The sequence below is a fragment of the Vipera ursinii genome, assembly GCF_947247035.1.
Source record: "Vipera ursinii genome assembly, chromosome: 17".
In the NCBI taxonomy this organism is placed as follows: Eukaryota; Metazoa; Chordata; class Lepidosauria; order Squamata; family Viperidae; genus Vipera; species Vipera ursinii.
The window spans coordinates 1,039,696-1,106,821 of NC_139530.1; the positions used below are offsets into that span (position 1 = coordinate 1,039,696).

The window sequence follows — 67,126 nt, forward strand, 5'->3', positions numbered from 1 at the left end:
CCCCCTCGGCAACTCCGCCTGTGCCGAGGGGGAAGGACCCAAGCCAGGATTTGAACTCCGAACCCACCAGGGAGCCCCCTCGTCCCCCCGGCAGGAGAGGCGGAGGGAAGCCCGGCCGGCAAAGCTACACGTGTCCGGCTTCCCCTCTCAGGAGCCCCGCCGGCTGCGTTCGCACGACCTGCCCGACCCGGGTCCGGGATTCCCCGCTTCTCGCTCGGCCCCAACGCCCCCCTCCGTTGCTAGGGCAGCTCAGGAGGACCAGCACCATGGGGCCGGTAGTCCGGCACTCCGTAACGAAGGGCCTCCCGGAGCTCACCTCCTTTGCCGGGCTCGGGTCCCCCGACGCGGCTCCCCGACTGCGGCCTCCGCGACGCCGCAAAATGGCCGCCCAGGCCAGGCCCAACTGGAGAACGGCTGCCCTGCTCCTCCCACTTCCGGTTGAGGAGGGAGGGGAACTTCCGGGAGGGCTCGCGAAGGCCGGGGTGAAAAAAAGCCTAGGCGAGCTACCATAGAGCTCCGCAGAGGCCTCTGTGATTAAAGAATGAATCCTTACTATTCTTCTCCCCTAATTCCGTGAGGGAAAATAAGGAACGAAAGAGAGGCCTTACTAAAACGATGCCTGAGACGAACCACGTCTGGCGCAAACGGAACCTCCGTTGTTGAGCGATTCCCAGCAGGAAGTGACGTTACGGCATCCTGGACGACCAAAAGGACGCTCTGCGCTTTGCGGCTTCGCTTCTCGGTGTCCCGATCCTAGGCAAAAGGCCTATGACTGCCCCAATGTTAATGCTATGGGACGGGAAACCCTGCCCTCCTGTGGTTTAACCGGGTATTGCGGCCGCCGCATTTTAAGGTTATTATTTTGTATCTTTATTATTAGCGCCTTTTTAATATTAATAGGGCGACGGGTGGGTCACAGGCGCAGAATAAAATGCCCTAATATTAATAAGATTTTATTAACAAAGAATAATAATCTTAAAACACTATTTAAAAGGATTTTCTTTGTTTAGCTGCTACACCGGCCTGGACCACAGGAGGGCACTGTTTTCCGTACCTTAGCGATGGCGGTATTGAGGCCGTCGAAAATTCCTGCCTAGAACGTCGCCGCGAAAGGAAGTTGGAGGATGACTAAGAAGAACGGACAGGAAGTCGGCCATGATGGGAAGGTCGTTTTTTCAAAGGCCCCGTGGGACGGCAGATTTGAACGGACAGGAAGTCCGCCATGCGGAGGTCTTTGAAAGGAAGTTAGTGGAATGTATAAAAAGGACCGGAAGTCAGCCATGATGGAAAGGTCCTGAGCGACGGCCGATATCGACGGACAGGAAATCCGCCGGGCCGAGATCTCTCGGAGACGATGGACATGCGCAGAAGGCCGACGGGAGCCGCTCGTCCCATTCGGAGAAGCGTAGAGTGGCGACGCTTCGGTGACGCTCTGCGCTTTCGTGCTTCGCTTCTCCGTGTCCCATCCTAGGCAAAAGGCCTACGGGGGAATCAATACTAATGCGATGGGACGGAAAAGCGCGCCCTCCCGTGGTCGAACCGGGTATTGCGACCACCAAAAAGAAATACACCTTTTAAATAAAATATTAAGCTTATTATTCTCCATCTTTATTCTTTTTTTTATTAAAGAGTTTTACAAAAACAAAATTTTACAATATATCCCCAAATCCCGCCCACCCCAAACCCCCCCACTTCCCAGAGCTAAATACAGGATTATAGTTACAATAATCATATTCTAAATAAAAATTATGCATAATATACAATTAACCAAATTCATAATATGCTTTAACTCCCCTTTAACATAACTACAAACAAAGTACCAATAACAATATCCCTCTAAAATCTACTCATAAGCTAAATGGAACTTTTTAGTCCCATATTTGTTCTGAATATAATCCATCCATCTCCTCCAAACTGAAATATATCTTTCCTGTGAATGATCTTTCAAATAAGCAGAAATCTTAGACATTTCTGCAAGATTCGAAACTTTAAACACCCATTCTTCTATAGTGGGCAAACTATCCTTCTTCCAATATTGTCCCACCAGTAACCGTGCTGCCGTTATCATGTTCAGCATCAAGTTAGTTTCTTTAACATCACAATCTACAACAATGCCCAATAAAAACAATTGCGGGGAAAACTTTATCTTTCTCTTAAAAATCTTTTGAATGTTCCACCAAATTTTGATCCAAAAAGCTTTTATATTTCTACAAGTCCACCACATGTGAAAATAGGTAGCTTCTAAACTACCACATCTCCAACATTTAGACTGTAAATTAGGATACATGTTGGACAACTTCTTGGGATCCAGATGCCATCTATAAAACATTTTATAAAAATTTTCTCTTAAGTTTTGAGCCTGAGTAAAGTTTTGAGCTCTGCGCTTTCGTGCTTCGCTTCTCGGTGTCCCATCCTAGGCAAAATTCAAGGTGCTGGTTATCACCTATAAAGCCCTACATGGCCTGGGTCCGGGTTATTTGAGGGAACACCTGCTGCAGGCATCAAACGCCCTTCGCCCAGTGCGCTCCCACAGGGAGGGTCTGCTCAGGGTTCCGCCGGTGAGAGATTGCCGGCGGGTGACACCCAGGGATAGGGCCTTCTCAGTGGGAGCGCCTGCCCTCTGGAACCAGCTGCCGGTAGAGCTGAGGACTGCTCCCGACCTCCGATCATTCCGCCGGGGCCTGAAGACCTGGCTCTTTGAGCTCTCGGGCCCAGGCTGAGGAGAAGATTTTAACTGGGGTTTTAATCTACAGGGTGAATTTAATGCTTTTTTAATTGGTTTTAACTTTTGTATGTTTCGATTTTAATTCCCTGTAAACCGCCCTGAGTCCTCAGGGAAAGGGCGGTATACAAATGCAAATATTAAATTAAATTAAATTAAAAGGCCTACGGGGGAATCAATACTAATGCGATGGGATGGAAAAGCCTGCCCTCCCGTGGTCGAACCGGGTATTGCGACCACCAAAAAGAAATAAACCTTTTAAATAGGATTTTAAGGTTATTATTCTCCATCTTTATTCTTAGCACCTTATTCTTAAATATGTTAATATTATTTTGTTAATATTAACGCATTATTAATATTAATAGGGCGACAGATGGCCATTTTGCTGAGATGCAGGAGCAGAATTAAACGGCCTAGCATTAAAAAGGTTTTACTAATAAAGAATAATCATCTTAAAATGCCATTTAAAAGATTTATTTCTTTTGGTGGCTGCCATACCTAGCTTCAATAGATACAGAATAATAATCTTAACATCATGTTAAAAGGGTTTCTTTCCTTTTGTGGCTGCTATTCCTTCTTTAAGCGCAGGACTCTCACTCTAGGACTGCTTGCCACAAACGCTGGCCTCCCTTCCTGTTTGGCTAGAATAGGAGAACGTCTTTGGCTGCTTGCAGAAGAGTTGGGACGGAAAGACAGCATGTAAAGGAACATCACAAATCAATCACAACTGTCTATTAAGTCTGTCAGCTCACCCGGAATAGGCAAAGTGTAGAATATTCCAAAGCTCTTCCACTGGGTTGTGGCGGTTCAAGTTGCTTGCGGAAATTGTGCAGAGGTGTTTTGTGCCTGTTAGAATCCCCTCGGTTGTATCAGGCTGTAATTATAATTCCATATTGGCTAAATTTGCAGCCCTGTTGCCCTGGCCTTGCCCCCACCCCAACTTAAAGACGAGACACCTGGGCTTGCAGACGCTGTGGCCTCTTACGAGCAGGGATATATGTAGGTTTCATTCAACTTACTTTGGGTTTATGTTAAAATTCATTAAAACTGCAGTTTCCTTCCTAGAGGCAACTGCCAAAAAACAGCCACTTTGTTTAGCATTTCTTATCCGAGCCCGCAGATCCCTTTATCTCCTTTTCGGATTCATCCCTGCACTCGATAGGCGGCCAAACTGTTGGGGTGAAGAGATGCAGCAGGAGCAGCCCACGGCTGCAAAACCAATTGGATTTCCTTTTCCGCCTTTTCCCACAAGATTGCACGCACAACTCCTGACCCTTTGTGTGTAGCTGGATGGTTTCCCTGCATCCGGGTGCACTGTGCGATGGGAAGAGGCTTTGGGGATCTCTGCACTGCATGTACCCTCCTGTTGCCCCAACCGAGTGCCAGTCGGAGGTAGCCCGATGCTTAACGGGGGTGGTTTGGGTCATCGGGACTTCTTCCTCACCAATTTTGCCTCACTGAAATGACACCCCAAACTTTGCTGGGGCTTACAGAAAAGATGTTTCAGTGTGACAGTTGGATTCATCGCTGGATAGAGAGACTGTCCAGAGGCTCCCAAATGACCCGGTGAACACGCAGAGGGGACTCGGATCCCTCCTGGAAGAACTGCTCTGGAGTTATGGGGTAGCCACCGAATAGGGTGTGAGAGCCAAGAATAGACCAGAGGGCTGGCAAAGCCACCTTGAACAGCAGTGGCCACGCTTCAGGAGAGGCCCAACAAAGTGTCTTTAGGGCTGTAGGGCCCACATCTGGTTGCCGTGGCTTAGAAAGCCCCCCCCCCAAAAAAAAAACCTCTCACACTGGCTTCACAGACTTATTTCTCCATCTACAGCAGCAGCAGACGACTATACATATATATAAAAAATTTCTCAGTAAATCCTAAAACTTTACTTCTCATCAGCTTTCACACAGATTTACAGAGAAGGCAGGAGACGAAAGCAGCAAAAAATGGGTTGAGGAAAACAGAGCAGAACAAAGCGGAGCAAAAGAATCCACCTGCTAGGAGAGAGAAAGATTCTGCCGCTAAGAGGGCCCTGGAGGTCCTTTCTGAACCCCCCCCCCCCGAAAGTAAAGCATCAGACCCCTAGGAAAGGGCCTTCTCTGCAGAGCTAACCAGACTGTGCGACAGGACCCAGGAGAGCGGCTCTTGGCCTGACTCTCAAAGGATTTGGACTGAGCTACGACCTGAAACCTATCCTGGTGCTTAATTTGAACTAATTTCAATGGCATAATACATATATGCAAATAGTAACAGAACAGAGAATAGAATAGAATAGAATAGAATAGAATAGAATAGAATAGAATAGAATAGAATAGAATAGAAAGAATAGAATAGAATAGAATAGAATAGAATAGGAATAAATGAATAGAATAGAATAGAAATAAATGAATAGAATAGAAATAAAGAATAGAATAGGAATAAATGAATAGAATAGAATAAAAATGAATGGAATAGAACAGAATAGAAATGAATAGAATAGAAATAAAGAATAGAATAGGAATAAATGAATAGAATAGAAATAAAGAATAGAATAGGAATAAATGAATAGAATAGAATAAAAGTGAATGGAATAGAACAGAATAGAAATGAATAGAATAGGAATAAATGAATAGAATAGAAATAAAGAAGAGAATAGGAATAAAGAAGACAATAGGAATAGAATAGAGAATAAATAGGATATAGAATATAGAACAGAGTGACTTTAGTTGAACCATCGTCCATTGTGCTCTGCAGGGACCCCTCCATTCCTCCCAAGCCTGGAAAAATTTACCCCACAAGACAGCCAAGAAATCAGTCTGGCAATTTCCTATATAGGAAAGCCCTCTGGTGGATGCAGGAAGTATTGCACACCGCCAGGGGAAACCCAAGATCACGGGATGAAAATTCAGACGCTTGTCAAGAGCTGCTCATATTTATGACGGGCGCAGCTCACGTGATCCCTTTTCGTGACCTTCTGTCCAGCAGAGTCCAGCGGGGAAGCCGCGTTCCTTTTAGCGACCCTGCTGCTTAACGTATCCACTGCAGAGTGATTCGCTGAACGGCAAGAAAGCCGCTAAAAGGGGGCAATGCTCACTTAACGAATTAATTAATTAATCTTCAATTAATCCCACGGCTGTTGAAGAAGGGAATCCCTTTGGACTTTGCTGGTCGCAAAAGGGGGGGTGGGTAATCGCATGAGCCCGGGACCCTGCAACCGTCATAAATATTGGGCTCCACTGTTGTGGTCACAAATCGAGGAGTAGCTTACTCCTACCCTTACCCTCGGGACCGCCTGTTGCCTCCTTCCCTACTCCTAGCGGCAGGGCTTCCGATTCGGTTTGCCTGCTCCGCTTTTTCCGAAAGGGACCCTGAAACTTTTCCTTCGGGGGAAACTCCCTTTGCAGGCGATTCCGCAAACTTCCCCCCCCCTCCCGCCGGCCGAGGACCGGCCCGCCCTCCGGGGAGGGGTTTGCACGGCCCGCCCCGGACCCTCCTCGGCGCCCGGGTGCAAAAGTCCCCGCAACTGCGACTTCTCCTCCTCCTCCTCCTCCTCCTCCTCCTCCGCCTGGCTGTGCGCGGAGAGCGGGCGCCGCCGAGATGTGAGTCCCTCCGGGGGTCTGGGGGCTGCTTTCGGGCCGGGGGGGGCGGCAGGAGCGGGGAAGTTGCGGGAAGTCGGGACGCCGCATTTGCAACCGGGCGCCCGCCGCTTCGCTCGGCCGCCCGCCCCTCTCGGGGGTCCCGGGGCAGAAGGGGAGCCCGGGCGGGCAGGGGGGGCAGGCGAGAGGCCCGGGGCCGGAGGAGAGGCCGAGTCTGCTGGGCGGGCGGGCGGGGAGGAAACTGGCCGGGACGGAGCGGAGACTTTGGGCCAGTTTCCTCGACTTTCACCGCGGAGCAAAGATTCGCAAAGACTCCGGATCTCTCGCAAACTTGGCGGCGCTCCCCCCCTCCCCAAAAAAAGGGCTGGGTTCGCCACGGGTTGCAAAAGAAGCCCCGGGGCGAGGCCCGTTTCCGGGACGGGCGGAGCTCCGAGCCACTCCGTGTTTCGGGGCCCTCCCTCGGCCGCTTTGGGGAGGGGGCTCGCCGGGCGTAGCCCCGGGCTGCCTTTCCCTCCGGCTCGGTTGGCCTCTCCTCGCGGAGGTCTCACCTGGCCCAGCAGGTTAGCTGCAGGCTGGGATTGGGCTTCCGGTGGGGAGGGAAAGGGAGGCTGCGGCTCACCTGCCAGGCCTCAGGTGACCCTCCCCCCCCGGGCCGGAAGCGAGGTGGGCGCGGTTTCAGCGTGACGCAAACGGCCCGCGGGCCGGCAGGTAGACATGCGCACTAGGCCGTTTCCAGCAATAAGGTGGAAGGAACTTTGGAGGTCTTCTAGTCCAACCCCCTGCTCAAGCAGGAGATCCTAGATCAATCAATCAGTCAATCAGTCAATCAATCAATCAGAGCTAGAAGGGACCTTGGAGGTCTTCTACTCCAGCCCCTGCACAAGCAGGAGACCCTAAACCATTTCAATCAGTCAATCAGTCAATCAATCAATCGGAGCTAGAAGGGACCTTGGAGGTCTTCCAGTCCAGCCCCTGCGCAAGCAGGAAATCCTAGATCAATCAGTCAGTCAATCAATCAATCACTCAGAGCTAGAAGGGACCTTGGAGGTCTTCTAGTCCAGCCCCTGCACAAGCAGGAGACCCTAAACCATTTCAATCAGTCAATCAATCAATCGGAGCTAGAAGGGACCTTGGAGGTCTTCCAGTCCAGCCCCTGCTCAAGCAGGAGACCTTATAAAGGTAGTCCTTGACTTACAGCTGTTTTTTTAATGACCATTCAAAATTACAACAGCACAGGGGGGAAAAAAGTAACTTATGTCCATGTTACCAGCAGCTTAGTGTCCGCTGCAAATCTGATGGGTTTCCCTCCTATTCCCTCATCTGAGTAATTGATGAAGATATTGAAGAGTTGACTGGGCCACCGTTCAGCTGGACGGTGACTGAGGCTTCATTTTATTGCTGACATAGAAGCGGGAAGCAATCCTAGAATTTGAGTCTCCCATGTAGGTCGATATTGGGGCATGAATGGATATCGGTAACCCAGATGAACTCCCTGGGATTTGTAAATGGCTGTCTGGCAATAACCTGGCTTGTCTTTTTGTGCAGGTCTGGGGATTCCGTACCAGGCGCTGCCTCGGGCAGCAACCGACGTCTTCAGCAGACGCAGAACCAAGTTGATGAAGTATGTATGGCCAGGCTGTTCAGAACCAGGAGGGTGGGTGGGCTCAGTGGGTGAAGCTGCAGCACCTTGCTGTGACAATCGGTTGAGGATCTTCTTGAAGGGCCCATCGTTTGAAGGACTCAACCAGTTGAGGACCTTCTTGAAGGGCCCATCGGTTGAAGGACTCAACCAGTTGAGGACCTTCTTGAAGGGCCCGTCGGTTGAAGGACTCAACCAGTTGAGGACCTTCTTGAAGGGCCCATCGGTTGAAGGACTCAACCAGTTGAGGACCTTCTTGAAGGGCCCGTCGGTTGAAGGACTCAACCAGTTGAGGACCTTCTTGAAGGGCCCGTCGGTTGAAGGACTCAACCAGTTGAGGACCTTCTTGAAGGGCCCATCGGTTGATAGTAAGTCCTCAGTGTCATGAAGTTTCTCTTTACTTCCAGGTTGCTTCTCTCCTTGATGTTTCCCTCCATCGTTTCTTTCCTTAGGGCAAAGTATGGCTAGTTTTTTCAGAAAAGCCAACACCATGCCCCTCCTTGAGTGGGGGAGGAGGAGGTCGGGTTGGTCTGGAAGGCCTCCAGGGTCCCTTCCAGCCCTGTGACTCTTACGTTCCAAACCTTTTGTTCTAGGTGGTGGATATCATGAGGGTCAACGTGGACAAGGTTTTGGAGAGGGATCAGAAGCTGTCTGAGCTGGACGATCGTGCTGACGCCTTGCAAGCGGGGGCCGCTCAATTTGAGACGAACGCGGCCAAACTCAAAAGAAAATATTGGTGGAAGAACTGCAAGGTAAGAACTCTTCTGGGTTTGGGGGACCAGGTTGGTTAGAAGGTGACAATTTGGATCTTGGTCTAGCTGAGACCGTCCATTTTGTGAATTTTCGGACTCTGCTATTTAGAGATGAAGAAAAGGGGATTTTTTTCCCTGTAAAGAAGAGAAGAGAATATAGAATAGAATAAGGTTTTCTGGCTGAGCAGAGGGTTGGACTAGAAGACCTCCAAGGTCCCTTCCAAGTCTGTTATTCTATTCTATACAGATATAGTTTTCTTATTTGAAGAAAGGCTGTTTTGCTTTAGCGTAATTTTTTTCTCTGCTGAGTATTAATATTTACACAGCCAGGCTGATTTTGAACGTGATAGCTTAAAGGGACGTGAGATGTTTTAAGTACATAGAAAATCAACCACTCTGGAAAAAAAGGGTATTTATTCTTACAATGCTTATAAATCTCTTTTCTATTGTTCTTCTCCCCCCCCCCCGCCCTTTTAAAATGATCAGTGACGATTAAAAAAAATCTCCCACCCATAAATCGTGTTTTGTTTTGTTTGTTTTACAGATGTGGGCCATACTGGTCACTGTGGTGGTTGTGATCCTCATAATTATCATTGGTAAGTTATCTTAAATGGGCATGAAGCCCCTGGCCGGAAGTACAGCTAGTCCTCGTTTAGTGACTGCCCTGTATAGCAACTGTTTGGCGTTACAAGAGTGGTGAAAAAGGACTTGAGTGAACAAGTCCTCGCATTTATGGCAAAGGAGAGCTGAGCTAAGGTCATAAACGGCTTCACTTAAACTGCTTGTCCCAATTTTGTCACTAAACGAGGACTTCCTGTATTTCTTGAAACCAGGATAGCTTTTCCCTAATTACTGTCTCCAGCCAGTTTCCAGTAGCTGAAAAGATATTTGCAGCTGTCTTCTGTGTTTATTATTATTTATTATGAATGCCAGCCTTACGTTGGCTGACGATTGGAGCTTCGTACTTTTTTCCCCCCCCTGCTGTGGGTTTTATACATTTGTGTCTATTGTGAGTTGCTCAGAGTCACGCGTGTTTGTCAACCTTGGCAACTTCCAGACACGTTGCTCTCCCAGAATTCCCCAGTCAGCATGCTTGCTTGGGAATTTAATTGAAATTGAAATCCACCTGCCTCGAAGTTGCCAACGTTAAAAGATAACACACAGAAATGCTAGATTATATTGTCATTTAAAAATAAAAAGTTGAAGTTTGATGCTATTACCTTATTCTGCTGCACCAAAGGGAAACGGGAGTCAACGTCTTTCACTTCATCTAAAATTCAGACTGATGAAAATGTGCATAAAACTGACGAATCAGGAAGAGTAAAGTTTTTGGGATTTGAGGCAGAATAAGTGATGCCAACATTAAGGAAGGCGTTTTGGCTGAGTCACGGATCAGATCCATCGTGACAAAGCGGTTCAAAGATTTATTAGCCGGGCCAGAGAAAAACGCTTTTAAAGAATCTATCCATAATCCCCAAAAGTTTTTCAGGAAGCAAAACATTTTAAAAAAATAATATTTGCAAAAGAACATTTTTTTTGAAAAAAACCAAAACCATCTCTTCTACTCTATCAGCGTATACATTTCCAGAATATTCGCCACTCCTCTATTATCCCTGTTTATAGTTCAAGAAGTAATACATTTTCTACTTATTAAATTAAATGAATAATTTTAAAAAACGATCGTGTCCTGCTGTTTTTGATAATCTGTTTTTTTCTTTTTTTTATTTCCTCTTTGCAGTTTGGAGTGTGTACGGCGGGTGACCCAGCAGAACGTAAAAATTGTGTTCAACACGCAAAACACTTCCATCCAGCCTGCTCTGTTGCCAAACTTTTTGTATGGGTGCACAAATCATTTATTCTGGACTGCTATGTTTATAACTCTTTATATAGTTTGAGAGGATAAGACTGCAAGCTGTAGGAGAAAACCTCCTTTTTCATCATGTGGCAAAAATTGTCATTTCTTGGATAAATCAATATTATTCCTCTCCTGGTTAGACCATTAGGAAGTGAGATCGCTTTATATTTCTGCTTTTCCTACAATTAATAATTTATTTTTTTACCCACAATTGTGACATAGAGAACCACGGTGCCTTTGTTAAATCACAGCAATTAATTAAGGGGAACGGGCCACAACGAGCAAAACACTACTCTTTTTAAGCTGATTTTAAGTCTCTTGCAAAGAGTTGCACACTTGGTGGACTTAAAATAAACATGGTAAACCTAGAAGCCTTTTGGATGCAAACCTAGTTGAGTGTCTCTTATTACAACTTCGTGCCCTGTTTGGGCCTGAATCGAACTGCCTGTTGCACAAATGCAAGCAAAAATAAAAATCACATTGGCTTTTCAGAAGAATTCTGACTTTTTGCAACAGTTGTTCTGCATTGCCAATTCTGTTTTTTAGACCCCCACTTTCCAATAAGGCTTTTTTATGGGTCAAGTCTCTCTGTGGCTCTTCTACTTTTCATTTCTTATATTTGTCTTACTCCTCTCAGGTTAGCACCCCAAATAAGCACAAACACCAACAGTTAATCCCATGAAGTATTCAAGCTGTCTCATCGGATTATTTTTCAACTGGCCTAGGAAATCTTGCTTATATTTTTGATTATTTTTTTTTGAATACTTTTGTGCAGGTTAAAAAAACGCTGTGGTTTTGAAACACTGAAAATAAGCTTTTCCTACCTAGGAAATGTACTTATTATTGTAATTCTTCTTACCAATTCCTCACTTAACCGAACTTGAATGTGTCTTTCTACTACTAACACAGAATCTTCATTATCTGCCAGGCAGAAACGTTTTCAACAATCCGGTGGATCAAGCAGCTGAACTTTTATTGTAGCTTTAATAAAGAGCGTTTGTCAATCCTCTTGGCGTTTTGCAACTTTTGTGTCCCAGTTGTCTTCTCAGGAGTCATATATAAAAAAAGACAAAGGTAAACAAACTGGGAAAGGCTGGGAAAAAATATCAGTGGAGGGACCTTGGAGGTCTTCTATAGGGCTATATACAGAATTTCTAACAGATTTATTAAATCCCATGCAAGTTACATAGGAGTTTCGGCCATCCTCAGTATGCCTTTATTTTCATGACGTGTGCGTTTCCAGAAACGATATGCAGGAATCTAGTCTATGGCTTGATCACATCATAAATTATTGGGCGAGGGAGGAAGGGCAGCTGGAAGCAAGTGGGATCCCAGCCGGTCACACACAATATTTCCAAAAGCATTGGGAGAGATTCCTACGTTCCTTGTACTGCTTCCTGGCAGATTCCCATAAGCGTCTTAACAGCATGTTCCGGGAGAAGCTTCCAACCGGTGCCTAAAAGTGAAAAAAAAAAGAATCAAAACAGGTAGTCCTCTTGTTATGTGAAAAATTTGTTAAGGGGATTTTGATCTTTTCTGTCCATGTTTGTTAAGGGGATCGCATATCCCGGGACGCTGCAACCGTCGTAAATAAGAACCAGTTGCCGAACGTCTGAATGTAAATCACCTGACCATGGGGTTACGGCAACGGTCGTAAGTGTGAAAAATGGTGGTAAGTCACTTTTTTCAGTACTGTCGTAACTTCGGATGGTCATTAAATGAACTGTTGTAAGAGGAGGACTACCTGCGTTGTAACTCTGAAACTTTGGTAAGGACTGCTTGTAGAAATGGCTTGTGAGTTCCGAGCCATTAAAATGATGGTCCTACAAAGCTGAAATCTTCTCCTATAATGGAAGGAGTTAGTTTCTTGAGAGCAGGAAGAAAATTCTGTTTTGAACTTTTCTCCATGGGAGAAGAGCAATTTTCCCAAGAAAATAATCAGATGTTGGGAATCTCGCTTTGCTAACTCTCCACCATTCAAATTATCGTCAATTCTCTTGACTAGGTCTTTCACTAAGAAGTGGAAATCTCCAGAGGCACAATATGATAAAAACACCATTTCAGATCTAATTTCTCTCCATTCACCCTCCCTTCTTACCTCTTTAACAGATTCCCTGGGACTGAAGCGGGGGGGACCAAGATCTGCAACGAAAAGAAAGATTTTCCGAATATTTGGGTCATCCTAGTGGACGATCACACGTAAACACGAGCCAGCCGTGTGCGGCGGCAGCCAAAAAAGCTAACACAATCCTTGGTTGTATAAGCGGAGGCTTATACAATGGCGTGAAGTCTTAGGACCCCTCAAATACCGTGGGCTGAGATGGCACGATTATTGAAGGGGGGGGAAATGCAGCTTTACGTCTTACCCGCTTTGCTTGGACTGTCCTCTGTCTGTGCTCCTAGTATCCTAGTCAAGGTTTGCTGGAAGGATCTGCTAGCCAAAGGATCCAGGCTTAGCTTGGCCTCTTCATTGTTGACTACAGATTGAGAACAAGGTTAGAAACGTGTCTCCCCTCTGAAATGCCTGAGGGCTCTGAATCGTAAACTTTTCCTCTGACATCTAGACCTCTTTCCTCTAAATTTCCTTAAGGTAGGAAACGATGGGTGGAAGTTTGCTCAAGAGAGAAGCAGCTTAAAATTCAGGAGAAATTTCCTGACATTGATGACCATTAAGCAGTGGAACGGCTTCACTCCAGAAGCTGTGAATGCTCCATGACTGGAGATCTGGATAACCATTGATCTGAAATGCTTAAGCAGGGGGTTGGACTAGATGAGCTCCAAGGTCCCTTCCAACTCCGTTGCTCTGTATTCCCTCCCTCCCTCCCTCCATCCCTCCCTCCCTCCCTCCCTTCCTTCCTTCCTTCCTTCCTTCCTTCCTTCCTTCCTTCCTTCCTTCCTTCCTTCCTTCCTTCCTTCCTTCCTTCCTGCAGAACTAAAGGGGAATGGCCTGAGATTCAGAACCATTAATCAGCAGAACCGGTGTTCCATCACTGGAGATTTTCCAAGAAAAGATTGGACAAGCATGATTCAGATGTGGATCTAACCTAACCTCCCCTTCATCAGAGGGAGTGGCTATCCCGGGGAACGCAAGCAGGCAGCATCCATCACCTTATTTATTTTTAATTTTGTTAATTGAGGGGGCCGCCAGTTCCCCATTAAACAGCTTGAGCTCCAAACGTAGGCGAGGTGACTGTTGCCTTATAGCACTAAAGACCCTATTCCGCCATGGGCACGTGGTCATCTTCATATTTCAGGGCGGAAACACCGCGCCAGAAGCATCTCACAAGCACTTATTCTAATGACATTTTAGCCGAAGCTTGTGGAAAAGCAAAACCGCCATAAAAAAACTAACCCTGTTCAGTTCCACGTTTTGCTTCGTAACATCTTGTGTTTCCAACCATGTTGCGTTGCAGTTGCAACCTTGGGAATCCTTTCCGTTAGAAAGGAAAACACTGCCAGCTTAATTAAGATTAATCAGAATAGAGCGGGAAGGGACCTCGGAGGTCTTCCAGCCCGACCCCTGCTCAAGCAGGAAAACCTATACCATTTCAGACAAGTGGCTGTCTAGTCTCCTCTTAAAAGCCTCCAGTGTTGGAGCATTCACGACTTCTGGAGGCAAGTCGTTCCACTGGTTAATCAGTTTTGCAACCAGAATTTCTCAAAATAGTCTTCCACCCATTCCTTTTCTGGTTTGGCTGATTTGGCCAAACAAACATCGTTTGGGGCTTTCTGGCTTTCCAGATGCAACAGCTACCACGACATGCATCTTTTTCTTCTACAATGCCATATCACTAAGTGCCGGGCGAATCCAAAGAATAAAATCTCTTCTTACCTGGGGCCCAAGCAGAAAGCTCCTCGCTGGTCCAGGGAACGGCCCACAGCTGGCCAAAGAGGCTGAAGAGCAAGAGGCAGAACCAGCCCGGCTTCCCCATTGTTTGCACCCAATCTTTGGTGTGTGGAGTTCCTTGCTGGCTGTTGCGTATCTCCAGAGGTTTCCCCATCTTGGGCTTATATGCTGCAGTCCACCTGTGACCTCATCACGTCCGTGGTCTCCGCCCCGCCCGAAAATTCTCCAACAAACGTATTGTCCGTTGACAAGAAACACAAACACATCTTGGGCACTGAGGTCATCCTTCAAAGTCACTTCATAGATCATAAATTGTTTCCTTGCCTGATGGACAAAGCGAGGGGAGGAGGGTGGGGAGAGAGTGAGTCCAAAAAAAAAAAAAAGTTTATAAATCGGGCATAAAAATCAGAGAGTACCTTTGGGTGATTAATCACGAGCTAATGAAAACATCGGACGTCATTCGAAATGGCCAGCGCATCGAAATGGCTGATTTATGAAGCTGGGCAAGCTTGACGCAAGTCATCCAACCGATATGGGCTGGGAGATGGATGGAGGAGATGCCCTGTTGTGTGGGAGGCACCTGTGCCAAGAGAGTAAGATGAGCAGGGAATTAAACAGCCATCCCAGTTCTCCGTTCTTGTCTCCGTAAGGAAAAAGTCGGGATTACGTCTAACGGGCTGCGTACAAGTCCTGGTTGACTGGCCTTCTAAACTGGACCCTGAACCTGAAGGTCACCAGGTAGAAGGGATGGTGGGACATGGTATCAAAGAGGACAGATGCCGCACAGATGCCAGCTTTTGCTGACCCACGAAGCCTGCTCACATCTGGAGCATTGTAGAAGAGGCCAAGGAGAACAAGAGGCACAGCCTTCGCTCTGGAGGCGAAAACATGGAGAATGGGTTGCTGGAATTGGGGATGTCTAGTTTAAGGAAGAGAAGGTCTAGGGGGGACATGAGAACAGTCTTCCAGTATCTCAGGGGCTGCCCCAAAGAAGAGGGAGTCAAGCTCTTCTCCAAAGCACCTGGAGACAGGACAAGAAACGGATGGGAACTAATCAAGGAGAGAGGCAACCTGGAACTAAGGAGGAACTTCCTGACAGCGAGGACAATTAACCAGTGGAACAACCTGCCACCAGAGGTTGTGTGCGCTCCAACACTGGAGGTTTTTAAGAAGAGATTGGACAACGCTTTGTCTGAAATAGTATAGGGTCTCCTGCTAGAGCAGCGGGCTGGACTAGAAGACCTCCAAGGCCCCTTCCAAACTCTTGAGATTAGATAACAGACAGATGGATGGAGGGATGGAGGGATGCAGTAGCTTCTATTTCTATTTCTATTCTATTCTATTATATTCTATTCTTTAATTCTATTCTATTCTGTTCTTTATTTCTATCCTATCCTATGTATTCTATTCTATTCTATTCCTATTCTATTCTATTCCTATTCTATTCTATTCTATTCCTATTCTCTTATCCTATCCTATCCTATCCTATCCTATCCTATCCTATCCTATTCTTCAAGCTAAGACTCCAAGCATCAGTTGGCACCTTTAAGCTACAAGGCAATGCCAAGACTTTGGGTGGGAAAGCTGTTTGGTCCTGCTGAGCTTTATTGTAGGGAATAGAAACAGCAAATACTAAGTTCTGAGAGGAAATTGTCCTTAAAGTGATATAATTAGACTCACTCACGGTTCCCCCCAAAAACGTATTGATGCTGGTCTGCTTTCTAAAATTATCTTCGGCTTTCTTCATATAAAAACGGAGTTATCCCCCAGGGTTTTATTCCACCTGCCAAAAAAGTTCACACATTTTGTCCAGGAATAGAAATGGCTTTTTGTTACAACAGCTGGCATTTATATTTTCAATCATGGATGATGCGAAGGGCGTCAACGTTTTTCTGGAGTTTTTCATCCCAGGAACTGCTGCAACCCAACAGACTCTGAAGCTTTTTGACTTCAAAAGTTACCTGTTGCTTCTCCAACTTTTCTTTTTTTAAACTTCTCTTAAGTTCTGTATTTCTCCTCTGGAGCCCACAGACTGAAATACTGATTCTGATTTTTCGCCTGCTCCAATTTTTGAAAAGCTTTTCGTGGACAATCCAGTTGGGCTCCCACAAACTGCAACCACTTGATTTGTTATTTTAATTGAACATCTAAATTTGATTCTGGAAGCCACTGATATGAAGAACGGCTGCAGGATTTGGGTATGGCCAGTCTAGAGGAAAAAAAAGACTAGGGGTGACAGGATAGCAGTTATTCCAGTATCTGAGGGGCTGCCAGAAAGAGGAGGGGGTCAATTTATTCTTCAAAGCACCAGAGGACAGGACGAGAAGCAACGGATGGAAACTAACCAAGGAGAGAAGCAACCTGGAATTAAGGAGAAAATTCCTGACAGTGAGGACAATTAACCAGTGGAACAGCTTGCCACCAGAAGTTGTGAATGCTCCAACACCGGAGGTTTTTATGAAGAGACTGGACAGCCACTTGTCTGAAATGGTCTAGGGTCTCCTGCTTGAGAGGGGGTTGGGCTAGATGACCGCCAAGGTCCCTTCCAGCACTGATTGAATTAGCTGAACCAGGCTGCTTTCCGGGTTTTGAAGTCTACGGAGGAAGGCTTTGTCTTTTTGCTCTATCACCTATCTGAACATCAGAACCCGGCCTATGCAAATGTATTTAAATGCAAATGACCGTGCCAAACGACAACAGGACGAAGCATGCAGCTTTCTGTAATGGCTTGACGGTCTCTTCCCCACCCAAGTCTCACTCCTCCTATCCCTGGGGTGACTCACACAATACATTTCATTTTCTCCTGCGCAAAGTAATTAGGTCAGCAGATTGCATGACCTCATTGTTCAGTGCAAAAGTTTTCTCCTTCAACAAACTGCAGAGGCCGGAGGAATCCGCCTGGGGGGAAAAGGGAAGGCAGGTCCAGATTCTTCTGCACAGTTGGCCCTTGTTATGACCCAGGTGGTCAAGGCAAGGCAGGCTCTGGGGACCCCTTGATTGCTCTCAGTAAATCTCCCAACTCACGGCCGGCCCTGCGGTGATGCTCTATCCTGATTGATGGATCGGTTGGCTGGTTGAAATGGCCTAGGCGGCTCCTGCTGGAGCAGGGGGTTGGACTAGAGGACCTCCAAGGTCCCTTCCATTGATTGATTGATTGAAATAGTCCAAGGTCAGGCAATGAACCCTTGTAAGTCGAGGACGACCTGTATCACTTGCGCTTGCCTTCCACACCGCAGTCGGCTCCGGATTCCCAAAGCGCTTTTGGCCGGGAGGGCGCAAATGAGCTGGGGGCTTCCTAGCGGCGGGCGCGCAATTGCGCAGGGGCCGCGGGCGGTGCAGCTGCCTCGCCCGACCACCCGACCCCTGCCCAGCGGAGCCCCTCGGAGCCCTTCCCGGCCTGGCCAAGGGAGGAAGGTGCCTGCGCGCACCTGGCCGGCCGGCGGCGCGCAAGAGGCGCGCAGGAGGGAGGAGCCCTGCGGCGCAGCAGGAGGAGGAGGAGGAGGAGGAGGAGTCTGGCGGGGCTGCTGCCTCCCTCCCTCCCCTGCGACCCCCCCCCCTTTCCCGGTCCTCGTCCCCCGACTCTCCAGCTGGCCCGCTGCCTCCCCGCCGCCGCCGCATCTCCGGGCCGCTTTGGAGGCTTTGCGCGGCCGGGGTTGGGGAGGGGGTGCAAGGCGGCGATCTGCGGAGCTGCTGCTGAGCCCTGGGGAGGCGGGAGAGGGCGAGCCTGCGCCCGGGAGCCGCCTCGCCAGGTAAGGCTGCGGGGGTCCCCGCGTAGAAGGGGGTCCCGCGGACGCCCTTCTTTCCCCCGCTGCGTCCTCGGAGACCCCTTTCTCGGGGGGGGGAGCTCAGCCGCGGATGCCCCCTGAGACCCCCATGTCCCCCTCCCCAGGCCCCTTGCAACGCCTCTTCTTCTCAAGCAGCACCCCCCCACCCCACCCCACCCGCAAAAAAGACCCGCGGAGACACCGGCAGTTTTCCTCCCTTCTTCTCGGGGCGGGGGGGGGGTTTGTCTTTCTCTGTGTCCCCATCATCCTCTCCCCTCCCCTGGTCTCAGTGGGCAGGGTGTCGCCCCCCCTCCCTCCCTCCTTTCCTGGAGGAAAGGCTGCAAGGCAGGGATGGAAGAAGCCCGAGGGGGAGAGAAGATGGGGAGGGGGTCACAAAGGCGGCAGCCCCTTCTCATGGACCGATCTGTCCTTTCCTAGCCTCTGAGAAAAGCCCCCCAAAGGACATTTAGTCAAGGTGAGGGTTGTCAAGCTGGATTTTCCCCAAATTCAGTCCATCAATCCATCAGAACTGCTTCTTGTCCTGCCTTCTGGAGCTTTGGAGGACAGGTGGACCCCCCCCCTCTTCTTTGGGGCAGCCCCCCCAATACTGGAAGGTCCTTTTCTGCTCGGCTAGCCATACCCAAATCCTGCAGGTCTGAGGCTTCCTATGTATGGTGGGGAGGAATAAGGCGGTAAAAGCCCCACCCCCACCCCCAGCCCCAGTGGCAAGAAATAGCTCCTTATCTCAGTTAACAGAAAATGCACTATCCTCACCCCAAAACTTGCGTTCATTCATCCTTCCGGTTAGATTTCATAGCCTTTTTCCTTCATTCAAATTCTGCTTTGTAGAAAATGCAGATTTTCATTCACCTGAAAGGGGAAGGGAGGGGGGGAAAAAGAGGCTTTGTTTGGTTGAAGGAACAAGACCTGAGTTCCTTTAATATGGGCAGGTCCTCGCTTTACGACCCGGGGAACGCTGCGACCGTCATAAATGTGAACTGGCTGCCAAGCGTCTGAATTTTGCTCACGTGACCTTGGGGAGGCTGCGACGGTGGTTAAGCGTGAAAAACGGTCAGTCACGTTTTTCACTGCCGCTGTAACTTCGAACGGTCGCTAAATGAACCGGATGAATTCATATATTTGGCAATCGGTTCATGTTTACGACCGTCGCAGCGTCCCAGGGTCAGGCGACCCCCCCCCTTTCTGCGACCTTCTCACAAGCCAGATTCACTTAACAACCGAATTACTAACTCATCAACTGTGGCGATTCGCTTAGCAACTCTGGCAAGGAAGGCTGTATAATGGGGCAAAACTGACTTAGCAGATGTCTCACCTAACAACAGAATTTTTTTTTAAGGGGGGGGGTCCATTATGGTCGTTAATTCCAGGATTGCCTGTATTCCCTCCCCCCCCCCTTTTTTTTTTTTGAAGTTCGTTTTGAAGGACGCATTATTGGGAGGGATTTAAAACCAGAAACCCTTTGGATCCTGAGCAATCCGTAGAAAGGAATCACTTTTGCAGTTTTTATTTATTTATTTCATATATAAAAGGCAAAGAAGAATAGGAATAAAAAATAGGGGGAGGAAAAAAAAAAGGTAAAGGTAAAGGTTCCCCGGCACATGTGTGCTAGTCGTTTCCGACTTTAGGGGCCGGTGCTCATCTCCGTTTCAAAGCCGAAGAGCCAGCGCTTGTCCGAGGACGTCTCCGTGGTCATGTGGCCGGCATGACTAGACGCCAAAGGGCGCACGGAACGCTGTTACCTTCCCACCGGAGTGGTCCCTATTTTTCTACTTGCATTTTTACGTGCTTTCGAACTGCTAGGTTGGCAGAAGCTGGGACGAGTAACAGGCGCTCACTCTGCTACGCGGCACTCGGGATTCGACCCGCCAAACTGCCGACCTTCTGATCGACAAGCTCAGCGTCCTAACCCACTGAGCCACCGCGTCCCTAATGAAAAAGAAAATGGGAAATACGCGGGGGGGGGGCGGGGGCGGAGAAAGAAAAGGTGCAGTTTTAAAGGCTCTTGAACATCATTGTTAATTTGGCATCTCTTTCTCCAGATTCCCTTTGGAGAATTGTGACCCTAGGAAAATAACACAATGACCCAAATTCAGATTGACAGTTCCTGTCTGCCTCGAGTCCAGGAAGGTAAAATATGAAAGGAATTGAAGGTTCAAAGTCTTCCTCCCAATTTCTTTCTTTTTTTTAACTAGTGAGCTGTTCCGCTGGTTGATTGTCCTCACTGTCAGGAAGTTTCTCCTTAATTCCAGGTTGCTTCTCTCCTTGACCAGTTTCCAACCGTTGTTTCTCGTCCTTCCCTCTGGAGCTTTCGAGAATAGTTTGACCCCTTCTTCTTCTTTGTGGCAGCCCCTCAAATACTGGAAGGCTGCTATCCTGTCTCCCCTATTTATTCTGTTCTTTAGACTAGCCAAACCCAAATCCCGCAGCCGTTCTTCGTATGTTTTGGTCTCCAGGCCTTGGATCGTCTTAGTTGCTCTTCTCTGAATTTTTCCCAAACTCTCAACATCTTTTTTGTGATATGGTGACCAAAACTGGCTGCAGTATTCGAGGTGTGGTCTTACTAGGGCTTTTTAAAGGGGTACTTAATACTCTTGATAAAAGGAGGGTTGAGGTACAGGGGGGGGGGAACCGCGAAAAGAAAGAAAGAAATGGGATCACTTCCACATAATTTTGGAATCCCTTGTGGTATATTAGGAATCTACCGATCTGGGTTTACCCGTTTATGATGGAGGATGGAGGAACAGTGGCCAGTTTGTGTGTGGTGTGTGTGTGTACACTAGCAACTGGTGAGACTAGAGGAGATCCAGCAGCTCACAGATTCTTCCTGAAAGGGAGGTGACGCTTGTTTTTATAACTTTAAATCTGTTTTTCCTTTCCATTCAAATGGAAACAAAACCACGCAACGCCCTTTCCTTTAAAGCCGGGCTGTGCTACACACCGCCTGAAAAAGTCAACAAACAATGAAACCCCTTTGCGTTTTTTTCCCCTCCTGCAGTGTGCCGAGATTTCGCCGTCCTGGAAGACAGCGCGTTGGCCTACTGTCTGCAAGAACAAGAGAGTAAGGACGGGAATTTGGTGTGTGTGTGTGTGTGTGTGTGTGTTTCTCTGAAGTTGTGAGTGGGGCCTGCAACAACCAGCTCGCCGTGGGGCAAGAGTTTACACTAATATCGAAAAAATAGTGGAACAGAAGGAAGGACAAGGTGACATGTGAAGGACAAAAATCAAAATCATTTTTTTAACTACAGGTAGTTCTCGAGTTACGATCACAGTTGAGCCCAAAGTATTTGTCACTAAGCGAGACGGTTGTTAAGGGAAACTTGCCCCATTTTATGAGGTCCTTAAGCAAATCCCGGCGGTTGTTAAGTCAGCAACAGGGCTGTGAAGTGGCTTCCCTGTTGGTCAGAATGTTGCAAACAGGCATCATTGCAAAAGCGCCATAAATACGAGCCAAGTCTGAATTTTGATCCCACAGCCCAGGGGATACTGCAGTGGCCTTTTTTCCCATGCCTTGGCAAACTTCCAACAGTCACTAAATGAAGCGGGATAAGTCGAGGACTGCCTGTATTTCAAATAATCAAATTGCATGCTTCAATTGTCCCTCAGTGACAATTGTGAGTGTGTGTCCCTCCAGTGCTTAGCGACACCTGCCTCCATGTCTTTTGTGCCCGTCTGGGCTGCATCAATCAGCAACAGATAAATGGTTTTCTGGAAGCGGGTTGTGTGTGTGTTGAGGGGGGGGAATGTGCGTCTCTGGCACCATCCCCGTTTTCCATTACCGAGATGGAGTCGACGGCTTCAGGGCATCTGGCGTGCCGACAGGTTTACAAGGCTCAGATGAAGTGGCATTTTGAGTCCTCAAAGTTGGCAGCCGGTGGCGAGACTTGTCCTTCTTCGTCGCCCGGAGGCAACGATGGCACCCACCCTCGTCGTGGCTCACGCTCGTGACTCATTCTGTGACGTCAAAGGCCTTTCAATGACAGTGTGCGAAGCTGTCCAAGTTCTGAGGCCCCCCCTCCCTGACTGTCTGTCTGGGGATTGATGAAGTTCAGGGCAAGGAGGAGGCTTCTTGGCTGAGAGAAGGATGGAGCCGCTCTTGGCCAAGGTCTTCGCTTCCCCCACTTTTGAACCAGGAATCTGGAGAAGCTTTGATCTCAAGGGCTTCGGTCGACCTGCCCTCTTCTGAGGAGGACCAGCAAGACTTTGCGGTCCAGAAACACCCCACACACACACAAAGAGGGGGTGGGGGTGGCTGGCTTTTCTTCTGGACTTACTCTGAGGCTTCCTTCTCTCCCTTCAGTCGAACTGCATTATGCGTCCAATATCCAGAAGAACCAGCTGGTCCAGAACGACCTCCGCATGGCCAAGAGGCTTCAGGACCAGGAGATGGAAGCCCAGAAGCTTCAGGACGGCAGGCAGCCAAAGGAAAGGTAAAGGTCCTCTCGGATTCAGAAGGCTGGTTCCAGGATGGTGTGCTTGCGTAGGTGTGGGTGTGAGTAGACCCAAGGGAAGAGATTGAACAGCCGTTGGGCTGAAATGGTCGAGGGTCCCCTCCTTGAGCAGGGGGTTGAAGACGAAGACCTCCAAGGTCCCTTCCAACTCTATTCTGATTGATTGAAATGGTCTAGCGTCTCCTGCTTGACCTTGGGGTTGGACTAGAAGACCTCAAAGGTCCCTTCCAACTCCGCTATTCAACAAAGCCAGAATTGATCTTCTAACTGCCTCTTCCTCTGTCAACATGTAGCCAAGAGGGAGATCCCGAAAATTCCCGGGCTGTCCAGAAAGATCTTCAAAGCAGATCAGGAAAAGGTCATCATCAGAAGAAGGCAAAAGACCAGGTAGGCTGCCAGCTAGAAATTGCTGCTGGTTTTCAGACTTGTTTGCACTCACCAGCTTGTGCCCGGTTGCTGCGCCGCGTAATAAGCTGAGCCTCCTTCGTTCGATCCTTAGTTGCAGGAGTCAGACTCTCCCACGCGCCGTTGCTCCTTTTGGACCGATCCAGATACTCTCGTCCCGATCCGGCCTATTGAGTCGGGTTCCGGATGAGTGAGGAGCGAAATGCCAGAATGACATGACTTCATGTTGCTTTTCCTCGTCCAAGATTTGGTCAGTCGTAACGAGGGTGGGGAGCGAACGCACGCAGTCGCCCCCTCGGGAGCCGTTCTGGCGCACACCGACAGGAGCGCCGGAGAAAGAAAATACACTGGGAACAATTGCCGGCATTCATCCTTCTCTCCCAGGGACCCCCCCCCCAACCTGAGCATCTCCCCCACGAGCAGAGAAATGCTGCCTTGTCCTTGAATATTCGGCCGGCATCTGAATCGAATCCTCCTTGGGTGGAGGTCCCAGCTGGAGCACAGAAGGCTTTGGGCAGGCCCTGAAGAAGCCTGACCCGAAGATGTAGCTTGCACGTTCCTCTGAGCTCGCTTACACGTAGTCCTCTACTTATGACCGCCATTGTTGGAGTGATGGCCTCGCCTTCTTTTGCCCCTGCTGCCCCCGAGTGGTAGACCCCCAACCCAGATATCTCCCATAGCTTACACCCTGTGCCATGACACTGTCCCGTGGTTCTCTTCCTTTTTTTCATTTGCAACGGAGGATCAGCTCATTTTCAGATAAATATTGGTGTGTCTTGCTCTAACTCTCATTCCCATTCTTATTCTAATAATTCTCGTTCTCCCCTTGGGAAGAGAGCCGGGCTCCAGCGGTCACGAGGATGCCGTCTCACGCGACTTTTTCTCTCCCACCCAGGAGAAGGTCAAGCGGTTTCACAACCGGGAGAAGGACGAGAGGGGTCAGCCAAAACCAAGGCCTTCACGTGGGGCGAGAGGTAAGTTGGCCTAGGTGCGGAGAGGACACACATCCGTCCTGAAGGCCGGCGTCTTCTAGTTGTAGTTGTGTTGGGCAGCACGTCCCATCGTGCCCTGTGTGGGAGGTAACACATCTGGAAGTCAGGTGGAACAGTTAACCAGTGGGACAGGAGTTGCCTCCAAAGATTGGGGTGGTTCATCCGTGGAGGCTTTTAAGAAGAGACCGGACAGCCGTTTGTCTGAAACGGTTTAGGGAAGGCATGTCAAACTCGCGATGCCACGTGACGTCACGCGACGTCTCAGAACTTTTTCCCATTGCCGAAAATGAGATGGGCGCGGTTTCTCCGTGACGCTCCGGCCCGCGGGCCAGCAGTTTGACACCCCTGGTTTAGGGGCTGAACTAAAAGCTCTCCAAGGCCCCACCCATCTCTGTTCCTCTCCAATTTTCTTCATTCCCCTTTTGCTTACGCGTTCAGATGGCACCTCTGATCCCCTACATTGGGAGATGGCCAGACTGGAACTCCAGATCCAGCAGCAGTTCCAGGAAGACAAGGAGCTGGCCCAGAAGTTACAGGAGGAGGAAGAGCAGCAGCAGACGCGCATCGTGAGTGTCCACCCCTGCCCCCATCAGGGAGCGACGCCAGGGCAAGCTTAAAAACTCAAACAGGAAGCAACGTCTTAAATTCAGGACCATCTCCTGCCAAGAGGAGCAGAAAAAGGAAGGGGAGACAGGGGTGGCCCTGGGCCCCACAACTCTCTTGGGGAGACCCCGTTCTGGCTTCTTGATGGGTCATTTGCAGAAAGGGACAACTCGCCACAGCCAGCCTGCCACGGGACAACTCAGCCATGGCGAGTTGGCCATGATGAGTTGGCCATGAATTGGCCAAGATGAGTTGGTCGAGTTGTAGACCCTTCATTTGTGCTGTATCAAGACTAATTTGCTGGGGAGGGGGACGTCTCGCCGGACCCCTGGCCCAACGGTTTCTTCCTTCTGTAGAGAGCCAGGAGGAACCAGGAGCAAGACGAGGACTATAGGGCAGCTCAAGTAGCCCAGGATGAGGTGAGTAGCTGTCAAGTTGATTGAAGTCTCTGTCTGAACTCATCCTGGTCATTTGCACCCTTTTAGAGAGCCGTTGAGGCCACCTGGAGGTTTGTCTGTGTCCTCAGGACCACCTGAGAGGTGCAGATGGGTGTGGAGCCTTCTTGGAACTGCTGAGAGGAAGAAGGCCTCAATGGCTCTCTGAAAGGATTCAAATGACCAGCGGTCTGCAAGGAGCATAAATCCTTCCCTTCCCCACCATCGGGTCAGAGCCGAACAAGCTTCTTGGAGGAGAAGCAAAACCTCTTCAAGGAAAAACAAGAATGTCCAGGTGCCTCTTGAAAAAAGCACCCTTGGGACAAGACAAACTCACCATCCTTCCCTGTGTTTGAAGAGGGCTCCCACGGCTCTCTTCTCTCCAGGCTGAGGGGGTCCCCAAGAGGTCATCTGGACACCCTTCCACTTTCTCTAAACCCTTCTTGAAGGAGCCGTTGGTTGCCCTTTCCTTGCCTTGCTCACCCAAAACAAACCACCTGGGGTCATTTAGATGAGATGGGCAGTGGAGAAATTTAACAAATAATTATAAAAAATTAAATAATTTTGCCTCCCGACAGCTTTTCCCAGGGAAATGTCCCATAAATTCTCTCTCCTGCTAGGAAATTGCACGCTATCTGCAAGACAAGGAACTGCAGACCCACTGGGGCTCCCCAAGCCACGAAAGGCAGCTGGCTCAGCCCCCCAGGCGTCCCGAGGGACAAGGCGACTGCAGCCCAGAGGTGAGAAGCTGCATCTCCTTGTGGGGCACACGCTCCATCAACCTCTGCTATCCTTAACGGGGACCTTGGAGGTCTTCTAGTCCAGCCCCCCTGCTCAGGCAGGAAGCCCTATACCATTTCGGACCAATGGCTGTCCAGTCCCTTTTTGAAAACCTCCCTAGTGAGCCTTTCTCTTGCCCGGTTTCCAGAAGGACGTGTGGCCTAGTGGCAGGAGTCCCCCCCTGCTGAGAATCCGGGCCCAGGAGAGTACAGACGTGATGATGACAGCGGCCTCCGTGGAGAAGAAGTCAGTGTTGCGTCCAATTGCCCAGTTTCTTTAATCGCCCAGTTGTGAAATTAATGTTGAAGGTCAGGGCGCAGTGGTTAGAGCGCAGGATTGCAGGCTGACTCTGCCCACGGCCAGGAGTTCGATCCTGACTGGCTCCAGCCTTGACTCAGCCTCCCGTCCGTCCGAGGTCGGTAAAATGAGGACCCAGATTGTTGGGGGGGACAATATGCTGACTCTGTCAACCGCTTAAAGAGGGCTGTAAAGCACCGCGAAGCGGTGGGCTTTGGTTGTTGCATCCAATTCTTGGAAGGCAATGTCACTGAACAACTAGAGAATATTTTTTTTTTAAAAAAGGGTCTTTATAATTCTTGGTTGTTGTTTTTTTTTACTTAGGCCACAGTTTTGCCGAAATATTGCTGAAGTTTTGGATCCAACTTTTCAAGCCACTAAAACGGGAACGCCTTCCGATGTGACGGATCTGGGCTCCAAAGGTAATAACAGAACAAGAACCATCGTTTTCATATTTTAATCTAAGAGCAACTCCCCTTGAAGTTAGTTAGATTCCCAAATAAATATAGCTAGGGATTGTCTGGAGTTCTTGCTGGTTCACAAAAAAAGTGAAAGTGTAGCTTTGGTGCATGGATGTGGCAGAGTTTTGATCTGCACGCACCCAGGAAGCAGAGTCTCCGATTCACACTCTGATTGCGCTTCAGATGAAAAAGGATATTCCAGAGTTAGGTTTTTGGGTGGGGTTTCCACCTCTCAGAAAACTCTGTGAAACGGTAACCCCCATCTGATTGTCATAGGGTGATCTCTCACGCTGAGTATTGTGTTTCTGAGTAAGGAATAGAATATAGAATAGAATAGGAATAGAATGCAGAATGAAAGGGAAGAGGAGAGAAGAGGAGAGATAAGGAGAGAAGAGAGCTGGGAGGGGACCTTAGAGGTCATCTAGTCCAACCCCCTGCTCAAGGAGGAGACCCTCTAACAGAGGGCTTCCGTAGCAGAACCAAGATCAGGCCTATCCCTGCCTGGAAAATAACTTCCAGAAGAATAATCTTCTTTTCCACTTAGGGGAAGGAGAGATGCCCGTGCAGTTATAACCTTCCCTTTTCTTCCCTCCCTGCAGCCCCCAGCCCAGCACCCCTGGCCCAGATGGACAGTCCCTTCAACTACCCGCAGGGGGTGGCAGCCCCTGTCTTCGTCTCCCCCACCAAACGACAGCCAGACAAGGCGGGCTGCCCAAAATCCGGCAACAAAAAAGAAGGCTGCCGACAGCAGTGAGGCTCCCTTGTCCTCCATCCTCTCTGCGGCGGCCCTGCCCAGCTTTCGCTCCCAACTTTTTCCAATTTGCCAGATTTACACCTAAGCTCTCAACGGGGCTGTGTGCCGAGTTCCAATCTCCTTCCTCTTATTTCAACCTTAACTCCTCACTTTCAGTTAAAAACAAACAAACCAATATCTGAGTCTCCGATACGAAAATGGACTTTGCAAAGAGGGAGGTTATAATCTCAGCCGCCGAAACAAACCCACGTTGGGGATTCACATCAATAGTACAGGCAGTCCTCGACTTAACGGCAGTTCATTTAGCGACCGTTCAGCGTTGACAACAGCGCTGAAACAAAAGCGACCTAGGACCATTTTTCACAGTTAATGGCCGTCGCAGCATCCCCGCGGTCACGGGGTCAAAATTCGGACGCTTGGAAATGGACTCCTATTTACGACGGTCACAGGGGTCACCTGGGGTCAGGCGATCCCTTTTTGTGACCGTCTGACAAGCAACGTCAACGGGGGAACCCAGATTCACTTAGTAATTTAACAACTTAACCACTTGTGGCAAGAAAGGTCGTAACGTGGGGCCAAACCCGCTTAACAACATAAATTTGAGGCTCAATTTTGGTGGTCGTAAGTTGAGGACTGCCTGTACTGGGCTTACTGGGAGAGCAGCCAGTAGATGCATTTCACTTGGGAGGAAACGTTGCTGATTCAATGGGTTTCTATTAAGACAGCACTGAAGGAGCAGATTGTTGTGTCGTTTCTTCTTGTTGTTTCTCAATTTTAGTGATTCGGGATGGGTTCACAAGCTAAAGGGAAAAAAAAAACAGTGGCAAATTGGTATAAATATTTAAAACAATGAACCAAACGCATAAAAATGTGGGAAAGTACCAACCTACAACTCATGGACTAATACAACAGTCTTGCAATCAATCAATCAGAATAAGACCTGGAAGGGACCTTGGAGGTCTTCTAGTCCAGCCCCCTTGCTCAAACAGAGTTGGAACTGGGTACTTTAGATATATTCGGGGGGGGGGGAAGGCCAAGGGGGCGGGGCGGAGTATTTTGGATTTTAAAAATAAAAGAGTCATTATATCTGCTGACAGGTTTCAAGACCCTCCCCCGTCCTCCGTCTGCTCGGAAGCCCCCCCCTTTGCAAAAACTCCGTTAATGCATATTTTTCTTGAAATTTCAGCCTGCTTGGAATCGAGTTGCAATTACAAGATCGAATTCTGAGAAGACCAGCGTTGAAAACAAGACAGACGGAGCTGGGAAATGCCGGCAAAAAGTCATTTCTCGAAATTGTACCTCAAACCAAAATTGTCTTTGACTAAAAAAAAAAAAAAAAAACGGACACCTTGCTAAAGGATCTTTCTTAAAAACGTGCGACGGGCAATTCAAAGAGTCAATTCAAAACTAGAGTCACAGGGCAGATCGACGCTTATTTGCCAGCCCGCGGAGCCCTACAGGCAGTCCTCGCCTTTACGACCGCAACCGAACTCGAGATTTCTGTCAGGTTTTCACTGTGGGTTTTCTCAGAATTGGGAGTCATAACTGCAACTCGATTCCAAGCAGTCTAAAACGCCAAGAAAGAAAACGCATTAACGGTGTTTTTGCAGGGGGGGGGGCTTCCAAGCAGACGGAGGAGGAGGAGGAGGGGGGATCTTGGAACCTGTCATCAGATATAATGACTGTCTTTTATTTTTAAAATCCAAAATACTCCCCCACCCCTGGCCTTGGCCCCCTAATATATCTAAAGTCCCCGCTTCCTTTGTGTTCTCCACGATGTGTTTGTGGCTGTTTTTAATCTTGCAGAATGGGGATGCTCCCTCAGTCCCCCCCAGTTAAGGAACAGCCCTGTATTTTTGTATTCGTTGTGGATTCTCCTTCCAGAGGTGTTGAGCTGCCCTCCAGATAAAAGCACAAAGTGTTAAAAAAAACAACCACAGATGGGGCTCAGCCACCTGCATCAAAGCCAAGAGAGGGTTACACAACACAAAACTGAGCGTGCCTCACCTTCGTTTTTGTCCACTGTTGTCCAGCAAAATTGTTTCTCGGAGGACAATTTAAAGCAAAAATCAAAACTTTGTGCCTGAAGGACAGTTTTGCAAACTGAATCCCAGGGCGCCATTTCTCCATCCCCTCCCCAGGCGTACGTCCCATCGTGGAGGTCATTTCGGTGGGAGGAAAAAATACTGGATTACCTCTCCCAGGTCCTATCAAACCACAATTGCTCTCAGCTGTTTATGAAAATAAATGGGACTTTTTCAGTTTTGCACTTGGGTTTATAGAAGACGCCTCCTTTTTAATCAGGGTTCACCAAACACAGCCATTTGAAAGCACCTTTTTTTTGTCCCCCCCCACCCCAAAATCATTTTCAAAACAGTAACCTTTTTGAACTCGAGAAGTTCAAAGCACAGCTGGGCTGGGTGATGTATAAATATAGAAATGTCGTTGAAGATGCCTGTCTCTACACCACAACCGGTGGTGGGCTGCCGTACGCACAAACCACGCAGGATCAAAGCGTGGCTGGCCAAAGACGATCAAGGGTTTGGGGCGAAGACGAAAGGCAGCCAACGCAACCCAACTCAAGACGTTTCCACCCGGCGTCACCAGCAAAATTCATTCACGTAAACGAACGGCCGCAATGTGAGTCATTTTAAAACCGAACCAAACGAAAAGAAGAAGCAGCTGGGAGGAAGGACGTTCGTATGTGGGAAAGCGATGACTCATTATGAAAAACCGAGTTTCGTACTTAAGACTACCGATAGGCCATCGAAAAGGGGTTGGAAGCCGCAAACCGCCCCCTGGGAAGGCTGACAAAACTAGCTTTGAATGTTAAACCTCCCGGAGGTTGTTCTGGACAAACCACTTGGAAACGGAGGATGTCAGTCTCCAGAAGGCCACCGTGTTCTCAAGAATTTCCAGCCTTCCTTTGCCATCTAACCTAACAATATTGCAGCACTTTCCTCCAATGCCATGATTTTATTTTCGTATGGGGATTTGGCCCCCGGGGCCCTTTTCCCATTGCCTTCCAGCCATGCACACCGCAAATCATTCTAACAGTATTGTGTTGTTTTTTTTAAGTTCAAACCGAGGGCCCTCAGGGCGATATTCCAGCTCCATTTAGACAAACGGATAAACCTGATTTAAAAAGGGACAACGGTGGTTATTCAATTGCTCAAAGGACGTCTTCTGAATGTGGCAAGAATGTTTTTCAAAAGCAGAGGTGCTCGAATGCTTCGGGGCCTTTGGGGGTCTTCCTCGGATCAAGGAAGCGCCTTATATAGCTGGGGAACTGCATTTTTCCAAAAGGACCCCCTTGAGACTGGAAACCACTTCACAGCTTCCTCCTCCTCCTCCTCCTTCTTCTTCCTCGGGGTACCGGTAGCTGCAGTCATCTACTTCCTGGGCCAGCTGCCCCTGTAAAGCTACGGAACAGAAGAAGTTCAGCCATTTGCCTGAAATGGTATAGGGTTTCCTGCCTGAGCAGGGGGTTGGACTAGATGACCTCCAAGATCCCTTCCAACTTATTATTATAAGTGGGAGAACTGAGGCACAAAACGGATGCTCAGGCATGCCAGGCGCTTCAAAACCTCGGAACGGGGCAACTAGGCACCGTCAACTCACCGCGGCCAACTCTGCACGGTCAACTCACTGCGGGACAATTCCATTGAATTCTTTAAAATAGTTTTTTTTTTTAAAAAAAAATCTTTTAATTTTTTGCCATTCACATTTCATTTTGTCCCTCCTCTGGCAGCCTTTAATGATTCCACTATTGCTTAGATATTAATGTAACCCTTGTCCTGTGGCGAGCTGGCCGTGGCGAGCTGGCGTAGACCCTTAAGAGGTAGTACCGTATTTCCCCGAAAATAAGGCCGGGTCTTAATTTTTGCTCCAAAAGATGCCTTAGGGCTTATTTTCAGGGGAAATGTGGTACTAAATGCGTCTGTCTGGCTGACAATCTTATTTGGGGCTTATTTTGCGGGTAGGGCTTCTATTACGACCGTCCTGGGGGAAAAAAATCATTTCCAGTTAGGTCTTATTTTTGGGGAAATAAGAAGTAGGACAGGAAGAATTAGCAGAGTAGTGCTGGCCAAAAGGAGCGGTGAAATGGCCTTACGTTTCAAGAACTTTTTTTGGATCCAGGATCGGAGGAAGAGGTAGGCTAGCACCATGCATAGGGCGAACAGAAGGACGATGATGGCAAAAGCAGAGATGATGAGGACCAGTTGGCTGCGTTCCTCTAAAAGAAAGCAGAAAAAAAACAACACAACATCCTTCAGAAAAATCCGAGGGCTTAGGTTTCCTCAGCTCTCAAAAGCTGAATTAAAATTGTTACGATATTTTCGCAATACTAAAGTAATTTCTTTTATAATGGTCATACATTCCAGGACTGTACTCGTAAAACTTCATGCAATTCTATATTTATTCAGCAATCATAACTTTGGCCAAAGTATATCAGTCAATCAATTTTGAGATTCGTCCAGTGGATATTGACCCAGAAACTAACTAGATAACTAGATAAATTCATAAATGAGCTGAGTCTGCATAACACCCTGAGAAAAACAACGAAAAAGTCTCAGACTAGCCAAGCCTTGCAGATCTTTCATCTGATTGCACGTCATCTGTGAACGCAACCGAAATAATGTCAGCCTGTTCTCTTTTTTTGCATTTCTCAGTCAGTATAAAAATAAAATTATAGCATTCAGAAGAAAGAGGCATATTCCTACCAGAGGCCAACAATGGGCAGAGTGGAAACCGTGACATTTTCCAGAATTTATTCTGTTTATTTTTAAAAAATGTATCTATGCCTCCCATCTTGCGATGCTTTGGGTGAAGTCCAAAGGAGGCTTTTCAAGGAGAATAAAACTCAGCTGAAAAACTATCTCCTTAGAAAGATGGGCTTTCTGAACTGGCGCCTAAAACTGGGATTAAGGCCAAATGTGGCAACTTTAAGACTTGTGGACTTCAACTCCCAAAATTCCAGGTCCAAAATTCCAGGTCCCAGAAATCCCCAGCATGGCTGACTAAGGAATTCTGGGAACTGAAGTCCATACATCTTCAAATGACCACGGTTGAGAAACATTGGATTAAACAACACAGTCCTAGGCTGCATTAAGAGAGGGACAGAATCAAGACCACGTGAATTGTTGATACCACTTTATAAGGCTTTGGTAAGGCCACACTTGGAATACGGCATCCAGTTTTGGTCACCACAAAATAAAAAAAGTGTTGAAACTCTAGAAAGAGCACAGAGAAGAGCAACAAAGAGGATTAGGGGGCTGGAGGTTAAAACATGTAAAGAACGATTGCAAAAATTGAGTATGTCTAGTTTAATAAAAAAAAGAAGGACCAGGGGTGACATGATAGCAGCCTTCCAGTATCTCAGGGGCTGCCCCAAAGGAGAGGGAGTCAAGCTCTTCTCCAAAGCACCCAAAGGCAGGACAAGAAGCAACAGATGGAAACTAACCAAGGAGAAAATCAACCTGGAATTAAGGAGAAATTTCCTGACAGTTAGAACAATTAATCAGTGCCTCCAGAAGTCCTGCCTGAGCTTGGGGGCTGGACTAGAAGACCTCCAAGGCCCCTTCCAGCTTCTATCCTGTTCTGTTCCATTCTATTCTGCTAAACAGTTAATGAGATAAACGAACGTTCAAACAAGATTTACCTGAAATCTTAGTGGACAAGACTAACAGGGAAGTGAAGGGCTGGGTGGTGGGTTTCGCTGACATGCAAACCACATCTGTCTGTTTGGTCCCGGCTTTCCAAATCTTATCGCCTGGACATCTGGAAGAATTGCCCAAAGGTAGTTAGCTTCATGTTTTATATTTGAGATTTTAAAAAACACACAACAAGAATTATTTCAGAAGTACTCACTTTCTCCATGGACGGCATTTGCCCGTAGGTTGATCATTAAAAGTCTTGTTTTGACAGTCCTCACAACCTGGAGAAACACAGAAGGAGGTTTGAGGTCTGGACGAGTCCTTGGCTGGGCCAGGAACAACTGCCTTGGGCTCCATCCCAAATCAGCTTCACAGGTTCATAAATCACACAACCGCACACACACAATGGTTGCTTGTGGCAGGGGGAAAAAATCCCACAATTGCTGACACTCCAGAGACACTTCTTGAGTTAGATAGGTTGGTTTTCCAGAGGTCCTTGACTTACGACTAAAGTTGAGCCCAAAATTTATGTTGCAAAGCAAGACATTTGTCAAGTGAGCTTTGTCCTGTTTTAAGACAATTCTCGCCGCAGCCGTTAAGCGAATTACTGCAATTGTGAAGTTAGCCACACGGTCGTTAAGGTCACAAAAAGGGGATCACGTGACCACACACACCCCATCATAAGTCCGAGTCAGTTGCCAAGCAGGTCCTCATTTTGATCACACGACCCCGGGGGCGCTGCAGCCGTCATAAGTATGAATCAGTTGCCAAGCGCCTGATCACGTGACCATGGGAATGCTGCGACGGTGGTAACCCTGAAAAGCGGATCCTAAGTCGCATTTTTTTCAGAGTTGTTGTAACTTGATGACTGACAGGCATTTTAATTAATTATATTTAGAATTTTTCATTTATTTTTTAATTGTTACTTTTAATTTATTGCACAGATGATTTTAATTTTATTTTTATCTTGATTTCTGTACTTATTATATGTTTTGTTGTTAGCCACCCTGAGTCCTTCGGGAGATAGGGCGGGATATAAATCCCATCAATCAATCAATCAATCAATCAATCAATCAATAAACTTGGAACAGTCCCAAAGCAAACCATCTGTACAGAAAATTATTCCACTTAGTGGCCACCTTACCTGTGGGAGTCCTTTCCTGTCCAAGGGCACACTTACAAGCCTGGCACCTTTCCGCACAAGTGGAGCCCTCGGCACACTTTTTCCCACACGAATAACCTTCGGCACAATCACATTTGGCATCTGCAGTTTCGGTGCATTTCTGCTTGTACACCAAAGTTCCTTAAGGGTTAAAATATATAGAAAAATGTGTTATATCTGCAGAGAAAGCAATTCTCTTCGAGCTGAGAGGAGGGAATTTAGCCACAGGTGGGGAAAAAAAAGGTCTAAGCTGTGGTTAACCAGGATTGGGGAGTATCTATTGGGCAAAATACAGGGATAAATTTATACAGGGATAAATTTAATCTTTTTTAAACTTGGTTTTTAACTTTTGTATTTTTGGTTTTTAATTACCCTGTAAACCGCCCTGAGTCCTCCGGGAAAGGGCGGTATATAAATGTAATAAAATAAATAAATAAATAAAATGTAAAAAAAAAAAGATCTTGAGAAAGAGGGCAGAGAAGCACAATAAAGTGATTAGGAGGCTGGAAGTAAAACATAGGAAGGATGGTTGCAGGAATGGGGGATGTTTTACTTTAATGAAGAGAAGGAGTGGGGGTGTGACGTGATAGCCGTGTTTTAATATTGAAGGGGCTGCCACAAAGAAGAGGAGGGGTCCACCTGTTCTCCAAAGCACCAGAAAGCCAGACAAGGAATAACGGATGGACACTAACCAAGCAGAGAAGCAACCTGGAACTAAGGAGAAACTTCCCGACAGTGAGAACAATTAACCAGGGGAACAGCTTGCCTCCAGAAGTTCTGGCTGCTCCATCACTGGAGGATTTTAAGAAGAGACTGGTCAACCGCTTGTCTGAATGGCATATCGTTTCCTGCCTGAGCAGGGGGTTGGACTAGAAGACCTCCAGTTCTCTTATTCCATTATTCTGTCCCCACGAGGGGTCCCTCCACACAACCAAGCCACTCTGACTCAAGGGCCTGAAAGCGGAGGGAGGGAAGCCTCCCGGGTCTACCTCCCCCCTCCCCTTCCAACCCCCCCCCTTCCCCCAGGCTGACCCTCCTCCGGGGACCTCCGGACCCGCGTGGTCTACTTACTGTCGCAGACCCTGCATTGCTGGCAAGACTTGCCTGGCCCCGGGCTGAAGGTCCCTAAAAGCGGGGAGAAGGACGAGTCAGCGTGTCTCGCCTCCGTGGGAAACGGGCCGGGGCCGTTCCCACGAAGCGGGGCATATATCATCAGCGGCCCGGGAGTTGGGAGGGGGGGGCTCACCGTTCGGGCAGGAGACCCTGCAGAAAACCTGGATGCGGAGCAGCGGCTGCAGCAACAGCAGCGTCCACAGGAGCCGCTCCATCGGGTCCCAAGCGCGCGCGTCTGCGGGTGGGTGGGCGCTCCGTGGGGCTTTCCTCCTCGGCCTCCCGGGCGGCTTCTGGCGCCCCTCGGGGCCAGGCGGCGACTGAACCCGCGGGGCGGGCCGTGGCCCCACCTACCCCATGCCCGGGGGGCGGGGGGGAGGCAACGAGCTGCAAACCAGCCGTTGAGTTGTGGCGTTTCGGGGCGGGGGGGTGGGAAGGGGAGGGGGTGCGTGCTTTCCGTGGTTTGCAGAGGTCAGCGGAGTAACAGAGTTGGAAGGGCGCTTGGAGGTCTTCTAGTCCAGCCCCTTGCTCAAGCAGATCAATCAACCCTGGACCGTTTCAGACAAAGGGCTGTCCAGTCTCTTCTCAAAAACCTCCCGTGACGGAGCACCCACTACGTCTGGAGGCAAGCAGTTCCACTGGTTGGTTGTTCTCCGTTACGAAGTTCCTCCTTATTCTGACTGACTTTCCTTTATCAATTTTATAAATTACTCCAGATAGCAAAGATAGTTAATCCTCCTTCTATTTTCCCCCACAGCCCAGGCAGGCCAGCTTAGCTAATGTCAGAGAGGGGCTGACCCCAAGTTGCCCAGCCAGCTTTCATACCTAAAATGAGACTAGAACTCACCACCTCCCGGTGACTTGTCCAAAGTGATAAAGTGGGACTTGAACTCAGCGTCTCCTGGTGAGTGGCCCAAATCACGCAGCTCGCTTTTGTGCCTAAGGTGGGACTAGAACTCACAGTCACCACAAACTGGATGGTAGTTTTATCATAATAAGAAAAAGGAACATTTAAAGGGACATAATAAGAAGGTCATGACATGTATAAGAGAAGTATTATCGCTTCTGGACATCCTTATCAGCAGAGGTACAAATGGCAGATACCACAACCCACGTTGTGTATTGGAAAGCAACTCTCGCTAACCACTAACCGACTCTGCCATCAAAGCAACAACCCACAAGAACGGCTAGGCAAGAACCTTCTTCAGATTAGCACAGTTTCACCGCAGCGATCCAGAATTCCCCCAAACCAAAGGGCAATCACAATCTCTCTTGCTTGGGTTGGGGGTGGACTAGATGACCTTGCCACGGTCACTTGTTTGAAATGGTCTAGTAGTGTCTCCTGCTTGAGCAGAGGGTTGGACTAGAAGACCTCCAAGCTCCCTTCCGGCTCTATTCTGACTGATGGATGGAAACGATCTGATTCTAGGGTCTTCTGCTTGGGGGGGGGGGGGCTGGACCAAGCCCCCGCGGAAAAGCCGGCCGCGCGAACTCCACGTGCTCCATCTCCGGCGGGGGAGTGGCCAGATCCGTGACGTTCTTCGCAGCCTCGCAAAACTCCTCCCCTTACCCCCCCCGGGCATACCCCCCCTAAAGCAAAGGGGGAAGCCCCCCCTGCGGAATAGTCATCGTCAGCCCCGGAAGGCGAAGTGGTGGTGGTGGGGAAGCCCCTCTGGTTGAAGCTGCGGCAGGGAAGCCCCCGCCACGACCCTCGCCCCTCCCCGCGGCAGGACAGTCAGACGCTCTTCCAAAAGCCTCTGGAGATCCTCCCTCATCCAGGTCCTGGTGGTCCCCAAGATGCCTTTTTTCCAAGCGGATTTTCTCGCTTTCCTTTGAAGACGTTTCGCTTCTCATCCAAGGAGCTTCTTCAGTTCTGACCGACTGGTGGAGGATGGAAGGCTTTGCGTTCCCTACAGACCGCTGGTCATTGGCACTCTTTTAGGGGACGCAGACCAACCTCCCAGCGGCCTCTTGTGAAATGGGGGTAAATCTCACTTAACACGTTTCTGACTCGACAACCTAAATTTTGAGCTTCACCGCAGTCGTAAAGCCGGGGACTCTCCTGCCTCTGCGATGCTTTCAGCTGCAGGACGTGCTCCGTTTGGGCCTGAAAAACGCCTACGGGATAGGACAGAGTTACCCGCAAAGTTCCGAAAACTACATTTCCTACAATTCATTCCAGTTCACTTCCGGGTTCCACAACCTTGGCCACTTCTGGGTTATGAGGACTTCAAGTCCCAGAATCCTCAGCCGTGCCCAGCAATTTTGGGAAATGAAGTCCACAAACGCTGGGCTGCCGATGCGCTGATCCTGGGCACCGCGGCGCGCTCTGCCTTGCCCAAGCTGAGCAGCCCCCTCTACCTCTGGGACCCTCGCCCGCTCACCCCGCCACCCACCCCACCCCACCCTCTCCAGCATTGCGGGGGGGAGGGGAGAGCCGTGCATCAACCCCCCCCCCCCCCAATTTGCAAGTTGCATTTCGCAAGGGGTGCAATGCTCCCAGCTGAAGCGCGCGAGCTCCCCTTTTACGCACGGGAGAGAACCCGCGCGCCATGCCCTGCAGGCTCTGGGGAAGGGGGGGGTCGCGCGCCCCTTCCCTGCCCCCCCCCAGGAAACCACCTCCTCCTCCTCCCTTCCGGCACCGCCCCCCCCCAGGCGCCGCCCCCACCCCACCCCCGTGACGCAGCACCAGCCCGGCGGAGCGGAGCGCACCCCGAACGGAGCCGTAACCGTGTCTGATCGTAAGATCAGCCCTTTCCCTGGCCGGGGTCTCCCCAACGGGTCCCTCCTTCCGTCCCTCCCCCCTTTCCGGGCCGGGGTCTCCCCAACGGGCCCGCCCAACTCGCAGCCCCGGGACGAACGGCGGCCGGCCGATCTCTTCTCCCGGGAGAGGGGCTTCAGCTCCCGGGCGGCGTGGGACCCGGCGGGAGGGTCGTTGCCCAAAGCCCCCCCACCCCCCACCCCCGCTTCTCAACGCGCTTTGCCCCTTGCAGAATCACCGCCGCTGCTTCCCCATGGGCTCCAAACGAGCGCTGGTGATTTTGGCCAAGGGGGCCGAAGAAATGGAAACGGTCATCCCGACGGATCTGATGCGGAGGGCAGGAGTAAGTCCGTGTGGAGAACTGACACCCTCCACCCCTAAAAAAGGCCTTTGTCTGCCACCACCTCCCAACCCAGCCATGGCCCCCCCTCCTCCCAAGGCAACTAAAATACATAATTCCCCTTTCTCCTCCTGTTATGCCCCCACGTACCATTGTTGAAAATCCGTCAATGTAGAGAACAGAGTAGAGTCTCTACTCCAGGGGTCTTCAAACGTGGCCCTTTTATGACTTGTGGACTTCAACTCCCAGTGTGCCTGGCTGAGGAATGCTGGGAGTTGAAGTCCACAAGTCATAAAAGGGCCACGTTTGAAGACCCCCCTGCTCTATTCTATTCCGATTGATTGGTCCACCCGTCTTAGAGCGGGCAAGGCTAAGAAAGCCTTTGCAGCTTTGATGCTGTCTTCATTCCGTGTATTTGTACCCACCGAAGCGCTACCGTTTTCTTGCCAGATTTCTGTCACGATAGCGGGCCTGTCTGGAAAGAACCCGGTGCAGTGTAGCCGTGACGTGGTGATTTGTCCCGATACGAGTTTGGAAGAGGCGCAGAAAAAGGTTTGTGCCCCTCTTTTTGGCCTCCTCTTTTCAACTTGCCATTAAGAGTTGAGGAGGTGTTGCTTTTAAAAGCATTCAGATGGAGAAATGAAACTGTGTTGAGTCTCCTGAATACCGTTGAGGGCCTGAGCCGCTTCCAAGGACACCGAAGCAGGTGCCGAAGAAAAGCAGCCGGTTCCCATAAAAATTTACAGTGACTATGTGAAAGGGGGGGAGGGGAGTTGAGCAAAGAGACTATTGTTTAACTCTTTGATCTGGTGTCTGGGAACCCCGGAGTGAATTCTAGTTTGAGAGTCCTCTACTGTATTTCCTCGAAAATAAAATCTAACTGGAAAATAATCTGTAGCTTGATTCTTCAGGACGCTTGTTAATATAAGCCCTACCCGAAAAATAAGCCCTGGTTAAGACTGTCAGCTAGACAGACACATTTAGTACCTCCGTTGCAACACACAACAGACATACTGAGTTATAAAATAATATTTATATATAATTGAACATATTGACATTATTTATTTGAATAAAGGTAGATTTGCTGTACGTGGGGGAAAAGAATAAGGCATCAGCTGAAAATAAGCCTTAATGCACCTTTTGGAGCAAAATTTAATATAAATTATGTAATATAAATTAATATAAATATAACTAATATAAAAAAATAATATAAATTAAGGCCCGGTTTTAATTTCGGGGAAATATGGTATGCCGTATATTCAACAGTTAAGATTTCTGGAAACGGAATGAGCCTGTGGTTGGATGTTGGCATGGGGGGGGGGGCGGGGTGTGTCTTTGGGACATCCTCACTTTTCATTTTTTAGAGTGGTGTTTCTCAGTTGTGGCTGTTAAGTCGAGGACTCTGTGTAACTGACCTTTTTCTCATTTTATTAGGGGCCCTATGATGTGGTGGTCCTGCCTGGGGGAAACCTTGGAGCTCAGAACTTATCAGAGGTAAAAAAATATCAGAGTTGATTTTCTGCCATCATTATTATTATTATTATTATTATTATTATTATTATTATTATTATTATTATTATTATTATTATTATTATTATTATTATATTATTATTATTATTATATTATATTATATTATATTATTATATTATATTATATTATATTATATTATATTATATTATATTATATTATATTATATTTATTATATTATATTATATTATATTATATTATATTATATTATATTATATTATATTATATTATATCATATCATATCATATTATATTATATTATATTATATTTTATGATCCCCTCTCTTTGTTCTATTCTTGCAGTCTCCCCTTGTGAAAGAGATCTTGAAGGATCAGGACAGCCGCAAAGGCCTCATCGCAGCCATTTGTGCAGGTAAGTTCATAGCTCTGCCTTTGAGGAAGGGTGGGCTAGCCCAGCCCCGCCAGACCTGAGAGCCCCCATTGGAGAACTCGGATTTGGGGCCTTTCCTAATGGGCTGCAATGACTGGGACTGGTTCTGCAGGTTTGCAATAAAATACTAAGAATCCAGAAGCTGCAAATAAAATTCTAACCCTCCAGAAGCTGCAAATAAAATTCTAAGCATCTGGAAGCTGCAAATAAAATTCTAAGAATAATGATAAATTAGTCACATGGTTGCTAAATGAATCTGGCTTCCCCATTGACTTTGCTTGTCGGAAGGTCGCAAAAGGGGATCGCGTGACCCTGGGACACTGTGACCGTCGTAAGTATGAGTCAGTTCAGTTGCCAAGCGTCTGAATGAATAAGCCAGCTGGTGCTCCTTTTGCACTGGCGCCGGCGGTAACACGAGTGAAATCACCACTCGCTTTCCTTCCGTTGACCCACAGGCCCCACGGCGCTCCTTGCACATGGAATTGGCTTTGGAAGCAAAGTGACCACCCACCCTTTGGCGAAAGAGAAGATGATGAACGGGGGTGCGTATCCACCCACTTTCTCATGGGGAGGGAGTGGAGCATGGGTCGTGGGTCAGCAGCAAATGTTTTGTTATTCGCCAGAACATAATCTAGATCAGGGGTCCCCAGGCCAGGGCCCACAACCTTGAATCCTTCGGAACCGGGCCACCGAAGTGGCAGGCAAGGGCACGTGTTAATTCTTGGATCCGGAGTGGATCCGGACTTTGCATAATTTCGTTCTGCTTTTGAAGGGCTTGGGTGCCAATTTGTCAGCTGGAGTAACTCTCTTCCTCCTTTAAGATCACTACAACTACTCGGAGAATCGGGTGGAGAAAGACGGGCACATCATGACCAGTCGGGGGCCTGGCACCAGTTTCGAATTTGGCCTTGCCATCGTGGAAACGCTGCTGGGCAGGGAAGTGGCCGCCCAGACGAAGGCGCCTCTTGTCCTGAAGGACTAGTCACTCGCCTGCTTCGTCTTTACGACCTTTTTCTTGAAGGCCGAAGGAACCAAGCAGGGCTGCCAATGTCACTTGGCAAACTTAATTCTTGCAATAAAGAGGATACTGTTAAACTGAGTTGTCTCGTGGCTGGGAATCATTAAAACAAACAAACAAAAAATCCTCACCCCATCAATGCAGAAAGAAATTTGTTACTTATGTATAACAATGTAGAAAGAAATTGTTATACACACACACACACAAAAACCTTGGGCAAGGAAAAGAAGCCAGCAGAGGAGCAAACTAGAAACATCAGCGAGTAAACACAGATAGTCCCTAAGGGAGCTGCCAATGCCAGAAAAATGCCTCTATTCCATTGCTATCCACTAAAATTACTAAGAGATGTACTAATCTAAGGTTGATAAAAGAGAATGTTATTGGAAGAAGAGAAAATCAAGGAAGGCTTACTATGTGGAGTATGGAATTATAGAAATTAATTGCTACTGATTGTAAATATAAAACCAGACGGCATGCTGTTTACCAAATATTAATGATGATTATGTTTTAAAATATATATATATTAAAAACTTGGAAGGAAGCTTTGCCCTCACTCTTTGCAGTGGGGGGGGGGACCCCATTGGGCAGGATTTGGTTCCCCCTCCCCGCCTTTGCCAGTTCTAATGCCCAAAAGCGTCCACTGGGGGGCAGCATTTGCTGCCAACTCCACAAACCCAACTTTTCCTCCATTGACTTTGCTTGCTGGACACCGGCTGGCTGGGAAGCTGATCACGTGACCCGTCAATGCCGCAACCATCACAACCTCACACCACTTGCCAAAACATCTGAATTCTGACCATGTGACCTGCAGGGATACTGCACTGCGACGGTCATAAGGATGAGGACCGTTCGTCGCTTTTTTCTGTTGTCACGTCAAACGGTCCCTAAACGGAACGGTGTTGATGTCCACAACTGCCTGCGCCAGCGACAAAACTTGCACAAAAGTCTGTAGACACACCAGCTGCAAACGTCTCTTAAGACTGCTAGCAATGGCCATACAGGGAGTCCTCGACTTAGTGGCCACAGCTGACCTCACATTTCCATTGTTAACTGCGACCTTTCTTGCTACGGTTGCTAAGTGAAACACTGCAGTCCTTAGTCACATGGTCGTTAAGTGAAACCGGCTTCCCTATTGACTTTACTTGTCCAAGGGGGAATCACGTGACCTTGGGACACAATGACCGTGGTAAAAAAAAGAGTCCGTTGCCCGCCCAGTGTCTAAATTTTGAGCAGGGACGCTGCAACGGCCGTTAAGTGTGAAACAATGGCCCCAAGTCCCTTTTTTAAAGTGCTGTTGTAACTTTGAACGGTCACTAAGTGAATTGTTAAGTCGAGGACTATATGAGCCTGGGATATGCCTGGACTTACAACAACTTGTAACTGGGGAGCCTTGAAAAGCATCTGAAAATTGCAACGTACAACGTACTGCAGCACGGCAGCTAATTAAGAGAAGGCATAAAGTTGTAAAATGTTTGCGTCGAAAGATTTGCATTTGCGTTTGCCTCCCTGGCATGCTTTAAGGTGTTATTTTCAAAAATTTAATTTAATTTTTAATTTTAACTCTCAAGGACAGCCTCCCCCTTCGAGCACCCGTTTATACCAAGTCTGTGTGTTTTGATTCCAGCAAAACATTCTGGTATTTTAGTGCAGGGACACATATACACCCTACCATATAATCAGAATTAAGCAGGCCCATGTAAGAGTTTATTAGCTAGCCATTTCATGACGCAGGCCTTGCAGAATGACTTTAAACAGGTTCTTTAAACATGCAAATTATGAGGCATGGCAAAACGTTTGCAAACCAAAATCTATTCTGATTGAAATGGTCTAGGGGCTGGACTATGTGACCTCCAGGGCCCCTTCCAGCTCTATTCTGATTAATTAAACGGCACCCTGAGGTCCTATGGTCATCAGAAATACGTCCACAAAAGCAAAATCAATAGGGGAAGAAGGATTTGCTTAACTGGGCGACTCGCTTAACAACCGTGGCATAAAAGATCGCAAAGTTGTGCACGAGCTGTGCCTCGCTTAGCAACAAAAAAACTTGTCGTCGTAGCTCAGGGACTTCCTGGGTTAATCGTCCCAACTAGCAACTGCCTGGTTTCTAATCCTGCCTGCAACTTGTGTAGCCAGAAACTTCCCAGCGTGGCAGACTGCCCAATTTTGATAGGCACATCGTATGATGTGATTGACCAATGTGGAGTGAGCAGAAACACACACCCTACCACGAAGCCGGGTGACAAAATTCTATTTGGCAACTCACTTTGGCTTCCAGTCTGAGGAGCAGAGAGTGGAGGGATGTTAAGAGCAGGGAGGGGACGCTGGCTAATCAATAAATGTGGGAGCTGCTCTGTTACCATAAATAAGTATGTCGTAACTTTAATTAAATCCAAGACGTGACAATATATCCAAAACACAATTCCTGATACACAATTCCTCAATACTGTACATCCTCTACATAAGTTTTCAGTGCATTGTTTGTGTTATTAACGTTGCCTTCATTTCGTTTGTCCTAGAACGGTCAGCATGCCTAAAATGTCAGGAAAAAAAAAGAAAAATGTTCCCATTTTAGCGGTTCGGTAAGTGTAAACAATGGGGTTGTGTTAATCCAAAGGCCACGGACAGACCTTGGTCGGGAGAGCACCTTCTCGCCTTCTGCTTATTTATAAAGTGTGCGTGTGAGTGTGTGAAAACGAACAACTCATCCATGGAACGAGGCCCTCCATGGATTGGAAATTAGTCTCAAAGGCCCAGGGACCAAGCAGGTTTCGTTCCCAAGATTCGGGACCCACAACGGGGTCCCCTACACAATTGGTCCCCTTTTCAAACATAGAGGCTTAGTTGGAACGCAATTTTTAGTTTGCATCTGGGTCACACAAGGCCCTCTCCGGCTGCAGAAACACAGAGCCGTGGATCTAGAGCAGGGGTGTCAAACTCGCAACGTCACGTGACGTGTCGTGACGTATTGCGACTTTTTTTTGCCATTGCCAGCAATGGGGTGAGTGCCGTTTTGCTATGATGCATCTGGCCCGTGGGCCGGCAGTTTGACACCCCTGATCTAGAGCACGGATCCCCAGTCCCCGGCCTGGGGGTCTGTTTAAAACTGGGCTGCATCAGTGGCGGGCGGGCGGGTGCCTGCACACACGCGGTTTTAATTGCATGAGTGACGGGCGCTTGTGCGCACAGCTTCACTTGCACGAACAGCGAGCGCTCGGCTCAGGCACAAAGGTCCATTTGCGCAAGCCCCAATAAAGTTAGTGTGCACTCAACCCCCCAAAAAATCCCCTCTCCAGCCGGGCCACCAAACTAGGAAGGTTGGGGGCTGCATATGTAGAGAAATCAAATACATTTTTCTGGCAGCTCACGATGAAGATGGCTGCCGAAGAAGGAACAAGCCAAGAGACAGGAAAATGGGTGGCCAACTCTGCCCGGGGCCGTGTTTTTTCTCCCTGGAGGGAACTTCAGCCTGGGAGAGCTCCATCACCCCTCCCAAGCAGAGAACAGAACATCCCGGGACAGAAATAATTTAAAAGGCTACCGACACCCCCAAGTGGGGAAAAAAAGTCTATTAACACCCGCAAAAATACTGATTTTGCTTTCTTCTAGGCTTTCAGCCAAAGCCAGCGGTCTCCTTAGCAAGAGTACAATTCCGTCGCTCTACTTAGGTGAGTTTCTACGTCTGTGGATATATTGCTCTAGAACAGGGGTCGCCAGCCCCTGGGCCACAGCCCACTAGGGGTTCTAATCCGAGCGGCAGGGCGAGCGTACGCACGCAGCTCCATTCGTGCAAGTGGCAGACACGGTGTACCCGCCGCTCAGACAAATGGAGCTGTGCGTGCACACGCGGAACTAATCCCCTCTTCCTCGCCACGCTCCGGGCCGCAAAGCGGGAAAGCTTGGAGACTCCTGCTCTAGAATATTCAATAACTGGCCAACTTCAGTTGTGTAGGCTTGTTCTCCTCCAAGTTTTGTCCTGCCTGGGCAAATGGGTGTCGGCAAGTTGAAGCAGGATGTTGCTACCGTTGCCATCTGTCCATTGGCATCTCTGCCTCCCCTTTACGTCCAGGTAAGCTTTTGCACAAGTCCCTCGGAGAAGAGTTGCCATTCTCATATTCAAATATCTTTCCAACGCTCGCTGCTGTGCTCTAACCATTGGTCCCTACGGGGAAACCATGCAGGCCAAGTGTTTGCGTTTGACTAGTCCTCCCAAGTCAGCCTTGACCAGCGTGGCGGGTCCGTGGGCTGCCCGCTGCCCTTCCTCCGGCCTCAAGCTGCCCTCTTCGGCTTCCCGGAAAAACATCTCGTATTTGTCCAAATAGGGGGGTCTCTCCGGCAAGAGGTAATAGTGGGTGGAGCTGACTTTCTTGCCATTTTCGATGATGGGCAGGATACAGGGCACCTTGTGCGCAGAGCCTTCGCTGTTCTGCCTCTGGAGAGCTTTGCTGCTGACGTACTTCGGATCCGGGGCAAAACTCTGTGTCGGAGGCATGACCCCGTGGAGGTACGCCGGCAAGGTTTTGGGACTCGGTGTTCGGGAATGGCTCCAGGACAAAGGTTCTCGCGGAGGGATCTTGGGTGGCTTCTCCTCCTCGTTGTAAGCGCTGGTGGTCACTTCGGCCGACCACCTCCGATAATCGGGCTTGAGTGGCCGGGGTGGCAGGGGCGCTCTGGGAGGAACCTCGGGTTTATCGTCATCGGAGCTGGGAGAGCAGCGGCAGACGTGGCTGGAGACCCTGACCGACGGCTTGTGGAAGGAGCCAGCCGGGCCGGAATGAGAACGACGCAACCGCCGGTGGGACTGTTGTGGAGGCGGCGGGGGAGGACAGGCGTTCTCCGGGCTGCTGCCCCGTTGAGGCTTTCCCTCTGCCGGACCGTCAAAGTAGGCATAGTTAATCTGCCCACAGCCCCGGAAGCTTCGCCTCCCCTGGGCCGAAAGCTTAAAAGCAGGGCTGGCGCCGTCCTCCAGCAAGAAATCGGTGTCCGAACAGGTCAGGAACTCGACTTCCCGGTCCACCTCGTCGTGCAGGAAGCCTTCGGTTCTGGGCAGAGGAGGCAGGGGTCGGGCGCTTCGCTCCAGAGAAGGCAGGGGCAGGGAGAGGAACGGTCCACTCTTCCCCGGAATGCGAGAAGGCGCCTCCTCAGGGTTGCGGTTCACGGTCAGAGAAAGTCCACCGAAGCCAGAAGCGAGACCGTCTTCGGAGGCGGAAGGGACAGGGGGGCGAAGGAGAGGAGGGCTGGCTCTCCAGTTGCAGCTCGGACCACAATCTGGATCGGGACCGGAGAGCTGGCCTAGGAGGAAAGGAACTTTGGAATAAATACATGCATTTTGGATCATTGGAAAGCCTGAGGACTCTGCAGGAAACGTTCTCTTTTGTGTCGAGTGAAGACCGCCCACCTTTCTGGCTTTGTGGACCGCCCGGGGGTGAGGGTGGTTCTGCACGAGTGCCGGGCAGCTCCATTTGTGCGAGCAGTGGGCGTGCTCACCCGTTGCTTGCGTGGAACCCGTCCCCTGCCCTCCCACCGGTCCGCAAAGCCAGAAAGTTCGGAGACCCCTGTGCTAAACAAAAGGAAGCGCAGGCCTTCTGCAGTGAAGATCCTGCCCGGCCTTCAGATGGGAGAAAGCGGAGATAAAACAACCAACTCGGCAACTTTTCGGTGTACCTACCGACGGAGGACACAGGATGCTGTCCTGGGTTCACGTCGCAGGCCATTGCTACCGAGTCCACGCTGAAGAAAGGACTGAAAGAGAAGGGAGGAAGGAAGGACACGGGTAAATGAAGCGGTCAGCACGAACCGCACGTATGCCGAGACCCCTTGCTGGGTGCCGCCTCCCTGCCACGCTGTCCTGCAACTCACTTGGCAAGCTGGCGGTTGTGGCGACGGCAACAGGCCTCCAGGCTTCCATTACGGAGAAAGCCAGGGTTCAAGGAGAGGTTGACCTCCTGGGCTGCAATGCCTGTAGTGGACATGGCCTGTGGTGGCCAACACTCAGCCGTGTCGGGTTTTCAAAAGGAATCCATGGTTCCCAGCCACCACCTTCACTCCCTGGAGAAAGGAGAAAGAGGGAAGCGTAAGAATTGGCCCAGGGTCAAAGGAGAAGAAGGGTGGAGGGCCCGTTTCTCCAGGCCTGGGCAGCAGCCCCCCTCCGAAAGGAGCCATGACCGATGCAGAGAGGACCTTGGAGGTCTTCTAGTCCAGCCCCCTGCTCAAGCAGGAGACTCTAGACCAATCAATCAATCAATCAATCAATCAAGAACAGAGGTGGCTTCCCCTCTGACTTTGCTTGTCACACGACCCCGGGGCACTGCGACCGTCATAAATACGAGCCACTTGCCAAGCATCTGAATTTTGATCACGCGACCACAATCGATGCTGCGACGGTCGTAAGTGCGAAAAACGGTCCTAAGTCCCTTCTTTCAGGGCTGTTAGTTCCGAACGGTCACTAAACAAACCGCTGTCAAGTCGAGGACTACCTGTAGAATGACCATAATTTTCCCCCGAGTTTCAGGCTCTTTTTCTGCCCTTTTCCTAATAAAATAAAATAAAATAAACTATCTCCACCCTCTCTACTCCCTCCCAGCCTCAGCTTCCCCAAGGGGAACCTCCATTTAATAATAATAATAATAAGGAGGAGGAGGAGGAGGAGGAAGGGACCTTGGAGGTCATCTAGTCCAACCCCCTGCTCAGGCAGGAAACCTTATATCATTTTCTCTCCTGGCATGTGGGAGAAAGCCGGGCTAGGAAAGGAAATGGGTCGTAGCGCCCTTCCTGTCGAGAGAAACACCCCTTGCGCCTAATGACAACTTGAAAGGTGTGTTATTAGCGAAAGGAAGTCGAGCCACAATCGAGGGATGGACGGGACTCTCCCGCCAAGGGAGGGGAGGTGGATGTGCGACGCTGAGTCAGCCGGCCCGGGGAAAGACGGACGGGGCACCTGAGCGCGGCAACGTCTGCCTGGACCGGTCCACTCGGGAGCCGGGAGGGAACAGCACCCCCCAGGCAGGAGAAGGAGCGACGGAGGGAGCCTAACCAAGGAGAGAAGCAAGCTGCAATTAAGGAGAGATTTGCTGGAACGATTAACCAGTGGAACAGCTTGCCACCAGAGGTTGTGGTGGAAGTTTTTGAGAAGAGATTGGACAGCCATTTGTCTGAGAAGGTCTAGGGTCATCTGCTCCAGCGGGATGGGTGGGGGTGGACTAGAGGACCTCCAAGGTGCCCTCCAGCTCTATTCTGATTGAAATGGTTTAGGCTCTCCTGCTTGACCAGGGGGTTGGACTAGAAGGCCTCTGAGGTCCCATCCAGCTCTTATTCTGCCTGTCTCCTGCTAGGCTTTCTTACTAAGCCCACTTAAGACCCCGAAGGAGACACACACACCACAATTGCTTTCACTACCACTGCTGCAAGCACACAGCACAAACACAACCTCGAATTGGCCGTTCTTTGTTCCAAAGCGAAAAGCCCTAGTTTGCAAACCCCATCCTCTCCCCATGGGGCCTTCCCCACCAGAATCAATCTGGGGCAGGGGGAGGCAGTGATGGTGACCCCTCCCACTCCAGGACTCACCGGCAAGCCCACCTCCCCGGGGGTTGTGCCAAGGACTCGGAAGCTACGCAAGATCCCCCCCCCCGGGGAGGGGAGGGGTCTGCAGAGAGAAAGAGAGAGAGAAAGCCCCCCCCTCTCCTTTAGTAAGCTAGTTTTGCCTACTCAGCCACCAACTATCAGGAGTAAATCTCCAGAGGTGGGTGGGGCACATGGCTGCCAACCAAGTCACCCGCCCGGCTGGCTGCTCTTCCCAGTTTAACAACTGGCTGACATCACTTCCTCCGCCTTTACACGCCTGCGACAGGAGGAAGAGGGCTCCCGGCTTGCCCAGCGCCCATCGGAAGCCACTCCCAGGTTACTACAGGTCTCCACCAGAGCCTGGAGGGGGAAAACTCCACACACTGAGGGCAGGTGGGCAAGCCTCTTAAGTCAGCATCCTTCCTCCCTCCCTTCCTGGGCAACTGGCCGGATCCACCAGGATGCGGTCATTATTTCGCCCTTCTGGGGATGCCAGGAAATCGGAGTCTGTGCCAAGCGGGCATTCTGATTCCTTGACAAAGCTGTCCATTTGCGGCAGTGGGTATTTTGTTCTTTGTTTTACAAGGGGGCTCCTGCCCACCTTGTTTATGGAGGTTTCCCCCACCTGTGACACGGAGGGCGCCTTGAACAGCCTCTCTGCCCAGAGGAGGGGAAACATCCACAAGAAAACCACCCAGCTCAGAGAGCACCAAGGACCCCACAGTCCTCCTCCTCCTCCTCCTCCTCTCTGCAACCCCCCCTCCCTTCTAGCACTGATGATGTTCCCCAGTTGGGTCATGAAACGTCTGCAAGGAAACAACCAAGCTCGGAGAGCACCCAGAGACTGCTGGTAAAAACCAAACATTTACCAGTTGAAGGCAGGACACCTCATGTTCCCTCCATCTATTAGTCCAGCGAACAACCCTGTGAGGTAGGCTGGACCGAAAGAACAATTGGCTCAATGTCCTCTGCCTTTTCCCAACTCTAGTCTGACTCGAGGGTTGCAAAAGACTTTAGAGCTCCTTAAAAAATTTGCTCTGCTTTCATTTCTGAGTTAAGATGATTCACCAATCTATGCTGCTAGCCGTTCGCCACTGCACCGAACTGTAAAATATTAAAAATATTTTTTTTTGCAGCTGTCGATAAGATAATGAGCTGTGGGTGAGTCAGATATGACTCTTCCTCAGCATCCCCCCCCAAAAAATGTCCCTTCCATAGTAAAAATACTGGAATTTCACAGCCAGACGACTAGACTATACAATCACAGGATGTTATGGTCATCGGCCTTTCTACGTGCTCAGCCGGAGGAAGATTTGGTGAAGGGGTCAGGGACTAATCAGAATCAAAACAGAGCTGCAAGGGACCTTGGAGGTCTTCTAGTCCAACCCCCTGCTCAAGCAGAGATACTAGACCATTTCAGACAAAGGGCTGTCCAGTCTCTTCTTAAAAACCTCCAGTAACGAAGCACCCACAACTTCTGGTGGCAAGCTGTTCCACTGGTTGATTTTTCAAGAAATTTCCACTCCCTGCTTTGCCATCAAACCAGATTACGGGGAGCTAAGATTGGCTCTGCCAGCCCCCCCCCCCGTCCCCCAGCGGCAAGCACCTTGGCCAGAAGTAGATATAGGCTTCTTCAAGAAATAAGCTAAATAATCTGCTTTTTCTTCCTTCTTCCCAGCCGCTCTTTTGTCCCCTTACAATTATCGGCGGGCAGAGCCGTAACTCTGCCTGTCAGGCCATCACAGAAGCCCAAGGATGGAAGGGAAAAGTGGGTCGCAATTGTGTGGCATTTGCCTGGCTGATGCACAAAGCAACTCAAGCCCATCTCAACATCCACACCAACGTCAACCAAGAGGGGGTGGGCGCTCCATCCCTGGAGGCTTTTAAGAAGGCTTGAGCAAGGGGCTGGACTAGATGACCTCCAAGGTCCCTTCCAACTCTTGTCATTCTGTAATTGTATCTGTATATATCACTAGATCAGCAAAGGAGATCCACTGCCCCAAATTCTCGAGGCGTTCACTGCTCACCTTTTCCAGCAAAGCCTTCAGCGTTATCCGAAGGCTGCTGTGCAAATGTCAGCGTTGCGTCGGAAGTCCAGAATTTGAAAGGATTCCCAAGTTTCTCCCATTGGCTTGTTGGCTTCAGCCTCCAGCAAACAATCAAATCAAGCTTGCACAAAGGACTCACTGACCCCCTTGCTCTTGCCCGTCACAGCTGCCCCCACCTTTCCTCACTTTTCTGCACAAAATTGGACAATTCAATGGCTCAAAACGGCAGAAAGCCACTGATGCATGACACGAAATTCTGGGCCCTCAGCCATTTTTTGAGCTATTCGGTCCTCTGCATTTGAAATCGGAAGCATTCAAGGAAAACCAGGCCTGTCGCCGAACCTGGTTTTGGAGGAAGCCAAAGAACAGCGGAGAGCTTTTGAGTCGGGGACTGATCAGGATCAGAACAGAGCTGGAAGAACAGACCTTGGAGGTCTTCTAGTCCAACCCCCTCCTCAAGGTAGGAGATTCTACACCATTCTAGACCAACAACTGTCCAGTCTTTTCTTAAAAATCTCCAGTAACGGAGCATCCACAAATTCTATCTAGAAGCAAGTTGTTCCACTGGTTAATTTTTCTCACTGTTAGGAATTTTCTCCTTAATTCCAGGTTGGTTAGTTTCCATCCCTTGCTTCTTGCCCTGCCTTAGCTGGTTTGAAAAACTCTCTCGTCTTTGGGGCAGCCCCCCAAATACTGGAAGACCGCTATTCTGTCCCCCCCCCCAGTCTTTCTTTCCTCTAGACTGGCCATCCCCAATTCCTGCAACCGTTCTTCGTATCTTTTAGTCTCCAGGCCTTTAATCATTGCTCTTCTCTGCACTTTTCCCAAAGTCTCAACGCCTTTTTTTATAATGGGCTGACCCAAAACCGGATGCAGGATTCCAGGTGTGGCCTTACTAAGGCTTTATAAAGAGACTAAGAATTAGAGTTTATTGCTAGCAGTCTTCACAAGCCCCATTTCTCCCAGAGGAGCTGGCGGTGGCCTACTCCATCCTATTCCCCTTTATTTGCAGGTCTTTATCTACCTTCCTGAAAGGATTTTGCAGGAAGAAACCAGGTAATTAACACAATGAATATCAACAAACCACAGCCACCAGCAAGCTAAGATTAAGCAGTTCCGGAACAGCCTTTCCAAGGTGCCACGGAAGAGCCTGGAGGAGCGAACACCACCACGCAACCCTAATTCTGAAGGAAGGGACAGCCCTACCTCACCTAACCACCAAATCCAGTTTGAAGACACCGGTGTGTGTTGCTGGCCTGCACACAACCGCCACTCTAGGATGGGATTTTGTTGTGCAGGTGGCCCTCGCCTCACAATTCGTTTAGTGACGGTTTGAAGTTACAACGGCCCTGAAAAAAAGTGACTTAGGACCGTTTTTCACATTTACAACCGTTGCAGCATCCCCTCCTCCACGGTCACATGATCAAAATTCGGGTGCTTGGCAACTGGCTCGTGTTTATGACGGTCGCAGCATTCCCGGGATCCTGGGATCCCTCTTTTGAGACTTTCTGACTAGCCAAGTCAAGGGGGATGCTGGAAGGGAACCTGGAGGTCTTCTAGTCCAACCCCCTGCTCAAAGGAGGAGACCCTGGACCATTTCAGACAAATGACGGTCCAGTCTCTTCTTCAACACCTCCACAACTTCTGGGAGCAATCAGGCAAACCCCTTAAAAAAATCTCCTTGCGTAACCCCGTAAATTCAGTTGCCAACTGTGGCGGCAATTTGGGGACCCCCCCCCCCCTAAATATTGCAAGCCGCAGACCATGCTCAGCAACCAACCCCATCCAGGGGTCCCTTCCATGCGTGCCGTCTCCCCCCCACTGGCCTTCCAAAGACCTCCCTCTTGCCACCATTAGTGACGGGCGCCTAGTTTGAAGAACAAACGGCCTCCTTCGTGACCCCCTTTTTGTAGACAACTGCACAATCTGTCACAACTGTGGCTGGCAGGGCTTCCTTGCAGCAGGGCAAACGCACAAATGCAAATGTCCCGTCCTTGGGCAGGCGCCATGAACAGCTGGGCTGCAGGATCAGAGTGGCGAGGCGAGCTTGGTTGCCCGCCTTTCACCTGCCAGACCCCCATCTGTTGACACGATGACTGCTCTGTCCCGGACTGGCATTGCCCATAAGCCACAGCGGGGTCGCTTTAAAGAAAGTGGGGGGGATGCCTCAAAGCAAGGCCCAGGTACCAGATGAAAACATCTGGAAACACAGCGGGCTGAACGATCCTGGCCCAGAGGCTGGCACCAGCGTTTCTAGCACACCAAGTGACACAAACGGCCCAATCATTGTTTGCTCGGGCAAGGCTTGCGGAGGGGCTGGAGCAGCTGGTCCTTCAGGCTTGCAAGCAATCTCCCGAAAGGATCACAGGGCTGGAAGGGATCCTGGAGGTCTTCTAGTCCAACCCCCTGCTCAGGCACGAGACCCTAACCCTATGTCAGACAAACGGTGGTCCAATCTCTTCTTAAAAGCCTCCAGTGATGGAGCAGCCACAACGTCTGGAGGACAAGGGTGATTCTCCTCACTGTCAGGAAATTCCTCCTTCGTTCCAGGTTGCTTCTCTCCTTGATTACTTTCCACCCGTTGCTTCTTGTCCCCCCTTCAGATGCTTTGGAGAGTAGGTGGACCCCCTCCCTTTTTGGCAGCCCCTCGAATCCTGGAAGACAGCTATCCCGTCCCCCCCCTCCCCAGTCCTTCTTTTCTCTAGACCGGCCATACACCAAAGCCTGCACCCCAAATGACCTTCAGGTCATTGGGCCAAGATGCCTTCCCCCTGAGGGGCAATTTGTCCAGCTTGCTTCCCCCCTTGCCGAGTTTCCACCGTCGCTTCTTCTCCAGCTGCTTTGCGGAAGAGGTGGACCCCCTTTGGGGCACCCCCTTAGATCTGCAAGCCGGGCTGCCTCTAGAGAGCCCGGGGAGAAGCCGGAAGCTGTAAGCAAGGGGTGGGGGGCTAGGAAGAGGGTCGCCTCCTTAGCACAGCCCACCCAGGTAAAGCCTACCTGGCAGCCCGGGGGGGGGGGTGAGGGAGGGCAGGACAGCCCGGCCAGACCGCCCTGTCGGGAGGGGGGGGAAGAGAGGCGGCTCAAGCGCTGCCGAGCTATGAGCTCACCTTCCTGCCCCCGGGCGGTCTCCTAGCAACCGGGCTCGCCCTACCTGTGCTGCAGGTGCAGCGCCGTCGCCTCCCCGCCGCGCTTGCAAGGACGATGACTAAGCCTTGATTCACCAGCCCCATTCGGAGCAGGGAGGTGCAGGGAGCCCCGGATCGTGCAAGCGGGGCCGGAAGAGACCCGGCAGCCGGGTCCCCAGCCGCCGCGGTCGACCGGAGGGGGGGCCCTGCGGAGCCCCCCGACCCAATTCCCACCCAGGGAGCCCCGCAGACCCGCAGCAGCGGCAGCAGCATCGGCGGCGCGCTCCCTCCCGCCCCTTCCCCGCCACTCACCTAGAGGGCGCCCGCGAGCCCCGCTTGCACGACCCGCGCCTCTCTCCGCCGCAGCGCCGGCGTCGCTCTGAGCCTCAGCCCGGGCGAGCGGCCTTTTAAAGCGGGGGGCGTGGCCGGCGGGGGCGGGGCGCCCTTCGCTCGCTCCGCCCTCTTAAAGCGCCCCCCCCTCCTCTCTGGAGAGAGTTGGATCCCTTATTTTCCCATCGCTTGCAACTGAATTGAGGAGGGTCCCGGTTTGGAGAAACGTGGAAAGGATGGACAGAGGGAGAAGTTTCTTGGGTGTCACATCATCATTTTTTTCCTTTCAGGTGCCGAACCGGTAGAAAGATGCGGAGCCTCTGCCTTCATTTGATCAGACACAGAAGCAGGCAGAGAATAGCCGAAGACACGACCCATCCATTTTCATTCCAGGCACATTTTCTCCAACTGTTGCCCATTTCGGCTGCCTCGACAGAGGCCGTAAATCAGAGACTCCGAATCGAAGGCAGGCCAACCGCACATGGCCAACAGACCGGCGTGTTTCATTTCAAGTATGCCCACATGAAATACGGGAGCTGTCCCACCGCCAGCCTCTATCGGAGTCTGTAGGAAGGTGTCAGTTTTGTGATATGTTTTCAAAATATCAGTTAAAAACTCACCGAGTTGCCACGGCTGGACTCGCCGTGGGACGATGCCAACCGTTCCGTTTGATTCTTTAAGATCGTTCAGACCTTATTTTGATTTTTGTCCTTCCTTCGGCATCCGTTGCTTGACCGATTCTATTCTGCCGTTTCTCCGAAATGAGTGGAACTCGTATCCCGCGGTTTTTCCCCCCCGTGGTGAATTGTCCCGTGGCGAGATGGTGAGGTGGCCATGTCAACTTGGTTATGGTGAGTTGTCGTGGCTGTAGAGAGTCGTCATGGGTGAGTTGGCTATGGCGAGTTCTGGCGGTGGCAAATTGTCTGCAGCAAGTTGTCGTAGACCGAATGGATCTCTCCCTGTCCAGATCAGCAGACCAAAGTCAGATCACCCCGTTGCTGGCAACTTTGCTCACCTGAGAAAGATATGGAAACTGAGAAAGACTCGGGATCTTCCTCGGCTGCCCGGAAAACATTGAGATTCCCTGCCAAACTCTTTGCTCTTTTGGCTGCCACACAGTGGGCCTCCCCCCGCCCCCCCCGTCCCTTGCTTGAATTCACTGTCAGCCTTTAACAATATCTCCCACTTCGCTGGGCGCTTTTAATGGGTCCAAAAATCCCTCTGAAGGCTTCCTTGGTGCATACTGATGGGGACAGAAGAGAAGCTAGCTTTAAACCCAGGATAATGAATGGTTCTTTGGCTCGGTCTAATCCCCTGGGCCTCTCTCGGCCTTGCGTGGTTTGCTCTGCTGAGGCTTGCAGGATTGACATCGAAGCAGGATTCAACTAGGTGAACAGCCGGTTCTCTGTGTGGATGCCACTTCCGGAAGTCCGTTTCTGGGCCTGGGCGAGAAAAAATTAGTTACTGGTTCTGCCGAAGTGGTACGAACTGGGTGAATCCCACCACTGCTATCTTCGGTGCTGTTTTTGGACATTTTTTTGAAATAGAGCAGGGCTCTTCAAACTTGGCCCTTTGATGACTTGTGGACTTCAATTCCCAGAATTCCTCAGCCAGCGTGCACGCTGGCTGAGGAATTCTGGGAGTTGAAGTCCACAAGTCATCAAAGGGCCAAGTTTGAAGACCCCTGAAATGGAACGTGTATTTTGTGCAACTATTTCGGTAGAGAGAGATATTTTTCAGCCAGCAGATGGCAGCGTTTATAAGCCTGCCGTTGCATCGACGGTATACCTGTAGTCCCCAACTTATCGGCTTTGCTTAACAACCGTGTGGCTGATTTGGCAGCTGCCATGTTTCCCTTAACCACTGCAGCAAGAAAAGCCATAAACGGGGGGCCAAACTCACTTAACACATGTCTCGCTTAACGACAGAAATATTGGGCTCAAACGTGGTCATAAGTTGAGAACAGGGGGTATTCAAGCTCCTTCACACCCAGAGGATCACGTCTGGTTTAATGAAAAAAAAAGGACTCAGGGTGGTATGATAGCACTGTTCCAATATTTGAGGGGCTGCCCCAAAGAAAAGGGGGTCCCACCTACTCTCCAAAGCACCCGAAGGCAGGACAAGAAGCAACGGATGGAAACTCATCAAGGAGAAAAGCAACATGGAACTAAGGAGAAACTTCCTGACAGTGAGGACAATTAACCCGTGGAACAGATGGCCTCCAGAAATTGTGGATGCTCCAACACTGGAGGTTTTTTAAGAAGAGACCGGACAGCAGAGTATAGAGTTTCCTGCCTGAGCAAGGGGTTGGACTAGAAGACCTCCAAGGTCCAGTAAAACTCTCTTATTCTGTTCTATTATCCTGTGGCTTTCTCCACAAGGTTGGGGCTACGGGAAAGGAACCCCATCTACTTTAGTGGAGGTGCATTATGGTTATTCCTCCCTCCCCCAGGTCACCAACTGCAGGACTTTTCCATCTGTTTTCAGACCTTGAACAGCTTATTCCACACAGCTCTGTGCCAGGGTGCCGAATGTGGACTTAGCAAAGGAAAAAAAAATCCAGATATTTGTCATAGCTTAAATGCAAACACAACCTATGACCCATTGACACCCCACACCCCACCCCGAAATTGCACTGCTGATGACAGATATCAGGGAATTGACTCAATTTAAAGATACACGGAAAAACAACAAAAAGATCAACCGGAATGTTCTTTGCTTCTTTCCAAGAATACTGATTCTCTGTAATATTATCTGCTTTGGCCCGATGGCAGGATTGGAAGGAGCAGTGGGACAAAGTTGTTTACTAGGTAGATAAATAAACTGATGTTATTGGCAAAGCAGTGTTCTCTTTCCTCACCTCAAATCAATTATCAGGAAGTCTTATTGAACTTCAAGGACTGCTCAAAATTCCCTTCCTCCAATCACCAATGTAACTTTGAATGGTCAATGAATAGATAGATCTGTCTCTCATCTATCTATCTATCTATCTATCTATCTATCTATCTATCTATCATCTATTTGTCATCTGTCTATCATCTGTCTATCATCTATCAATCATCAATCTATCTATGAATCTATCTATGAATTTATTTATCTATCTATCTATCATTGAGAGAGAGAGAGAGAGAGAGAGAGAGAGAGAGAAGTGGGGAGGAACTTGAATCACTCAAATGCAATACTAGGAAAGCCAAATGAATCACTTCCTATCCGGCAGTAGATTTAATCATGCGTGGGAGCACATGGCTGCAATTTTCTAGCCAGCAAATTCTTTGCAAAACAGCCAAGAACATTTGTTACATAAGCCTGCCCAGACCAGCACCCAGTGTTCATTTTACACTGAGTATTTTTTTGGCAGCCTCTCAGCCTTTTGTTTACAGATTCGTTCCTCGTTCACACAACCACTCTTTGGGAAGATGCTGGTCCATGGCACACACAAGAAGTCTTCGGCATCGGGGAAACGCTCCTGCTGGAAAGGAGTCCAGGACAATTCAGGACGGCCAACTCGCCATGGACAACTTAATAATAATAATAATAAAGTTGGGAGGGACCTTGGAGGTCATCTAGTCCAACCCCCTGCTCAGGCAGGAAACCCTAGACCAATTCAGACAAAGGGCTGTCCAGTCTCTTCTTAAAAGCTTCCAGTGTTGGAGCATCCACTACTTCTGGTGGCAAGGATTTCCACTGGTTAATTGTTCTCACTGTCAGGAAGTTTCTCCTTAGTTCCAGGTTGCTTCTCTCCTTGATGAGTTTCCATCTGTTGCTTCTTGTCCTGCCTTCAGGCGCTTTGGAGAAGAGCTTGACTTCCTCTTCTTTGGGGCAGCCCTTGAACTTGTTGCGGGACGAATTGCAGCAGGACAAAGGCTACCCCAATTTCGAAGAAAGGGTGACATAGAATCATTAAAGGAAGGATGCGAATGGAGGGGCCGAAGGAAACCCGAAGGACCAAAAAAATTAAAATATTTTATTTATTTTAAATAATGAAATAGAACGGTTAAATCGTCCCGTGGCCGCAGAGAATTAGCTGCTCCTCGCCACAGCCAAGTTACGGATGACCAATTGGTCATGGAAAATTCGCCACGGGAAAATTCGCAGGAGGCCAATTTGACAATTTTATTTTCATTATTTCAAATAATTGAAAGCATTCTATTTTTTTGCCATTCACATTTCATTTTCTCCCTCCTTTTGTATCCTTCCTTTAAGGGTTCTATTTCACCGATTTCTTCGGCGTAAGACGGAGCGTAACTCACAAAAATGATTAACAGATTGCTAGACTCGTTATCCTCGAATACGTCTGTGTAAAAATTCACAGAAAGCGAAAAATAAGAAATATGGAAATAAGAAGAACTGCTATTTTTAAGGAGAGAAAAACAATGAAGTTTGGGCTGTTATTTATTTCTTACTGCAGATCTGAGCGTAGGTTTAACGAAGGGATCAAATGCTTTGATTCCTTCATGAAAACCTATGCTCAAATTTGCTGCAAAAAATAAACTTCAGCCAAAATTTGTTGTTTCGCGAGAAGACCCTTCCTTCTGTAAAACTTTCGATTTTCGCACCCTGACATGCAAGGAGATGCCCCCCAGTTCAGCTACTGTTGCTCAAAGACAGTAGTAGCCTATCCAGGAACGTCATTGTTATTATCCAGAGACGTGCCAAACAAACGAACTGCACAAAAGATTTGCCTGCGGAATAAAATTAATATTTTGATTATTATTTTTTTTAATCATCTTATTGGGCCGGTGCCAAGTTGTGGGTGGCTTGAAGGCAAGTGGAGACTTGAATCCTGCTGGCTGCTTCTTTTCCCTTCATTAAACTGGAATCCCAGTTTTTTTTTTTTCTTTTTTCCCCCAGCTGTCCTAGAAATTATACAGGAAGTCCTTTTAGTGACCATTCAAAGTTACGATGGCGCCGGAAAAAAGGGACTTAGGACCATTTTTCACACTTAATGCCCATTGCAGCATCCCGGCGCTCATGGGATCCAAATTCAGACGCTTGGCAATTGACTCATATTTACGACAGTCGCAGTGTCCCGGGGTCACGTGATCCCCTTTTGCAACCATCTGACTAGCAAATGTTAGTCAGGTTTTTAAGAAGAGACTGGACAGCCACTTGTCTGAAATGGTATAGGGTTTCCTGCCTGAGTGGGGGGGGGGTGGACTAGAAGACCTCCAAGGTCCCTTACAATTCTATTTCTATTTACTTCTGGTTCTACGTCTTCCTCTAATTCTATTCTATTCTATTCTATTCCATTCCATTCCATTCCATTCCATTCCATTCCATTCCATTCCATTCTATTCTATTCCATCCCATTCCATTCTACGATCTGTCTATTCTATTCTATTCTATTCTATTCTATTCTATTCTATTCTATTCTATTCTATTCTATTCTATTCTATTGTTGGTTGGTCAAAATGGTCTATTGTCTCCTGTTTGAGCAGGGGGGGTGGACTAGAAGACCTCTGAGGCCCCCTCCAGCTCTATTCTGATTGATTGATTGATTGATTGATTGATTGATTGAAATGGTCTAGGGTCTCCTGCCTGGGCAGGGGGGGGGTGGACTAGAAGACCTCCAAGGTCCCTCCCAGCTGTATTCTGATTGATTGCTTGAAACTCCAAGCCTTTCTGCTGCTGGTTTAGGACGGATCTTTCCTCCTTCTCCATATAAGGGACTTCCTGCTTCTGGTTCAGCCTCCCAGCACATTAACTCCCCCCCCCCCCGGTGACGCAGGTCTCCCATCCATTTTTCCCCCTTTCCCTGCAGCCCCTAAGCCAGGGTGGGGCTGAACGGAGCCAGGGGCCACGGCTCCTTAATTTTAACAAGGTTTATTTTAGACTCAGAAGCTTCATGTTCCCTGCCAAAGTTCCCTGCTGGCTGCTGCGTTGAGTCACATCCCAACAGCCATTCTTTTAGCTCTGATGCCACTTGTGTGAATGTCAGTTCGCTTCTGAGTCACTCGAAGATTTGTAGGGTTAGGTTGCCAGAAGCGGCAGGAGAAGGAAATGCCTCTTTCTCTTCCCATTTTTTGGGCTCCCCTTTCGCCAAACCAACGGACTTGGAGCAGGTGCTGCTGACGGAACAAAGCTCTCCGCTCTTGCGGCCCGCTCTGAAATTTGCAAAAGCATTAAGATGGGGACAGCTTCAAAGCGTTTCGAGAGAGTGGACCGTGATAGCGCCCTTAATTTTGCTGTGAGCAGTTTTATATCCAAATCTGTTTCTTATTTTTTATATTGTTCCCATCTTCCCTTAAAACGTGAACAGAAACCACCATGGACTGAGAATCTGTCTCCACTAGATGAATAGAATAGAATAGAATAGAATAGAATAGAATAGAATAGAATAGAATAGAATAGAATAGAATAGAATAGAATAGAATAGAATAATGGAATGGAGGAATAGAATAGAATAGAATAGAATAGAATAGAATAGAATAGAATAGAATAGAATAGAATAGAATAGAATAGAATAGAATAGAATAAAATAGAATAGAATAGGAATCGTTGACCAACGGCAGATGCAATTTGTCATCTCCAAGCCATCACTTGGAGAGCCCCACATAAATATGATGAAACATTCCTGGGAGGAGGAGGAGGAGGAGCAGCAGCAGCATTCACACACACAACTTTGTTTAGATTTTAGCTTTCACGTGGCTGAGGATCTAAATCAAATTAAACACGTTTGTTTGCCGAATGATTCAGAGTCTGCAAATTACGCCTGAGCTAATCAGTAATCGAGTTAGTTTTATTGACAAAGATGGCGCCTGCTCAATGGCGAAGTCCCACGTAGAACAATCTGGGTGATAGGGCTGGTAAAACCTTATCTAAAGTAAACCTGGACTTTCAAAATAAGAACGAGGACAGAAGCCAAGTTACCCAAATTGTGGCCACGCTCGCCTTCAAGGGCTGCTCCACCCCGATGGGTTTTGCAGTAGTCCAGTCGAGGTTGCTCACGAAGGAACGAGTGGGGAAATCAGAGGGGAAAGGACAGGGCAGAATGACAGAATAACAGTGCTGGAGGGGACCTTGGAGGTCTTCTAGTCCAACCCCTTCCTCAAGCAGGAGACATGATTTGAAAATGCAACTCAGGCTTGACCCTCCAAGATTCTGCTCCTACAATCCTATCCTATAATTTCTTTTATATTTCATTTCGTTTCAGCGTAGCATAACCTGGTTTTATCCACATTATAGGAATCAGAAAAACTTAATTCTTTGGTTTATTCATCAAGGAAAAAAGCAGGAGCAACGGGCCAATCCTTTGCTATTTGCTGCCACCTAGTGGTAGAAAGCACAAATGGTTGACCCACAGCTGGAAAGCAGGATCCTCGAGTTACGATGACAACTGAGGCCAACAGTTATGTTGTTAAGTGAGACATTCGTGAAGTGAGTTTTGACTTACAACAGTTTATTTAGTGAATTTAGGTTGTAAAATGGCGGAAAATGTATTTTACCACTGCCTGGCTTAGCCAGCTAAATTTTGGGGTCATAACCTGGGATATACAGGCAGTCCTTGACTTACAACCACAAATGAGCCTGAAATTTCTGTTGCTAAGTGAGACTCGCTAAGCGAGTTTTGACCCGTTTTACGACCTACGTTCCTAAGTGAATCACTTCCCTTGTTAAATTAGTCATGCGATTGTTAAGTGAATCTGGCTTCCCCCATGGACTTTGGTTGTCGCGAAAGGGGGATCACGTGACCCCGGGACAGCCGTCATAAGTATGAGTCGGTTGCCAAGGGTCTGAATTTCGATCACGGTCGCATCTGTGGAAAAAAAAAACAGTCCTAAGTCTCTTTTATCAGTGATGTAACTTCGGACAGTTACTAAGAGGACCGTTGTAAGTTGAGGACTGGCTGGGTCCTTCAACAGACGTAGCAGGGTAGAATAACATCAGCACTGTGGGAGCGTGTCACTTTCTGGAGTGTAATTTCTGCCAGCGTTAGGAACCCTGACTAGACTACTGCAAAGCCATACATGTCCTTAAAGGTCACTAAGCGAATTGTTGTAAGTCAAGGATTCCCTGCATTAACTGATTGTAGCCAGTGGTGGGATTCAGGCTGAGTTCAGAGAACCGGCTGAATGCACACTGCTTCCAGAAGTCCGTTCTAGGCCTCGGAGGCCCAGGCCTGCATCCAGGCAGAGAACCGGTTGTTCAGGTATTTGAATCCCACCACTGGTTGTAGCCCTGGGACTTTCAAGTTGATGCGAGGAGTGTTTGGGTGTCTCATAAACCGCGGATGAAGTCGGCCGTCTTCTCCAGTATCTCCATCCCTGCGGGAAACTGGACGAATTTCATGTAGCAGGTATTGATGATCCCGTGGAAGCCTTGCTCCGCGTGGAACCAGGTGACCTTCACCCCGTTCTCCTCCAGCCGCTTCTTGTACAAAAGAGAGTCGTCCCGAAGCACGTCGTACTCGCAACTCACGATAAAAGTCTCCGGGTACCGTCTCAAGATAGCGTCCTCGACAAAAAGCGACGAAAAGTTGGTCTGGAGGAGTTCTGGCACTTGGCTGTGGACCTCTGGCTTGAACGGACCCAACGGGCGTCTCTCATACTTGCGGTGTTTAAATCTCTCCGGGAGGTTGTCTGGACTGAGCCACTTTGTGCATTTCTGCCGAAAGGCATCCGGCACGTGACAACCCTTCAGGAGATCGTTGGTCAGCGAGGAATCTTTCAAGAAGAATTTCAGTCCGTAGTACACCACGCTGTCCCGGAACAAGATGGGAATCGCTGCATTCTGCTGGTACGATGGGAGGCTGAAGTCCAGCGCTTGGAGTCCGGGGTAGATCAGCACCTGAGCGCGAAGCTTGGGGAGATCCGGGCGTCCGAGAAGGACTTGCAAGACTACGGTGGCGAAGTTGCCTCCCGCGCTGTCCCCTCCGATGACGATCTGGGAAGGGTCCACGCCGTGCTCCTCGGCGTGTTTCAGGAAGTGCACGGTGGCGGCCAAACAGTCCTCCCACTGAGTGGGGAACAGGTGCTCCGGCGAGAGGCGGTAGCTGCAAAGCCACCAGACAAAGAATTACTGGCCGAATAATTGGCAGGTGAGGGTCAAACTGGGGTGGTCCCTGACTTTGGCGGTTTTACCTGCAGATGTTGTATGGAGGTATATAAAGAGAGAGCAAACCTCACCCCCTTCTAGCACTGATGATGTTCCCTAGTGGGGTCATGAAACGTCTGCAAGGAAACCGTCCGGCTCAGAGATCACCAGGGACCCCACAGTCCCCCTCCTCCTCCTCCTCCTCCTCCTCCTTCCCCCCGAAACTCAGCTCCCTTCTAGCACTGATGATCCACATTTCCTCTTGAGACACGAGCACGTCCGTTTACACGGGATGAGCATGGTGTGTCACTCACCCGACCACAACCACCACGGCTTCGCTCTCCTTGGCAATTTTACTGGTGATGTCTTGGTAGTAACCTGGGAGGGGGGGAGGGAATCAAGGTTAATACAGGGGTAACAACCAAAGCCTTTGAACTGCACTGATACGGAAGTCCCTCTGTCGACTTGGCCGGACACGGGAAGGAAAGGGAATGACGATGTGTAGTTTTGACCTGTAATTGCTGCAGAGGAAAACGGAGAGGCATTTCTTTAAATGGGCTTTCTTTGTTTTCTGCACATTCGTTTCTTTTCCTCCCTCCCTCCCTCCCTCCGCCCCTCCCTCTTTTTCTTTCCTTTCTTTTCCTTTCCCTTCTTCTCCCTTCCCTTCCCTTTTCATTTCCTTTCCTCCCTCCCTCCCTTTTTACTTCCTTTCCTTCTTTCCTTTCTCCTGCCTGCCTGCCTTTTTCTGACTCCTCCGTCCCCCCCCCTCTCTCTCTCTCCTGTATACTTTCTGTGCATCCATTTTTTCTCTACCTTTCTCCCTTTTCTTCCTTGCTTGCTTGCTTCCTTCCTTCCTCCCTCCCTTCCTTCCCTCCCTCATAATTTCTCCTTTGTAATTATCCCCCATAATTTTTCTCATTCCCTGCCTAGATGTGTCCAGATGGCTGCTGAGGGCGTGGGAGGTTTTCAGCTGCCCTTTTGTTTATTTCTCTATTGACTGATCAAACTTCCTAAGCCACTAGTCCTCAGGCTGGGTCACTTACGGATGCTCCCGATCATGCCGGCTCCTCCGTGGTAGAAAACAAACCCTTTTCTGAGGCCGGCCCAGGAGGTTTTGGGGTAATAAACCCGGACCGGGATCTCATCAAAGACAAAATCTTTGGCGGAAACTCCTGGATGCGTCTTAGATTTCTTGAAGGAAATCAGCAATCGGATGAAAACGACTTGTCTGCACAGGCGCAAAACGTCCAGGGTCTTTCCCTGTTTTCAAAAAAGAAAGAAAGAAAGAAAGAAAGAAAGAAAGAAAGAAAGAAAGAAAGAAAGAAAGAAAGAAAGAAAGAAAGAAAGAAAGAAAGAAAGAAAGAAAGAAAAGAGGAAAAAGGTCAGGAAGAATTTTGGGGAGACTTTTTTTCGTTTGTGTTCATCAGACTTAAGTCACCAGTTGAAAACGTGGTGTATTTGGCTAGTGTCAATACGGGCAGCCCTCAAGTTACGACCATAATTTATGTTGCCAAGCGAGACAATTTGTTAAGTGAATTTTGCTTCCCTTGCCACCATTGTTAAGTGAATCGCAGAAGTTCTCAAGTTAGTCACACGGCTGTCAGAAAGTCGCAAAAGGGGATCGCGTGACCCCTCCCCCTCTGGGATACTGCGACCGTCATAAATACGAGTCAGTTCCCGAGTGTCTGAATTCAGATCACGTGACCCTGGGGACGCTGCAAGAGTTTGTAACTGCCTAACAATTTCCCTACCGATAAACCTATCCGATGAGCAAGGAAAAAAAACAAATCAAAGTTTCATTATTATTATTTTCTTCCGTCGCAAGCGCAAACTTCGGAAGCTCAGTGTAAACTTGTAAACCGCGAGCGCAGACCTACCAGGGTGAAGAGCATCACGATCCCCACGTGAAGGAGACGCAACTTAAGCGGTTGGCGAAAGCCAGACGGGATCTTGGTCCACCTGAAATCGTAATAAATGCTCCAGGACGCCAGCAAAAAAAATGCCAGCCCTAAGGCAGCAACTCCGCCATAGAGAACGGTGGAAATATATCCCATTTTGAGGGGACGGGATATGGTCCAAGCCAAGACTTAGACCACAACTCAAGATGATGGAACTTCTCCAGAGGTTCTCCAGGCGATGGCCTTCCTTCTGAAGCTGTGGACTTGTTTGTGTTGCGATTCCGGGCTACTGTGCACACCTCCACATGCAGACATCTCAGTCCATGGGATAATTACGACTGGGAAGGCGGTTTTCAACAATGTTCATTGGAATGTGGAAGTCACCCAGATGCCTACTTTGGTTGTAGGCCAGAAGATCGGGAGTCCTCCCCCCCACCCCCCATGACTCAAAACTTCTCGGGAGGGTGCAACTGTAGCACAACGTGCTCTGTGGGAGGCTGTGGAGGAAGGCAAGATTGGGGACCCACCCAATCTTTCTACCAGCCTCTGTGGGCTTCACAGGTTATCCTCTTTCTGCCAATAAAAGCCCAGAGGGACAGCCTCAAGATCACCAGAAGTGATAGCACCGATTTATAGGGCACTCGTCAGCCCAGACTTGGAATATTGCGTCCAGCTCTGGACAAGCACAACGCAAAAAAGTTGAGATCCTAGAAAGTGCGCGGAGAAGAGCAACGAAGATGTTCTGGAGGGTAAACTGAACAATGAACAGCTAAGGGAAGACCTCCAAGGTCCCTTACAGCTGTATTCGGATTGATTGATTGATCAATCGATCGAAATGGTTGAGGATCTCCTGTTTGAGCCAGAGGTTGGACTAGAAGACCTCCAAGGTCCCAACTCTATTCCGATTGATTGATTGATTGATTGATTGATTGAAATGGTTCTCCTGTTTAAACAGGGGGTTGGACTAGGACCTCTGGGGTCTCTTGCTCCCCTAGGATTCTACTTGTAGTTGATACATTTTTCCCCTGCTTGTGGCTGTATATTTCCATTTTTGACCATTTTTCTCCCTAAGGATGGTTTATATTTTGATAACGAGTGTTTTCCAACGAGTGTTTTTATACCAGGTTTTTTTTTGAATGGTTATCCGCCCGCCCAGAGTCACTTCTGCTTAGATAGGCAGATAGATAAATTAGATTAGCAAATAAATAAATACTCGCCACCGTTGTTAATGTTATCAGAGCATTCCTTTGCAAATCAGAAGGGCGGATAGCTTTATTTGCCCAGCCTGTTCAGGGCACGAAAAACTTTGGGAACATTTTTTTGTCTCCGAAATTGAGTGGTGGAGAGAAGTGGGCATACAGCTAGTCCTCGAACTTACGACAACAATTTCTGTCGTTAAGTGAGACACTGGTTCAGTGAATTTTCCCCATTTTCTTGCCTCAGTTGTTGAGTAAATCACTGCAGCTCATTAGTTAGTAACCCAGCTGTTAAATGAATCTGGCTTCTTCCTCTCTCCCTTTGCTTGACAGAAGGTCGCAAAAGGGGATCGCGTGTCACACCCCCCCCCAGAGATGCTGCGTCCGTCATAAATACGAGTCAGTTGCCCAAGCAACCGAATGTCAATCCGGGCATGCAAAAATGATTGTGTAAGTGTGCAAGGGGGGGGGGAGTCCCTTTTTTTCAGTGCCATTCGCTGTAACTTTGAACGGCCATTAAACAAACCGTTGTAAAATAAAATAAACAATAAAGTAATAAAACATTTTTTTTAAAAAAGTATAAAACAAAATAAATAATCAAATAAATGCAAATGACATAAA

At 49.0% G+C, this 67,126-nt stretch overlaps 7 protein-coding genes across 10 annotated transcripts; 3 read left to right on the forward strand and 4 right to left on the reverse strand.

Annotated features, from left to right (window-relative positions):
- The first annotated feature begins 6,133 nt into the window (after window positions 1-6,133).
- Window positions 6,134-11,550, forward strand: VAMP3 (vesicle associated membrane protein 3). Of its 2 annotated transcripts, XM_083375934.1 has the most exons (6): window positions 6,246-6,301; window positions 7,572-7,740; window positions 7,844-7,919; window positions 8,531-8,689; window positions 9,234-9,285; window positions 10,428-11,550. In XM_083375934.1, coding segments are annotated over exons 2-6 (312 nt in total). In that variant the 5' UTR covers window positions 6,246-6,301; window positions 7,572-7,738; the 3' UTR covers window positions 10,451-11,550. The 2 variants fall into 2 exon arrangements, with proteins under 2 accessions (XP_083232059.1, XP_083232060.1); XM_083375933.1 differs by lacking the exon at window positions 7,572-7,740 and having other exon boundaries at window positions 6,134-6,301.
- On the reverse strand, window positions 11,546-14,971 carry UTS2 (urotensin 2). 2 transcript variants are annotated; one of them, XM_083375931.1, is made up of 5 exons: window positions 14,808-14,971; window positions 14,377-14,715; window positions 12,911-13,021; window positions 12,643-12,686; window positions 11,546-12,000 (listed from the first exon to the last, which is right to left on the reverse strand). In XM_083375931.1, exons 2-5 carry the CDS (start codon window positions 14,543-14,545, stop codon window positions 11,884-11,886), a joined length of 441 nt encoding a protein of 146 aa, XP_083232057.1. In that variant the 5' UTR covers window positions 14,546-14,715; window positions 14,808-14,971; the 3' UTR covers window positions 11,546-11,883. The 2 variants fall into 2 exon arrangements, with proteins under 2 accessions (XP_083232057.1, XP_083232058.1); XM_083375932.1 differs by having other exon boundaries at window positions 14,377-14,965.
- Window positions 14,972-17,938: 2,967 nt separating this feature from the next.
- LOC310648183 (uncharacterized protein) lies at window positions 17,939-28,401 on the forward strand. 2 transcript variants are annotated; one of them, XM_083375923.1, is made up of 13 exons: window positions 17,962-18,140; window positions 18,594-18,630; window positions 20,216-20,303; window positions 21,172-21,234; window positions 22,474-22,603; window positions 22,918-23,011; window positions 23,925-24,003; window positions 24,460-24,587; window positions 24,981-25,043; window positions 25,679-25,798; window positions 25,987-26,084; window positions 26,460-26,557; window positions 27,196-28,401. In XM_083375923.1, the coding sequence occupies exons 3-13, from the start codon at window positions 20,255-20,257 to the stop codon at window positions 27,348-27,350; spliced, it is 1,077 nt and encodes a 358-aa protein (XP_083232049.1). In that variant the 5' UTR covers window positions 17,962-18,140; window positions 18,594-18,630; window positions 20,216-20,254; the 3' UTR covers window positions 27,351-28,401. The 2 variants fall into 2 exon arrangements, with proteins under 2 accessions (XP_083232048.1, XP_083232049.1); XM_083375922.1 differs by lacking the exon at window positions 18,594-18,630 and having other exon boundaries at window positions 17,939-18,140.
- Window positions 28,402-29,704: 1,303 nt separating this feature from the next.
- On the reverse strand, window positions 29,705-35,497 carry TNFRSF9 (TNF receptor superfamily member 9; the record flags this gene model as incomplete). The annotated part of the gene is made up of 7 exons (XM_083375628.1): window positions 29,705-30,772; window positions 31,465-31,587; window positions 33,013-33,131; window positions 33,222-33,288; window positions 34,152-34,310; window positions 35,241-35,294; window positions 35,416-35,497. The coding sequence occupies 7 exons, from the start codon at window positions 35,495-35,497 to the stop codon at window positions 30,624-30,626; spliced, it is 753 nt and encodes a 250-aa protein (XP_083231754.1). The 3' UTR covers window positions 29,705-30,623.
- A 2,422-nt stretch (window positions 35,498-37,919) lies between these two features.
- PARK7 (Parkinsonism associated deglycase) lies at window positions 37,920-41,409 on the forward strand. The gene is made up of 7 exons (XM_083375467.1): window positions 37,920-38,020; window positions 38,273-38,383; window positions 38,831-38,932; window positions 39,815-39,874; window positions 40,210-40,279; window positions 40,753-40,839; window positions 41,119-41,409. The coding sequence occupies exons 2-7, from the start codon at window positions 38,294-38,296 to the stop codon at window positions 41,277-41,279; spliced, it is 570 nt and encodes a 189-aa protein (XP_083231593.1). The 5' UTR covers window positions 37,920-38,020; window positions 38,273-38,293; the 3' UTR covers window positions 41,280-41,409.
- Window positions 41,410-43,681: 2,272 nt separating this feature from the next.
- Window positions 43,682-54,417, reverse strand: ERRFI1 (ERBB receptor feedback inhibitor 1). The gene is made up of 4 exons (XM_083375940.1): window positions 54,361-54,417; window positions 47,172-47,360; window positions 46,981-47,054; window positions 43,682-46,604 (listed from the first exon to the last, which is right to left on the reverse strand). Exons 2-4 carry the CDS (start codon window positions 47,282-47,284, stop codon window positions 45,475-45,477), a joined length of 1,317 nt encoding a protein of 438 aa, XP_083232066.1. The 5' UTR covers window positions 47,285-47,360; window positions 54,361-54,417; the 3' UTR covers window positions 43,682-45,474.
- Window positions 54,418-62,595: 8,178 nt separating this feature from the next.
- LOC310647964 (arylacetamide deacetylase-like 3) lies at window positions 62,596-65,473 on the reverse strand (the record flags this gene model as incomplete). The annotated part of the gene is made up of 4 exons (XM_083375589.1): window positions 65,289-65,473; window positions 64,455-64,671; window positions 63,726-63,789; window positions 62,596-63,370 (listed from the first exon to the last, which is right to left on the reverse strand). The coding sequence occupies exons 1-4, from the start codon at window positions 65,463-65,465 to the stop codon at window positions 62,596-62,598; spliced, it is 1,233 nt and encodes a 410-aa protein (XP_083231715.1). The 5' UTR covers window positions 65,466-65,473.
- Window positions 65,474-67,126: the final 1,653 nt, after the last annotated feature.

What these genes read in the sequence shown, in the direction of transcription:
- VAMP3 (XM_083375933.1), top strand. An exon ending in ATTGGTGGAAGAACTGCAAG is followed by an intron (nt 8,690 to 9,233) that starts GTAAGAACTCTT and finishes TTTGTTTTACAG; the next exon opens with ATGTGGGCCATACTGGTCAC. An exon ending in GATCCTCATAATTATCATTG is followed by an intron (nt 9,286 to 10,427) that starts GTAAGTTATCTT and finishes TCCTCTTTGCAG; the next exon opens with TTTGGAGTGTGTACGGCGGG.
- UTS2 (XM_083375931.1), bottom strand. Translation starts at nt 14,545, where the DNA reads ATGGGGAAACCTCTGGAGATACGCAACAGCCAGCAAGGAACTCCACAC. An exon ending in GGACAGTCCAAGCAAAGCGG is followed by an intron (nt 12,687 to 12,910) that starts GTAAGACGTAAA and finishes TTTTCGTTGCAG; the next exon opens with ATCTTGGTCCCCCCCGCTTC. An exon ending in CCAGGGAATCTGTTAAAGAG is followed by an intron (nt 12,001 to 12,642) that starts GTAAGAAGGGAG and finishes TTTCACTTTTAG; the next exon opens with GCACCGGTTGGAAGCTTCTC.
- LOC310648183 (XM_083375922.1), top strand. Translation starts at nt 20,255, where the DNA reads ATGACCCAAATTCAGATTGACAGTTCCTGTCTGCCTCGAGTCCAGGAA. An exon ending in AGCAGCAGCAGACGCGCATC is followed by an intron (nt 24,588 to 24,980) that starts GTGAGTGTCCAC and finishes TTCCTTCTGTAG; the next exon opens with AGAGCCAGGAGGAACCAGGA. An exon ending in AAGGCGACTGCAGCCCAGAG is followed by an intron (nt 25,799 to 25,986) that starts GTGAGAAGCTGC and finishes CCCGGTTTCCAG; the next exon opens with AAGGACGTGTGGCCTAGTGG.
- PARK7 (XM_083375467.1), top strand. Translation starts at nt 38,294, where the DNA reads ATGGGCTCCAAACGAGCGCTGGTGATTTTGGCCAAGGGGGCCGAAGAA. An exon ending in ATCTGATGCGGAGGGCAGGA is followed by an intron (nt 38,384 to 38,830) that starts GTAAGTCCGTGT and finishes TTTTCTTGCCAG; the next exon opens with ATTTCTGTCACGATAGCGGG. An exon ending in TGGAAGAGGCGCAGAAAAAG is followed by an intron (nt 38,933 to 39,814) that starts GTTTGTGCCCCT and finishes TCATTTTATTAG; the next exon opens with GGGCCCTATGATGTGGTGGT.
- ERRFI1 (XM_083375940.1), bottom strand. Translation starts at nt 47,284, where the DNA reads ATGTCCACTACAGGCATTGCAGCCCAGGAGGTCAACCTCTCCTTGAAC. An exon ending in CACAACCGCCAGCTTGCCAA is followed by an intron (nt 47,055 to 47,171) that starts GTGAGTTGCAGG and finishes CTTCTCTTTCAG; the next exon opens with TCCTTTCTTCAGCGTGGACT. An exon ending in GCATCCTGTGTCCTCCGTCG is followed by an intron (nt 46,605 to 46,980) that starts GTAGGTACACCG and finishes CTTTCCTCCTAG; the next exon opens with GCCAGCTCTCCGGTCCCGAT.